Below are 72,089 nucleotides of genomic sequence, written 5' to 3' on the forward strand. Positions count from 1 at the left end.
ATATAATTTTCATTCTTTTATTCTGTTATCCAATCACTCTTCCACTAAGCCATCTCACTTAGTTGCTTATGCAATTGTCTTTGTCTTCTCCTGTGAATTCCTATAGGAGTTGGTTTATGGAATACTAAACCATTTCTTTCAGTCACTGTAGTCAACCAAAAGGTTTACAGGATAAGAGTACTGAGACACACTAAAAGGGAAGTGTTCTTTGATTTATTTTAAACTGTATTAGAATATCAGATGTGAAAATTATCTAGGTAGCTGTTAGATAAAGTAGTATATTTTTACACTCTAGCAAGTTCTTGATTTTACATCAAGAGGCCAGAGGATTTTCCATCTAATGAACTGGGAGGTAGCCTGGTCTGTTGAGGTTGGGGAAACACTTGATATTTCTGCATGTAGTTTTATTGGCTAGAGGGCTTATTAATCAGTGTATCTTGTTTTTAGTGCCTTTATATGTTCTGTACAATTGAGTGGCTCTTGGTTCATTTATACAAAGCAAAGTACATTTATTGAATAATCTCACTTTTATAAATTGTTTAAAATACACTGTTGTATCCATATATTTAAGTTTATATGTGGTAGCATTTTATATCTTTTAAGTTTATTTATGGTAACATTTCCCTCCAGAGACTCCTTTATTGTGCTTTTATGTTGGGAGGACTGGAATTATTCATCTAGTGACAGTAGGTGTTTATCTGGTCTATCTGAGCTAGGAAGCACACAAAAGGGTGCTAAGTATTTTTTGCACTTCCCTTATATACTGTCACTGTACTTTAGCAGTTTTAAAAAAATCATACTGTCTGCTGCTGCTTTAAGTAGTTAATTGCACTGTATTAAATTTGATATCTTAGTTTTAGGGCTGTTGCAAATAGTTTGTATGGTCATGTTACAGTTGGGCTACAAATAAGATATTCTACATTAAGACGGTGTTTTCTGCAGCCTTGTGGCAGAAGTGTGATGATGTAACTATTTGAGATGAGGATTGTTGATGGAAGGCTTATTGTGTGCTTTCCTGATTGGTAGTTAGCATAAAAGTTGTTTCTCTTTGCTTGTATTTAAGCCTCACAGTTGTGTGGTACTGTACTGCTCTTTGTGCAGCAGTGGTTAGCACTTTATAGATGCAAAAGCTTAGAAGCTCAGTTTCTCCCTAAACAGCTGTCAGTGAGACCCTTCCAAGCTTCTCTGCTGCTCTAAGAGCAACTCAGTTGTACACTGAGCAGCATTGCCTTATTTATCAGCCTTAGCCTAAAAAAATGTATAGGTCTCTCTTGTAGTCTTGGTGCTACCAGCACAGTCCTGGCAAATTAACTCAGTACTTTTCCTAATAAAACTTACCATAAGAGCCTGTAATCACATATGAGCAGTTTCTCATCAACTCTTTGGCCAGCCTGATATACATTGGCATCCTGAGGCAATGTAGAAATTGTCTTGGGTATAGTTACAACTACTTACTCTTGAAACAAACAAATACTTTATGTGAGAGATGTAGTTACACTATGAAATTGGAAGCAAAAGTCTTACATAAGGACCAATCGAATGCCAAACAGGTTGTCAGCAGACACACACACACACTTCCCACACTAACTATGGACACGAAACATAATCCTGCATGTGTGGAGGTATTCACTAGTAACTTACCAAAAGATCAGAGACCACCCAAATGGAAAACATTTATAGACATAACAATGTAAAAACAACCTCAACACATGATAATGTACACACCAGTGTCTCAGAAAATAAGCCCATAAGGCATAACACTACAAAACCTACTATATCGGTCATAGGTGACTCCATTGTGAGACACACCAATGTTCCCTTCAAAAGGCTGGATAAGAAACAGGTTATGGTTAGCTGCCTGTCAGTTGCCAGGATCCATCAAGTCATTAAGGCACTCAAGTAACCCAACTACAAGTACTGGTATGACTGTCAAAGTCCATGTGGGGATGAATGATTTGAGACATACCTCACTAGAGTATATGAAAAGAGACCTGACTGAGCTCTAAGATTATGTGGCACAGGTAGGTATAAGCTTAGCCTTAAGCTGCATTCTATTTCCTCCAAGGATGATACCACAATACAAACAAAAAATGATTGACTTTAACAATTGCCTTAGCTTCTGGTGTCCTCCCAAGGGGATCCAGTATCTGTCATCCTGGGAAGACATGGTCGATAGGCCATGCTGCTTTGCCAGAGATGGTCTGCACCTGTCTCCCATAGGCTTTTGGATACTGGCAAAGGCATTAACCACCCCTTTTTGTGCCTTTTTAGGCAGTGTCAAAATAACCAACCTCCCAACATAAAATCCTCTCTAGAAAAACTCAAGGTACTACTGCTTAATGCTAGCAGTCTAAACAAGAAACTGCAGTCCCTGGAAACACTTCTCACTTTGACAGATGTTGACATCTGTGCAGTCACCGAGACATGGTCCAAAAGCACTAAGCACCATGGACATGCAGGGCTGCAATGCCTTCCATATGTTCAGACCAGAAGCTGAGCATGAAAGAATCAAAGGAGGAGGTATATCCATCTTTGTTAAGGATAAGAACACCTTGAGACTGGTCAAACCGTATGACGCTCCAGAGCTACTCCATGTCCAATTAACTATAGGCAAAACCCCTTAGCACATCATAGCTAGCTATAGGTTCCCCACCATGAACAAAGAAAAGCATACTGCATACCTGAACTTACTAGAGTCACTTGCCATACAGCCCAGCACCTTACGCATGGGTGATTTTAATTATCTTGCCATCGACTGGGAAACATACACTACCACAAAGATTCTGGCTCAGAGGTTCTTGGACTTTGTCAAGGCAAATGCTCTGGGACAGCTAGTCAGTGCACCCACAAGAAGCTCAAATGTCCTGCACATAGCACTCACTAGCATGGGAGAGCATTGCATCCAAACCCCTGTGTGATGTCCTCCCTGGTAAGATTGGACCATAAATCAGTCTCGTTCAATGTAATTATAAGACCAGATACCCCACCAAGCTCAAGAATTCTTAAGAATTTTTCAAAGACAAATTACCTCCTACTAAATGTTGGTAGAAAAGCCCCTTCTAAGACAGATAACATGGACTGCTATGCAGAGGTATATACCAATGCCCCGTAAAACCACTTAAGCAGTTGTATAGAACGGGTTGCACCTCACCGGATTAAAATCAAGTCTTGCTGAAAAAACAATCCACCCAAGCAGACCTCTAGTATAAACAGGCTATACAAATAGAGAAAGTGATTAATGACTAAGAGCAAGAGGGAGCTAGTTCAGCAGAGGAAGAAATGCCTCTTTAGCTTAAACAAATTATGATCTTGTCAAGTTCTCCAGAACTAATTATGAAGCAAAAATAGACTCACTAGCTAAGGATTATCACAAGGCATTACTTAGCTATGTCCAAAATCTAAAAGGGATTACCCAACTATGCACTGAACTGGCTGTGGATGGCACTACCCATTCACAATCAGATGTAATAGCCAACCTGCTGACTAATTTGGAGCAAACTTCTCCCTCCGTCTCCTCCAGTCATCCCCCAAATTATACCTACCACCATTTATCAGCCAGTTATCTCAAGAGAGCAAGTCATCTCCAATGCTAAAACCACAGCATCAGTGGGACCAAGCAACATCTCAGGTTACATTTTAAACAACTTAAGACATGACCTAGCAGACCCACTTGAATCCCTTTTTAACAACAGCCTGCAAACTGGCTATGTTCCGGTAGAATAGAGGACAGCAACAGTAATTCATCTGCACAAACGGGAACCATCAACCAACCCTGGGAATTATAGGCACATAAGCTTGATTAGCCTCATCTGCAAGGTCATGGAAAGAATCCTTATGGCTTGAATGGAGAGACAGGGCCCTGAATGGAGAGATGATTAATCAGCAAGCAATGGAGAGTAGTATTGTTGGAACTGAATTCATCCTCAAGTCTTGGTGAGTACCTTCACAAGGTGGACCCTGTTTTTCATAAAATCTCACCATGACAACACTGATATATAGACTGTATTTTATATAGCATATATCATGGACAGAAGTAGGTTAAAAAAATAAAAAAGATAGCTGGGTGCACAAGACCCAGAATAAAAAAGTGCCCAATCCTGGTAGGTGCACTGGTGCCAGGACTGGAAGAAATAACAGTGTAGAATCCTCAAGACACTGAAACAGTCCTACAATGGGGATAGGCCAGGCCCAGGGGGAGAATTGATGCCTTGTTGTAGAAAGAAGTACTAGTCTACAAAAATCACAAAAACTGATAGGCCAAAAAAGAGTCATAAAGATGACAGAGTGGACTATTGAGGATAAGAAAGAAATTATGTATTGTTACTATTATGCTAGCAGACCAGAATTTCCGAGCAGAAGATATACACAAAGATTAAGAAATTACAAGAAAGAACATACTTCCACAAGAAAAAAAGTTAGAAGCATCAAATAAAATTCTGTGCTCTTTAATACAACAGATTTATGAAAACCATTTTGCAGATCAAGACACCTTGATCTGTTTGGCAAAAGAAGCATCTTAGGAGGTGCAAAAATATAAAGAACAAAATCTAGAGACTTTTGTTGAAAGGTATAAAAAAGAAATATGGACACGGGAAAGAAAGAGAGATCTGATATGGTGAAATATCCAAATTATTCAACACAAAAAAGGTGGCCCCAAAGTTGTATACAAGAAGAGAAATACAGGCAAAGGCATCCAGAGATGAAAATTTTCAGAACAGAAAAATACGATCACAAAGAGGGAAGGCAGAACAGCAGATTAGTAAAGTAGAAGTTGAAGTTATGGAATACTTCAGAAGTGAAGGATTTAGTGTAGAAAGTCTTACATAGGTTACATCCCAGCATAATGGAATGAGTCACCAAAGTAAGGAGAAACAGGAGGATCAAAAGACATGTGAAGAAGAAATATGGACATGGGAAAGAAAAAAGATTTAATATGGTGTAATAGTTATGCAAAGGAGAAAGAAAAACGAATCGATACAAAAGAGCAGCAACAAAGGTATTTGAAGAGAAATACCGGCAAAGGCATCCAGACATGTACAATTTTACAATACAAAAAAATAAGAAAAGAAAGAGGAAAAGTAGAAAAGAGGATTAGTAATAGAGAAGTTAAAGAAATAGAAACTGAGGTTCTGGTGTACCTGCAAAATAAAGGATTTAGTGTAGAAAATTTAACTCAGATAACATAACAGCAGGGTAGAGCAATGGATCTACAAATTAAGGAGAAGCAAGTGGAGTAAGAAACCTCTGATCAGTTACCATATGAAGATGCTTTGGAGCCTTCCATAGGAAACCAGTGCAAACATTGAGTTGGAATTGCACAGCAAGGGAGGAATAGGAACCTGTGACAAGTCCGATGCAGTCACTGATGTGGAGTGATGCCAGTGTGTTCCCACATGAAAGAGCAACGGATGACACAGAATGAAAGTGAAGACAATGTGGCACACACAGGAAGATGCTTTGGAACTTTCTATAGAATGCCCACAGGAAATGGAGAACAAAGAATGCAAACTCTGCCTAGAAGAAAATGATCTAAGAGGAGTTGCTTGATTTAATAGAGATGGATGGACATATTAAGTTCAGTGAAAGAAATAGGCCACAGAAAGTCAATAAAACCCAGAAAGTTAGAAGTGTGATAAAACACATGAACACAGTAATTAGGACTGTCCTTAGAGATTCATGAGACATACCAGAAGTAAGCAGGATATACTACTAGTATTGCTTGAATTTCAGTCACCATCTCTATCTATCAATTCCTTTTATGTTTCTCCCCACTATTTCAGCTAATTAAGAAATTAATATATATATATATATATATATATATATATATATATATATATATATATATATATATATTGGTCTAGGACACATGCTCGACTAGCATATGTCCGAATCACAAAACATTGAACACACATACACGAAAGCACTTAACATCAAAAAGTGCTTCCATGTATGTGTAGTTAAAAAAGAAAAATCTACGTTTCTGAAGGGGGGCCCTCCACACCCCCCTACTTTATTATTCTCACTCCGAGATCTTGGGGAAAAAAGAAAGGACTGCCTTCAGCCCAGGATCAGCATCTGTCTTTGAGAAGATACTGCACATGAGATATGAGATGTCACAAAGCTGATTTTCTTACCAATATGTAGCATAAATCCTTCAAAAATATTTAGTTTCAGAGAAATATATATATATATATATATATATATATATATATATATATATATATATAGAGAGAGAGAGAGAGCGAGCGCTGGTAAATGCACCCTCCAATGAGTAGTCAGTACAACATGACATCTTTAATTTAATTAATATGTCTTGAGACCAGACTTAAGACACTTCCCGCAACTGCCTGTCTTATTGACATCACCATTCTAATAGATGGACAGTGGCTTCTATGTAAATTCTGTCTGTCTGAATCTGTCAGTTACCCTCTCAAGAATGCATTGTATTAGGATGCTTGCAGTACTTAACTCTCTTGCTGATACTCACTGTTGGCTCTGCAGTTACCACCAAGAAACTTCTCTATCCATCTCAGGGACTTCACACTAAAGCATCCTGTCTGCTTGTCTGTTTGTGAGGATAAATCTTAGGTATGTTTTTGTCCAATATGTTTCTTAATGTGCTCCTTCTGTACAGCCTCAAGGTTCACATCACATTTTATGCTCACAACTTCATTTTTATCTACACTCATTACTTTGTTAAATGCAGATCTATCCAACACAATAGCCTGGCTTGATACTTGCCTTCTCTTATAAATGTTGACAGCATTGAGGCTATGATATTTGATACCTGAAGTGAGATATTGCATACTAATGGGATTCTTGCAGCTCCCTTCCCACTAGTGAGGTCACTGAAGTAGCACTGATGGTCAAACACCTGGAACTATAAGTGGTCCTCCTATAACTTCATTAATATAAAATAGTACTACAGCACTGACATAGTTTATGCCCATTCAGAAGCCTGCTATATCTGTTACTGTCTCATATAAAAATAGTAAGAAAAGAACTTTTAAACAGGCTAGCCTGATTGGCACTTGTGTATTTCTATTCATCTCTGTGCAAAAAAAAAAAAAAAATGACTCTTGTGGATATCAGGTAAAATGCTGTTTTCTGAATAATCCCCCAGGTTGATCAGTAATGCCACCACTGCAGATTATATGAAAATCTGTGCTTGGCCCCTTAGAGATCTAGGAGAGAGAATGAAATACAATGCTTTCCTGCTCTGTACTTCAACCACAAGGGTCATTTCTGCCTCATTAGCAAACAGCACATAATCATTACCCCCTCCATTCTTCTGAATAACCTGATTCCTTTAAAATATGGACATTAGATTTCAAGACACCTACTTTTGTTTACTGCTTTATTTTCATTGATAATTAAATTCTCATTCAAAAGTGAAGCTAATGACATTAGTGCCAGGATACATAGGCATTTTGAACACTCTGCAATGTAAATTAGTATGGGTAGTGACAACATAGAGAGTGAAGGCAATTTTGTGGCAGACCATGGGTCTTGCTAGTGGTAAAGCTTAAAGTAGCGAGGTATGTAACACATTCTAATGAGGGTATAATTGGAGCTTTAACAATCGTGGGTAAAAGCACTGGTTATCACAGATGGAAGCAGTAACTGGCTCTATCTGCAGGTGCTGAGGATGTAGAGTTGCTGTACAAGCATTCATTTATGAAGCCACAGTGATATTGTAGCTTCATAAATGAATTGTGATACATCATTCATGTTTGCAGTGAGGGTCACTGTGCACTAGAAACTGTACTGGTTTGCTTGTTCCAGTTATAGGAAGCACCTTGCTACACTTAAGAAGTACCGATGACTTTTTTTTTATCCTCACTCTCAGGAAACTTTTTTTTTTGTTTCAACTTTGGGTTGAGGGGACAGTAGTCTGGGGAACTGCTCAGGGCACTGAATGAGCTAGATATGGTAATGGCTGTAATGACATGGAAATGTGGAACTCCATGCAAGTGAGCCACATGGTATATGCAAATGATTGCACCCAAAATGGCAAACCAGTTCAGGAACATAAAATGTCCACAATTAGCTGTGGTCATACCCATTTCTTTTCACAGACAATCATGGTGTATATGAAAGTAATGATGCTTGACCTAGCAGCAGCAATAACCCAGCAATACATTATCATCCAGCCCCAGAGCCAGTGCCCACAATGTTCATAAGATCATAGGATCACAGGAGATTACTAGACTATTGACGTGGAGGTCATTTTAAGCCTAGCTGTTTCATCCCAATGTAATACATAGAAATGCTAGTCAATACCCAAGATTGCATTTAGTGATGACTGCCCATGTCCAGGAGGGTTGTGTTCTCTAGCCCCATCCACTCGTCCAGGTTCCTCTTGAACAGTGTCATAAAGGTGCTCTGTTTCATGTGAATTGGTGGCGTGTTCCAAAGATGTGGCAGTTGCTGAGAGATAAATTTGCCCATCTAGCCAATCCTATTGAAATCACAGGCCATATTTAGGTTCCTGGAATGGGTAGCCCTAGTCCTGTTTGATTTATGGATATGCAGCAAGTTCATTTGGTTTGGGACTTGGATTTCTCTGTAAGCCAAACATATGTCTCCCCTAAGAAGTCTATATGATATATAGTGACAGGAACTTTAGTTGATCTGTGTATGGCACATACCAGAGCCCCTTAATCTTCTTTGTTAGAAACTTCAGAGGTCTCTGTATTTGCTACAGGTGCTTAGTATGGTACATGCCAAATGGGGCATAAACTCAATTGTGAGCTCAGTAAGTGTCAATTATAGGGGAGTTATAACTTCTTTTGCTCTTGAGGTGATGCCTTTACTAATCAAGTGTGTCACGTAGAAAGCTTTCCTTACTACAACACACACCTGGTGGTCGATGTTAAGGTTGCAGTCAAATTGTGATCACAGGTCCCTTACTAGTTCATGAGTACTTAGGGTATAATTGTTGATTGTGATGTTGAGTGTGATGTTGAGCATCACAGCCATCCATGACAACACAGGAGGTACTGACAGCACTTTGCGTACTACCAGCTTACTGACCAACAGATTATGGATTGTTTCTAATTGGACAGAAAAGTGTATGTGACCTTATTGATCTGTAATTCTCACATGTGTAATAATAGTTGCGGGGAATGAGTGTCATGCTCATTCATGTGCAAACCAATGTATGTGCAGCTTTAACCACATTAGCTACAGAGACCTGTTAGCAGCCTACAGGGGTCATATTAGGGCTATTGCAGGTCACCCTTATGAGTCCTGAAACAGTTCTTCAATATATGCTACAGTATGTAAAAGAGAATCACTGGTTACTCAGGACTGCTGAGGGGAGAACCAGCATCATGTTGGAATTTTACAGCACTGTTCATTTCTCTGACGCATGTTTTTAACAAGGTGCCACCATGTCCAGTGAGACTGCAATACATCAGCAGAAAGAGATTCCACTTCCTTAACTGCCAGGTGGTCTGTAATGCCCACAGCATTATTTATAATGTGTTAGTGCACCATCTTTGCAGTTCCCATGATTTGCATATCTGATGCATCTTTGACCTGTACTGTAGGTTCCTGTGAAGATAGTTTGGATGGGGTATTAAGTTGGTAGATGTACACAAATGTTAGCTGGACAGGTCAGTATACACAGGTTCCATGCAAGCAAGGAGTAGGCCATATAAAATATGTTGTTTGTTGTGTGATGATGGATATGCACAAGAGACCTGGTTGACGAACACTATCCTCAACTCCAATTCCAAACCATTCCAGAAATAGCCTATAACACAGCATATGCTGAAACACATAATAATATGGAACAGGTTTTCAGCCTACTCAAGAGGCACTGTCACTGCCTTAGCACATCAGGAGGGACACTACAATCCAGTTCAGGCCATGCATCTGCAGCAAGAATTTTGTTGTGTGCATCATACCACACATCATGGAACTCTGCAGATGGTTTGAGAACAGGTTGGCAGGACCGTTCATAGCACTGATATCAGCAGTGGAAGAACAGGGAGGAGAATGAGGTAAGGAGCATGTAGCAGCAGTACAGCAGTCATAGCAGAGGGGCCACAATGCATTGCTATACTGGCAAAGTGATGAGATTTGGTCCACAATTAATGTGCCATGACACAAACAGCAGAGAGCAAATTTACTCACACCCATGATATGTAGGGTAGTAAATGCATCATCCATGTTATGCATCAGACATTGCCATAACCACATATGTTAGGGAGTGTGTAGGACACAGTCATCATCATTTGAGCAGATGAGAAGGAAATAGTAGTATGTGACTACAATACTATGAGATGGCATAGGGTTATGAGAGGCGAACACAGTAGACACTTACATGGAAGGTTGTAGGAGACAGTGATCACATCATCTTGGCCTGCAGCAGCAACACTTTGTTCTCCAAGTTCTGCCTCCCTCAGGTGGCCAAGCAGTAACTGCTAAGACCGGGCTCTTCTCCAGTTTCTGTAGTGTAGTCATGTCGCCCACCAGTTCATGCACTTGTTAGTTAGCTACAGTTAGTAGAAGTTGATACTATGCACAGCATCCCCATCCAGTTACGTAATATAACCATACCTGAATGTGTGGCCTTCAAATGCCAAACCTCTTGTGACATGACTATCACAAGGTTTCCATTGTACACAGTTGCCATGCCCCAATAACCACAAATAGACAGTGCAATGGCATGCCACTTTCCTGAGTATATCAAAACAGCTGCCTAAGTGTGACTGCCACCCACAAAGAAGTATTTTTTACTGCCTTGGACATATGCTGGTCAAAGGCTTACTATCTATATGATTTCCCAGATACTTGACTAGTGAGTTAACTTTTAGGGGTGTTTTATTGATGAAGTAGTTACCCAGGGTGGCCAACTTCCCAAAAGGTACTATACTGCATTTCTTAGCATTGAGTTTTAAGCCATGGCTTTGGCACCAAGCATTTGTCTGTGTTAGACCAGAAGGGTGTCCTTATCAAGATGGAATTCAATGACTGATCTTAGTTTGCAATAATATGCAAACTTAGTTAGCCAGAGATTTTTGACATCTGAGAAGTAGATGCTAAAGAGTAGTTGGCCTAGCACAGTACCCTAGGGGACTCCACTGGTGACCAGCCTCTTTGTGGAGGTGGTCTCACTGATTCTAACCTCCTAGGTCCTATCAGATCCATGAGCCAGCTAGCTATCTAGTGTGTTTTAAAGGGGTTTATACCTAATTCCATAAGTTTGTTGACAATTACCGAGTGGGGTAAATTATCAAATGTTTTAACCAGATCTAGGTAGGCAGTATGCACAGGTTTCCCCTCAGCCATTGACTTAGAGATATTTTCAAAGAAGTCCACCAGATTCAATAAGCATGACCTTCCTTTAACAAAGCCAACTGGGATGGATCCAGTGTCTGGAGATCTCCTATGTTCTTGCTGCTAATTTCCATCTTATGGCTACTTTTTCATGTTCCCCTCTGCTTACACATTTCCTCTTTCCTACTTTTCTTTCTAACTACTTCCTCCCCATTTATATGATGGACACTGTTGACACTCTGCTGTGCACACCCTTGCTATGCTTCCCTTTTACTGCTAGATTGACATGAGATGTAGTTATGTGATATTACATTGCACCTTTTTCTGATGATCTTTTCCCACCACTCAGGCACCTACTATAGTGTTGTGTCAGCCAAGGAGCAGAATAGTACAGCTTCTCCCATTAGTACTATGTGTCTCTTTAATTAAGACTTCCTTTATTTTGGTTTACTGGCACTATCTAGTGGCTAACATATATCTGATCATTCAGAAGGCTGCTTGTGCAATGTCCACCCTCAAAAATTAGCGCTACACAGGTAGACTTTCTTTGTCTTTGAATTCCATCCTAGCTCCTTTATGCTAAGGAATATCAACTTCCTTTGAGGCATAGACATAATTCAACAGTTGACATCCTCAATCCACCCCAGTGATCTAGTTCCAATCCTGCTCTAGACTATATCACTATCTATCTATCTATATATATATATATATATATATATATATATATATATATATATATATATTTAGAATTTTCAGTATTTCTCAGATTTTAACATTGTTTTATGACAAGAATGTTATTTTTTATTATATGCTGCATTTACAATCTCAGCATTTTTCTTCTGTGATGGTTTATGGATAATGTTCACACAGCTGATTTGATAGATATTAACCATTTATCTAGGTGATTTCATTAGGATGACTTGAAACCTGACAGAAAAAAAAAAAAAAAAAAAAAAAAAGCTGTTTCTGGTATTTAAGCCCTAACTTTGATAGGGTTTCTGTCTTTACACACAGTGCAGACTGGTTAAGTTGTTGACTGCAACTGAGCTGAAAATATAAGTATCTTGATTTTTTGATTATTTTTACAGATTACTGTTTTTAAAATTTAATATATATATATATAGCACTTTGTCTATTCTGTATCTTTACAAATCCTTATCTGTTTAAAAACTTTCATTTGTGTCTCTAGTGCTTGCTGGCTGTAGGCTATTGTTTTAACTGAAGCATTTCCTCTGTGTAATTATCTTTTGGCTAGTGGGGGCTGGTTCTTTTGTGTTCTTGTAAAAAAAAAAAAAAAAAAAAAGAAAAGCTGTTTCTGGTATTTAAGCCCTAACTTTGATAGGGTTTCTGTCTTTACACACAGTGCAGACTGGTTAAGTTGTTGACTGCAACTGAGCTGAAAATATAAGTATCTTGATTTTTTGATTATTTTTACAGATTACTGTTTTTAAAATTTAATATATATATATATAGCACTTTGTCTATTCTGTATCTTTACAAATCCTTATCTGTTTAAAAACTTTAATTTGTGTCTCTAGTGCTTGCTGGCTGTAGGCTATTGTTTTAACTGAAGCATTTCCTCTGTGTAATTATCTTTTGGCTAGTGGGGGCTGGTTCTTTTGTGTTCTTGTAAAAAAAAAAAAAAAAAAAAAAAAGAAAAGCTGTTTCTGGTATTTAAGCCCTAACTTTGATAGGGTTTCTGTCTTTACACACAGTGCAGACTGGTTAAGTTGTTGACTGCAACTGAGCTGAAAATATAAGTATCTTGATTTTTTGATTATTTTTACAGATTACTGTTTTTAAAATTTAATATATATATATAGCACTTTGTCTATTCTGTATCTTTACAAATCCTTATCTGTTTAAAAACTTTCATTTGTGTCTCTAGTGCTTGCTGGCTGTAGGCTATTGTTTTAACTGAAGCATTTCCTCTGTATAATTATCTTTTGGCTAGCGGGGGCTGGTTCTTTTGTGTTCTTGTAAAAAAAAAAAAAAAAAAAGAAAAGCTGTTTCTGGTATTTAAGCCCTAACTTTGATAGGGTTTCTGTCTTTACACACAGTGCAGACTGGTTAAGTTGTTGACTGCAACTGAGCTGAAAATATAAGTATCTTGATTTTTTGATTATTTTTACAGATTACTGTTTTTAAAATTTAATATATATATATATATATATATAGCACTTTGTCTATTCTGTATCTTTACAAATCCTTATCTGTTTAAAAACTTTCATTTGTGTCTCTAGTGCTTGCTGGCTATAGGCTATTGTTTTAACTGAAGCATTTCCTCTGTGTAATTATCTTTTGGCTAGTGGGGGCTGGTTCTTTTGTGTTCTTGTAAAAAAAAAAAAAAAAAAAAAAGAAAAGCTGTTTCTGGTATTTAAGCCCTAACTTTGATAGGGTTTCTGTCTTTACACACAGTGCAGACTGGTTAAGTTGTTGACTGCAACTGAGCTGAAAATATAAGTATCTTGATTTTTTTGATTATTTTTACAGATTACTGTTTTTAAAATTTAATATATATATAGCACTTTGTCTATTCTGTATCTTTACAAATCCTTATCTGTTTAAAAACTTTCATTTGTGTCTCTAGTGCTTGCTGGCTATAGGCTATTGTTTTAACTGAAGCATTTCCTCTGTGTAATTATCTTTTGGCTAGTGGGGTCTGGTTCTTTTGTGTTCTTGTAAAAAAAAAAAAAAAAAAAGAAAAGCTGTTTCTGGTATTTAAGCCCTAACTTTGATAGGGTTTCTGTCTTTACACACAGTGCAGACTGGTTAAGTTGTTGACTGCAACTGAGCTGAAAATATAAGTATCTTGATTTTTTGATTATTTTTACAGATTACTGTTTTTAAAATTTAATATATATATATAGCACTTTGTCTATTCTGTATCTTTACAAATCCTTATCTGTTTAAAAACTTTCATTTGTGTCTCTAGTGCTTGCTGGCTGTAGGCTATTGTTTTAACTGAAGCATTTCCTCTGTGTAATTATCTTTTGGCTAGTGGGGGCTGGTTCTTTTGTGTTCTTGTAAAAAAAAAAAAAAAAAAAGAAAAGCTGTTTCTGGTATTTAAGCCCTAACTTTGATAGGGTTTCTGTCTTTACACACAGTGCAGACTGGTTAAGTTGTTGACTGCAACTGAGCTGAAAATATAAGTATCTTGATTTTTTGATTATTTTTACAGATTACTGTTTTTAAAATTTAATATATATATATATATATATAGCACTTTGTCTATTCTGTATCTTTACAAATCCTTATCTGTTTAAAAACTTTCATTTGTGTCTCTAGTGCTTGCTGGCTGTAGGCTATTGTTTTAACTGAAGCATTTCCTCTGTGTAATTATCTTTTGGCTAGTGGGGGCTGGTTCTTTTGTGTTCTTGTAAAAAAAAAAAAAAAAAAAAAAGAAAAGCTGTTTCTGGTATTTAAGCCCTAACTTTGATAGGGTTTCTGTCTTTACACACAGTGCAGACTGGTTAAGTTGTTGACTGCAACTGAGCTGAAAATATAAGTATCTTGATTTTTTGATTATTTTTACAGATTACTGTTTTTAAAATTTAATATATATATATATATATATAGCACTTTGTCTATTCTGTATCTTTACAAATCCTTATCTGTTTAAAAACTTTCATTTGTGTCTCTAGTGCTTGCTGGCTGTAGGCTATTGTTTTAACTGAAGCATTTCCTCTGTGTAATTATCTTTTGGCTAGTGGGGGCTGGTTCTTTTGTGTTCTTGTAAAAAAAAAAAAAAAAAAAAAAGAAAAGCTGTTTCTGGTATTTAAGCCCTAACTTTGATAGGGTTTCTGTCTTTACACACAGTGCAGACTGGTTAAGTTGTTGACTGCAACTGAGCTGAAAATATAAGTATCTTGATTTTTTGATTATTTTTACAGATTACTGTTTTTAAAATTTAATATATATATATATATAGCACTTTGTCTATTCTGTATCTTTACAAATCCTTATCTGTTTAAAAACTTTCATTTGTGTCTCTAGTGCTTGCTGGCTGTAGGCTATTTTGTCCCACCCTCCCGCCCTTTTGGTGTCTTGCTCTTATACTTGGTGGCTTTGCAGTTGCCCGCCCCTACTGTGACACTCCTCCCAGTCTAGTGTCATTAGCTCATTCTGCCTAATACAGAGAGAACATTTGATAAGGCCTTCTGTTCCTCCTTTTTCCCTTTCAAAAAGTAAAACAAAACTTTTTTTTTCTTTCGCCTGAACCTCCTTGTGTTCTGACTGTGCTTCTCAAACATTTTGGAATTATACAGTATATTTCAGAGCATTTATTATAACTGTAATAGCCTTAATATTGCTACAACTCAAGTGCTCTAGGTTGCACTGCATCTGAAGTGTTTGTGTGTTTTAGCTGCTTTTCTGTATATATAGACTTTTCTGTTTCCTTTACTAAATAAGCTCTGTAAAGTTGTTTTATTGCATTTCTGCCTGTATTTCTGAGTTTTTTTTGCACTTTTAAAGTTTGTTTTTGCTTAGTTTAATTGGTAGGCTACACACTCAAGTGCACTAGCCGAATTAAAGCATTTACTGTGTTTCTATACCTAATTTCTGCTACTTTGTAAAAAAAAAATATATATATATATATATATATATATATATATATATATATATCCTTGTTTCCTGCCTTTACTGAACTAGAATAGTCCAGTCTTCAGGTATTGCTGATCTCTGGGCTGTGTCATAGTTCCTGTGTTGCCCATATCCTTATTTGGATAGGGGGAAGCTTCTTTGTTCACCAGTGAGAGTGGGGAGCTCTGAGCAGCCTATCTGTCCCTTGAGAAGTGGTTCCAGCCCAGTGACCTGTAGCTTATGGGCCGTTTTGGGCCATTTCCTATCTCTTTCTAACCCCCTGCTTTAAAGCCAGCTTTAGTGCACTTTTGCGCTTGTAATTTAAAGTTTGTCCTGTTTTTTGCATTTACCTGTTGAGGCTACACACTCAAGTACGCTAGCCTGTGTCACATATTTACTGCATTTTCCTGCTATTTGTTGAAAAAAAGAAAAAAGAAAAAAAAAATTATTATCCTTGTTTCCCGTCTTCCCAAACCTAGAGTAGTCCAAATACAGGCTTTGCTGTATTCTGGACTTTTGGAAAGTTCCTGTGTTGCCATTTCCTTTCTTGGATTAAGGGAGGATTCTTTGTTCACCAGTGGCAGTGGGGAGCTTAGAGCAGCCTATCTATCCCTGGAGGAGTGTTCCCAGCACAAGAATCTGGTAGTCTACTGGCCATTTTGGGCCAATTTCTAGCTCTTTCAAATCCCCCTGTATAAAACCTGCTTTGGCAAGGTTTTTGCGCTTGTTACTACTCAGCCAAGCTCCTCGTGGTCCTGCAGAGTGATGCTAGCAGCAGAGAGGCTAAAAGAGCGACTGCTAACCTGATAAGTGTTTTTTCCTGCTACTACTTGGGTGACTGTCCGATCTAGCTAAACTGCAAATATTTCTGCTTCTAGAACTGTTTTAAACTGTCTAAAGTTGTTTTTGCACCTGCACTTTTAAAGTTTGTCCTGTTTGTTGCATTTACTTGCTGAGGCTACACACTCAAGTGCGCTAGCCTGTGTTACATATTTATTGCAATTTCCTGCTGTTTGTTGCAAAAAAGAAAAAAAAAAAGTTATCCTTGTTTCCCATCTTTCCTGACCTAGAGTAGTCCAAATACAAGCTTTGCTGTATTCTGGACTTTTGGAAAGTTCCTGTGTTGCCATTTCCTTTCTTGGATAGAGGGAGGCTTCTTTGTTCACCAGTGGCAGTGGGGAGCTTGGAGCAGGATATCTGTCCCTGGATGAGTGTTCCCAGCACAGGAATCTGGTAGTCTGCTGGCTGTTTTGGGCCAATTTCTAGCTCTTTCAAATCCGCCTGTATAAAACCCACTGTAGCGCGGCTTTGCGTGATTTTGTGCATAGCGCTTCATCGAGCAGCACCGCTTATTTGGGTTTGAGCCTTGGAACTGATCTAGTTCTCATAATATACACCCTATTCCTATGCTAAAGCCTAGCACTTGCTCACTAAAGCAATTATATAAGTCAGCACTAAAAAATTAAAAGCACTACACCCTCACAAACTCCCCTTGAGTAACTTGTTCCCCATTGGCCCTTTTTTTCAATTATAAAGGAATTCCCAATACTATTCTAGCATGTCCAAAGGTCAGTTGTCAATCTCCTCTCCGGTCCAGCTGGTGAACCTGGGAATCTTGAGGCAATGTTACAACTGCCTAATGTACACAGACAACCCTCTCCTCCTCCCAACAAATTCCAACACATGTGAGAGATGCAACCATATAGCCAAACTGGAGGCTAAGCTCTCTCAACTCAGTACTGGCGTAACCAGTCAGGAGGAGAAGGAAACCACACTCACTACAATTCCAGTCTCACATAGACCTACCACGACAGCAAACCAAACACATAAACACACAAAAACATACTTGGAGGCTCTAAATAAAAATCTGCCTAAGCAGCAGGGACCTCCAAAGCAGACACCCAAGCAACCGCTACCCCAAAACAAAACACACGCAACACATAGCTCACAAAGCCAGTGTGCCGAACAGTCACAGCCCTTAAGGCTAAACAACACACCTGATACACTTGTAATAGGTGACTCTATCATCAGGCACACTGACGTCCCGCTCACCAGGCTGAACATGGAGAAGGTCATGGTGAGCTGCCTATCGGGTGCTAGGATCCGCCACATAACACAAGCACTCAGGTCACTCCAAGGCAAGTACAAATATGACTCAGTCATTGTCCATGCTGGTATGAATGACCTGAGACGTACCTCCCTGCACTACATGAAAAGAGACATAGAGGAGCTCTCTGGGCATGTAGCCCAGGCCGGTATGACCCTGACCTTGAGTAGCATCTTACCCTCACCAAGAATTATGCCACAGTATGAAGACAAGATTATCAATTTCAACAATTGGCTTAAGTATTGGTGTCATTCAAAGGGGATCCAATGCCTGTCAGCCTGGGATGACATGCTCGACAAGCCACGATGCTTCGGTAGGGATGGCTTGCACCTGTCACCCCTGGGCTTTCAGATATTGGCAAAGGCTCTTGCTACCCCCATAGTGCCTTTTTTAGGCAAGGCTCAAAAGACAAACCCACCTCTATAGGTATCACAAGGGATAAGAAACTAAGAGTAATGCTACTCAACGCCAGAAGTCAAAACCTCAAGATGCACGCACTCGAAACTCTCCTTAGCATGGAGAACATCGATATCTGTGCAGTAACAGAAACCTGGTTCGGGACTCCCGAGAGCACCCCAGCACTACCAGGTTATACCTCATACCATGCCTTTCGGCCCCAAAACTTGGACCGAACCACAAAAGGAGGGGGAGTATCGATATTCATCAAAGATACCCACACCTCCAGGTTGGTGGCAAATCACGAAGCATCAGAGACTATCCATGTGCAACTAACAGTGGGTAAAACTGCCTTCCAGTTTATAGCCTGCTACAGACCACCCTCCCAAACCCAGGAACCCCACTCGGCCTTCCTGAGAACACTGGAAAATATGAAGGTCTCTCCGAATACCATTATATTGGGCGACTTCAACTACCCAAACATAGATTGGGAGCATTACTCTAGCTCCAACACCCTTGCCCAAAGGTTCCTAGAATTCATAAACTCAAATGCTATGGAACAACTTGTTACCACTCCCACAAGAGGGGAAAACATACTGGACCTGATCATCACCAACATGGGGACTCTATGCTCCAGACCAGAAGTGTATCCTCACTGGTAAGATCAGACCATAAACTGATCTCACTGGATATTCACATCCCGACCCCACCCCTGCCCAGAAAACCACAGTGAAAAACTTCTCTAAAGCAAATTTCACACTCCTCAAAACCGAGGTGGAATCCTTCAAAGCCCCGGGCCTGTGGAAAATACGCCCAGACCGCAGACTCCTTTATAAATGCCTTCTATGAACACCTTCAGGAATGCATGGATCATGCAATCCCAAATAATACCAAGACCCAATCCTCCAAAGGCAGACGACCTGTCTGGTGGACCCCAGCCATAAACAAACTATACAATAGAAGGAGGAAGCTACTACATGATAGAGCAAAATCCCTAAAAGGGAAGGCATCTCTGATCAGTATTAGCAAAAAACTAAGGGCACTCATAAAATCGTCAAAGGCCAGCTTCGAGAGAAAAATTGCACAGGACACTAAAGATAATCACAAGGCTTTCTTTAGCTATGTTAGGAACCTGGGTGGGAATTCCCAGATATGCTCAGAATTAGTCCAAAATGACAAAAAATACACTGATCCCACAGACATTGCCAACATCCTAGCTGACAGATTCAGCGCAAACTTCTCCCTCCCACCAAAAGGGCAAATATCTATCCCAGCAGAGTGCTGCCCCCGACATCTCAGATGCTCAGGTGGGAGCCGCCCTCTCCAAAGCAAAAACACAGCATCAATGCGACCAGACGGTGTCCCAGGCTGCGCCCTACATGAACTCCAAGAAGAGCTAAACCCAAACATAAAACTACTGTTCAATCTCAGCCTTACTACAGGATATGTACTCAAAGAGTGGCGACAGCAACAGTGGTCCCTCTCCACAAAGGTGGTGCCTCAACGGACCCTGGAAACTATTGCCCCATAAGCCTGACTAGCTTGGTCTGCAAAGCTATGGAAAGGATCATCATGGACCTCATAAATAAAGATATTGGGGACCTACAGACACTGGATCCTACCCAGTTTGGCTTTGTTAAGGGCAGATCCTGCCTCTTAAACCTGGTTGACTTCTTTGAAACAGTCACCAAGGCCATTGACGAAGGGAAGGTGGTCCACACAGCCTACCTGGACCTCGCAAAAGCCTTCGATACAATACCCCACTCGGGCATTATAGATAAGCTCACCAGCTTAAATATAAACCCCTATGTCACTAGATGGGTTGCAAACTGGCTCAAGGACAGAACCCACATGGTTAGAATTGCTGGAGCCATGTCAGACTCCAAACCAGTTACAAGTGGCGTCCCACAAGGCTCAGTCCTGGGACCTCTCTTGTTTGGTATATATTTCTCGGAGGTACAGGCCAACACGGAAGGACTGTGGCTGACCAAGTTCGCAGATGACTGCAAACTGGGCGCCATAATCGACTCTCCAGCCGACACAAGCATCCTCCAAAAGGGCCTCATAGAAACAGACAATTGGTGCCAGAGCCATGGCCTCAAGCTAAACGCCAAAAAGTGTATAGTCATCCCCTTTGGAAAAAACAAAGTGCCCACAAATTACCACATAGGTGGTAATCCATTAAGTACAGAAGAAGTCATTAGGGATCTGGGGACCCAAGTTGATAGCAATCTCTCATTTGACAACCACGTGGCCAAAGTGGTTAGAAAAACATTTTATATAGCCCACCTAATCATGAAGGGATTCACATCTAGATTAGGGGAGGTCATCGTGCCTCTTTACTCATCCCTCATCAGGCCCATAATTGAGTACAATGCCCCTTTTGGGATGTACCTCACCAAACACCTGCAGCAACTGGAAAGACCCCAAAAGTACTTCACCAAGAGGATCAAAGGGCTCAAACAGATGCCATATGCTGCCCGGTTAAAAAAACTCCAGCTCTACTCAGTGGCATACCGCCTGCACAGAGGTGACCTGTGCCTGACGTATAAGGCCATGTCCAACCCGGAATTAAGGGACATGCCGCACCTCAAAAAATCCAAATCCCATTGAGCTACACGCTCGAGAGACTTGAACCTCAGCACTGAAATAAATAGGACATGCTGGAGGGACAGATTCATAACCCAGAGGCTCCCTTCACTATGGAATAAAATCCCAGTCCAGGTTAGGCAGAGTCCCTCATTGACTCTCTTCAAGAGGAATCTTGATGAGTGGATGGGAGATCATAGGTTTACCCCGGGTATCACTTCTGTGTCACTGTTAGACAGAGGCACAGTATACTAACCTCGAAAAAGGGCATAGCAAAATTAATTTAAAATGGGTGGCGAAAGCCAAACATACTCTGGCTAGGCTTATAAATGCCCTAGGGCAGATAGCCTAGTATGAACCTATGAACCTATGAACAAATACAAAAAGAAAAATAAAATGAAACAGCATTTTTCAAGACATCAAGCTCCCCTGCACAACCACGTGAGAAGGTTTTACCCTTATACTTATATTATATAGTAATATGGAGTTTTCATGCTATTAGGGAAAATGCTGTGTTTGAATATGCAGTGACCTTTTGAGTGCTGACATATGAAGATGACTTGAGGAATAGTCCATGATTATAAGCTTAACTATGTATAGTATGGCAGTTGGCAAAAAGGGTTAAGACTGCAAGGTGTAGTTTCTATGGTATGGAGCGGGTCTATATCACTTCAACAAAACGACAGAATTTCGAACACCATATGTTCTAACTTCTAACCTCAAAGTGCAAAACCATTGAAGGCTTAGAACAGCGATTTTTTTCCCAGGGAAAAAAATCGCTGTTCCAAGAAACACACATAACACACACACACCAAAAAAACAGCAATCCACACACATCTAACCCTACACTAAACTGTACATACACTACTATCTATCCACTTACCTTAACCCAAACCCTAACCCTAAGTTCCGTCACTATCGTACACTCACCTGACCCGTGCCCTAACCCTAACTCACCTATCCTGCCCTAACCCTAAAGTCTGTCACTATCACACACCCACCTCACCCGCACCCTAACTCTAACTCACCTATCCCGCCCTAACCCAAAAGTCTGTCACTATCGCACACCTACCTCACCTGCGCCCTAACCCTAACTCACCTAACCCGTGCCATAACCCTAACGTCCACACAATCGCACACTTACCTGAACCTGACCCGTCACTTTCCACCACAGTGCTGAAAATTGCAAAGCCACAGAAACGGCCCACCAAATTCTTTCCCTGGAAAAGAATTCAGTGTTCCATGGCTTCGCGATAATCAGTTTTCGAACTTCAAAGTTTGAACATATGGTGCTCGAACTGCTGAAGTTTCGACGAACTGATAGGAACCTGTATGGAGCTTGATTGCACAGCCCTCATTTACCTACCATGTGACCTTAGGGTTACCACCTTTGCAAATGCTCAAAGTGGGAAATTTTTTGTAGAAATGTGAGATTTTGCATGACAAAGTATACCCATGACCAGTGCAGAGGACAGAACTTCGCTTTTTGGTCAAAATAAAAGCTTCTTATTGTAGCATTTGAGTTGTTTATGCTATTTCTTATAATATTTAGGTGTTTCAGGTACAAAATGAATGTTTTATGCAACTATTAAAGAAAACTTAGGAAATACATTTTGTCCTAAAATCTCAGGACATTTGCCATTTCTTAGGGGTTTATTTCCCACAGGGCACAACTCCCCAAAGAGGGACTGTCCATCGCAAAGAAAGACAGGTGATAACCCTATGTGACCTTGAGTAAGTCACTTAGACATTGCTACTGGTTCTTCCTTGAAAAGGGATTGTGTGTCCAGTGTGCCTATCTGGTTAACAAATGGATATTTTTACAGTGGAACCCATTGCTTAGCCCACATAAACACAAACATCATGTAGCTCAGCTGCAGTCAAAAATCACATTTCATTACTGTATCAAAATTGCAGCAAACTTAGGAAATGTGCAGTCAGTGCTAGAGAGCAGGTCTCAGGAAACATCTGTACCTCAGGAGATTACTGACTACAGTGACATATTAATAATGAGGTCTTAATGTGGTTTAGATTATTATTGTTCTATTGTGTGTGAAACATCACTGTGTAATGACTGTACCAATATGCAATATTCAGTAAATGAGATATGCAATGGTGATGGACAGGTTGACAGATGAGATCGGACAGGAGGCCCCATGAAATATGATGTTTGCAGATGACATTGTGATCTGTAGTGAGAGTAGGGACTAGGTTGAGGAGACCCTGGAGAGGTGGAGATATGCTCTAGAGAGGAGAGGAAAGAAGGTCAGCAGGACTAAGACAGAATATGTGTGTGTGAATGAGAGGGAGGATAGAGGAATGGTGTGGATGCAGTGAGTAGAGTTGGCAAAGGTTGATGAGTTTAAGTACTTGGGATCAACAGTTCAGAGTAATGGTGAGTGTGGAAGTGAGGTGAAGAAGAGAGTACAGGCAGGCTGGAATGGGTGGAGAAGAGTGCCAGGAGTGATTTGTGACAGACTGGTACCAGTAAGAGTGAAAGGGAAGGTCTACAAGAGGGTACTGAGACCAGCTATGTTGTATGGGTTGGAGACGGTGGCATTGACAAAAAGGCAGGAGTCAGAGATGAAAGTGGCACAGTTAAAGATGTTAAGATTTGCACTGGGTGTGACAAGGATGGACAGGCTTAGCAATCAGTATATTAGAGGGTCAGCACAGGTTGGACGGTTTGGAGACAAAGTCAGAGAAGCAAAATTGCATTGGTTTGGACATGTGCTGAGGAGAGAAGCTGGGTGTATTGGGAAAAGGATGCTAAGGATGGAGCTGCCAGGTAAGAGGAAAAGAGGAAGGTCTAAGATAAGGTTTGTAGATGTGGTAAGAGAGGACATGCAGGTGGTTGGTGTGACAGAGCAATATGCTGAGGACAGGAAGAAATGGAAACAGATGATCTGCTGCGGCGACCCCTAAGAGGAACAGCCAAAAGAGAAGAGAGAGAGTGAGAGAGAGAGAGAGAGAGAGAGAGATATGGAAATTTAGTAGGACATGATCTCACCCATTGAAAGCATTGGACAAATCTAAACATTTGGCCAAGTTCCTTACTGCAGCTGGCAATAAGGAATGAATCAATCAGCTGTGTAAAGCACTTACTGCAGACATTTCTGGGAGGAGAGCACATGTCTAATTGCAATTTCCTGCTCCCCCAGAATGCCTCATTAGCATTTGCAGTAGGCTAGGGGAGGCAGCCCATCGGAGTGCTGCACATCTTTAAGATAAACACTGTGGTAGGGCTATCTAAGCATCAGAAATATACTGAAGCATGACACTTTGGGAACTCTTTGAACACACCCCAAAAGCCAATCATATGACCATGACACTCCAGCAGTCAGTACAGGCAGTACTACACTGGTCGGAGGGGAAATTGCAGCCCTCTGACCACTGATGTTTGACAAACTAAGCAAGAAAATGCACACGCATATACATATTACTAACAGGAATCCTGAAAATGTCCCTGAGGATCACTTTTTTAAATCCTCAAGTGTAATAACTGGGTCTTGTGAGTACAACAGCTTATGTAAACATTTCTATTTCATCTTGTGCTAAGTCTTATGTTCCGTTTTCTTAATTGACACAGCAAAAAAAAAAAAAAAATGTCCTAGCAAATTTTACTCTTTCCAGGGAAAAGAATACATTACATTTTCCAGAGAAAATAATACATATAATTTAATGCAGGAAAGTTACTGTGTTGTTCAGTTAATTTATTTTTGCTTCTAGAAATATACATTTTTTGAATGAGCAATATCTAAGGACAAATTTGTAAGCTCACCCCATAGCATTGGGATTTCATCTCCTGAAGTATGCAATTAAAAACCTGGTATGTGAGTGAAATGTTATGATTCATACTGGCGTGGTTTGCTTTAAATAGCAAGTACTTAGCAATGTAATGGATTGAAATGTTATAGCCATTTTTTTCTACTCCAAATTGCAAAGCCAGATTTAATTTCTCAAGAGGCCTTTTCCCAGTACACAGCAAGCCTTATTTTGAGTATTTTAACATCTGGAGGAAGGGTGGGGTACATGACAAAACTTTGGCACAGACAAGTGAGCTCTATCTTTTTTAGTTTACTTTCTACTTTTCCCAGTAACCACACTGTTTCAGAGACAGAGCAATTACATCTCCCCTGGAAGGAACAGCTCAACATGAATTGCAAATGCATCATTTTTTTCTAATGACCCAGATGTTCTGGGTGGGATACCACAGTGCTGTACATGTTACTGCCATAGTCTTCTATGTAAAATTCTCTATGCACTCAAACCCTGTTTTTAATGCATCTGTATCATATATTCAAACCAACTTTTGAATTTTTTTCAAAGAAATGGTTTCAATTTTTTCTTTTATCTTTTTATCTGGTTATCTTCCACAAAATGAACAAAAACAAGCAACTAAGTAACAGATGTGGATTCTTAAAAAGATCAAAAGTGGCAGGGAAAATACAATGACATGGAACACGAAAACTGTAGAACAAATTATGTGGATTTTTAGTTATAGCAGAATTGAGTAATTTCATTTTATTAAGCAGTTCAGCTGTCACTATGCGGTGCAGTTTAGATTGCTGTGTTATCATGCAACAACATAATAAGCTACAGATATATTTGTTTTAGATATTATTTTCAGTTCCAAGGTGGCTGCAGTGGTGCAGTGGTTAGCATTGCCACCTCACAGCAAGAAGCTCTCCAGTTTGATCCTCGGCTGGGGTGCCTTCTGTGTGGAGTCTGCATGTCCTCCCTGTGGTCGTGTGGGATTCCTCCTGTTGCCCTGGTTTCCTCCCAAAGACATGTTGTAAGTGGATTGGATACTCTAAATTGGCCCTGGGTGTGCGCGTGTGTGCCTTCTGTGGAAGATGGGATGCGGGGCTAGCAACTTGACACTGTAAAACTCCACTGCCAATCATGAGAGGACAGGTGATCCATTGTGGCGACCCCTAACTGGGAGAAGAAGAAGATATGATTTTCAGTTTCAACTTCTCCCTTGCATTTTTTTCTAATAAACTCAGGCTATAAGTAATTGGGTTAGTATAAAAAAGTTGCACGCACGCACACACACACACACATATATATATATATATATATATATATATATATATATATATATATATATATATATATATATATATATATATATATATATATCTATAATACAGTATAGTACATTAGACCACTAGGTCAACTCAGCTATTAAATACAAAATATGCACCCCTGCCAAGTGTTGAACCCAGGACCCTCTGAACTGCAGTATAGTTATGATTATATAATCAGATATAGATATATATATATATATATATATATATATATATATATATATATATATTTAGGTCCCCTTTGAATTACTGAAATCCCACATGAAAGAAGACTAAAAGATCGAGACCCGAAAGCCGAAAGGTTAAAATCCTAAAAGTGTAGAAGATCGAAGGTCAGAAGACTGAATGTTTAAAATACAGAGTGTTAGTGGTCTGAAATTTAAATCACCAATGTCATAATTACAGTATTGTCATAGGACATTCGTAGTTAGCGTCTGTAAATGTGGTAAGTCCCTTTAAATTTGTGTAGGACATATGTGAGCAAATATGGTGGATGTTTTGTATGGTCCCAGCAGTAGTGGATGTGTGTGCCATACTACAAGGTAAGACAAAGGTATATGCCCTTTTCCCCACTGTAGTGCAATCCTGGAGTTGGTATATGTGATGCCCCACCTCTGGCCCAGTAATCAAGGAGCCTCAATCCTCACCACTAGCACCAGTGGGGGATGTACACTGGGAGGATGACAGGTACACAAACAGTCTTTCCAGATGCAGCTCTCTGCATCAAGTGCAATTTCCCTTAAGAGCACACAGAGACCACAGTCAGTCCAGGGCTGGTTTTTCCTCTTTCTCCAGATCTCTAATAACACTCCCCACTGGCACAGCTATAGAGTTGAGATCTCAGCTGAGTGGCCAAGCCAAGACCTCCAGCAGCCTCTCTGTCCAACCAGTGCTTCATGTCCCTGCCCAAGTAGCTGACACACACACTCTTGGAGATGTGTTTTACACACACACCCACCCACACATACACACACACACACACACACACACACACACACACACACACACACACACACACACACACACACACACACTCACTCACACTCACACACACACTCACATCTGGGGTTCCAGTTTCCATTGTAAAAATATATACATCTAAACAGTTAAAATAGCACAGGTACATTTTTGTTCTAATCCAGTAGGGTACACTGTGGTTACATTTTTAAGCTCAGTAATTTACAAAATATCTCTTCAGCACACATATCTGTACAAACCAGCTTATGTGACATACACTTCTAATACATTTGATACGCAAGCATAAGAATTACGTTGATATTCACAAATGACATATAATTATTTACAACATTCCAGATAGCTGGGCTGGCAGTATCGCCTTGACAGTAAATGTAGTTGGGGGGATGTGGGGGGGGCAGAGCCCCCCACTCAGGTTGGTTTTAGATAGTATGGTTTGTTGAGGGATGTTTAGTTATTAATTTAATATTATAAATATTGTTTGTGTTTGGAGGTATATAATGTTGTGTTTTATGTATATTGTTGGTTGTTGAAGTGGGTTTTATGTGCGGTTTGTCCGTTCGGTTTTGGTATTTTGAGTTTCAGTGTTGTGTAGTTTCAGGATTGTGAGATTTCAGTTTTCCGGTCTCAATCTTTTGGTCTTTGCTTATGTGGGATTTTGATAATTAAAAGTAGATCCATATCTATGTACACATATACACATATACCCACATACATGCACATATGTATATCAAATACATTCAAAACATCAAAAGTTTAAGGGATCAAAGCAGAAAATATTGCACCTTTAAACCTTTAAAAAGGAAAAAAAAAAAAAGTTTCTGCTTGGAGACAAGACCCCATGCATCCTCACACCCCCTTTAAAGTATATATCTGACAACTGTGAGAGCAAACAACCTTGGTGAAAAGGCAAACTCCCGACCCCACCAAACTTCAATATCTATAAAAAATGTTTTGCTGTCCCTAACTTTGATGTTTAGATACTTGAATGTATATTTGGAGTCCTCAAGGTTTTCAATGACTCCCACATATACATTTAGATAACACACACACACACACACACACACACACACACACACACACACACACACACACACACACACACACAACCACACACACACATACACATATATATTTGCATAGATATATATTTATATATATATATATATATATATATATATATATATATATATATATATATATATATATATATATATATATATATATATATATATATATATATATATATATATATATATTATAGGCAGGCATGCTGAAATGGCTGATAAATGAACCTTTATAGTGGAATAAGAAAGACCATATGATACTAACTCACACAATTATTGCAAAACTAGAGAACTAGCCCTGAATGGGTGTCGGTTATGTGGTTGGGACCAAATCAAAAACCTTTTCCATTTGCTAATATATGATTTTTTAGTAGCAGGTTTTATTGCCTGCATTAGTACCTGTTTCATGTCTTCAGAAAGCACGTACCTAAAAAGAATAAAGACCTTATCATCCAGGCATTCAATTGAAGATGATTGATATCAGGGTGTATCAAACACCCCTGTTCTTGTGTGAGTAGAATCATTCTGTGAGGAAGCATGTGCTGAATGCTCCTAGCCATTTCCAAAAAAAGGGAGACCCGTGGTTGTCTGGGCCAGAATGGAGTCACCACAATGATTTTGAGGGATTCCGTCTGAATCTTCAGAATTACCATGGATATTAATGGAAAGGGTGGAAAGGTATACAATAACATTCCTGTCAAAAGAAAAGAAAAGGCATCTGTCTTCCAGGTCTTCTTACATGGAGTCCTGGAAATGAATTTTGCCAGTTGATTGTTCACACAGGAGACAAATAGGTTTACTTGAGGAACTTCCCACAGATGGATCAAATCTTGGAAGATCCCTGCTCTAATTTCCATTTGTGGGGGTCTGACCTGTTCCTCCTCAGCATGTCTGCCAGTCAGTTTTGCCCTTATGGAATGTAGAATGCATATACAATGAGATTGTGCTGAGAAGCTATATCCCAAGTTAAAATGGCTAGTCTGCAAATGGGGTATGACCTTGTTCCACTTGCTTGTTGATTTGCCACATGACTATTGTATTATCTGTAACTTCTTGAAGAGGTCCCAGGGATCTAAATGGTTTTGAAAATTAAGAGCCCTGATCAGGACAAGTATTTCCTTGATATTTGTGTGCTTGCATCTATCCTTCATGTCCCACACTCCCTACAATTTTATCCCTCCCAAACTGCTCCCCAAGCAAAGTCCAAAGCATCTATGGTGACTGCTTTGGAGCAGGGATGGAGAAGAGGGTATCTGTTATCTCCACCAAAACATTTCTCTTCTAACAAACCCCAGTACTGTGATCTAAAAAGATAAAGGATGTTGATGCTAGGATCAAAGAGATTTCATAAGCCACTGTATCTTTCCTCATGTGGAGTCTTGCCAGGAGTATCATAAAATCATAATTGCCATAAGACTCGAAATTCTGAGGTATTCCCTTGCAGTGGCTGAAGTCTAAGTGGAAAACCTTAGGAATACCTCTAAATAAAGATCTATTTTTTATTTGGAATAAAAGGTCTTTGAACTGAAGTGTCTAGTTGACATCACAGGAATACAGTTCCGGATGTGGGAGTCAAGAGAGATTTTTTGAATGTTCTCTTGGAATCCCAGCTTGTGCAAGAGATATCTTTCTTCAGAGATAGACTCCTGACATTTTGAAAAGACTCTGCAAAGATAAGCAAGTCATCTAAATGTGGATATCCTACAGCCTGCAATGAGCTATAATTTGAGTCAGACAATTTGTGAACACTCTTGATGCAGTAGATAGTCCAAAATGTAAAGCAAAGAACTGATAATATGATCCAGGCAAACAAAAACCATAAGAAATGCCTGAAGTCTGGATGAATAGGGATGTGATGATAAGTATCTTTTATGTATATTGTTACCAGGAAACATGAAAGAGGAAGAAGAGGAACAGGTTGTGAAGTGATATCTTTTTAAATCTGGGCACTATCTCAAACAGGCTTAAAAAAGAAAGGTCCAGAACTTTTTTATTTTGTCACTAAGAACATCCTTTAATAAAACAGTAAAACCCCTTCCCCATGTTGTAAGGTGGAACTTGTTGTATCACTCCTTGGGGCAGCACGTGATGAAGAATAGGAGGAAACAAAAGAGTTTGGTTTGCAGGATAAGGAATGATCCCCTGGAAAGGAGGAATTGCCTCCCATTGCCACCACAGCCATCTGTAACCCTGCTGAATAATTTTCAGAACTCATTTGTCTGAAACAATATGTTGCCAAAGAGAAGAAAATGAGATTCAGACTTTCTGTAAGAGAATAGGAGCCAGGGTGGGAGGGGTCACTGGGTCTTTTGATCTTCAGACTTGTTGGACTGTCCTTTGTTTTGGGAGGTTTGAGACTTCTTTTAGGGAGTCCCTTGCCTCTTCTTCTTAAATGTCTATTTACTTGAATTTTATTCAGACTGTTTATTCTGTTTTTTTTTTTTTAATTTGAATGAATAGAAATAAAAGCCTTGGACAATTTTGAATCAGCTGGATCAACTTCCCTCTTTTATCACACTTTTTATCACATTTGCAGCAATGTGGACAAACCCTAAATCTCTATCTAAAGATAATTTAAAATCTATTTTTTTTAATCATGTGAGAGGTTCTGAGAATGTCTAGGAAACATTCATAAAACAGTACCAGTGGCCATAGCCCTGGAAGAAGTATCTACAGAGTCATACACACACTCTGCAAACAATGAGTAGTGACCTGTGCAACAGAAGAAACTAAGTTATTCAATGCAGTTTTATTTCTTCACAAGAAGAAACTGTGATAAAACATTCTTCATAGTTTCACAATATTTCAGAATAAACGTTAGTATATGACCGCAACAATTTAAAATTCTGAAAATCAAAGTTGCAGAAGTATCCATGTTTTCACATAATTATCAATAAATGTTCTCACCTTATTAGAAAGAGTAGTATTGGAATTACCTAAGTGCTTAGTAGCAGTGAAGTCAACTAAGGCTATAGCTGCTGTGTCAGGTTTTGGAATAGTGTAGAAACATTTAAAAGACTGAGAAATTTTATACATCCTATCTGCCTTTTTACAGACAGCTGTCTGACTATCAGGAACCTTGCAGTCAGTAAGACACACATCTTCATAGGCAGACAGGTCAGGAGGAATGAGTGTAGGTCCTAGAAAATCTTTCTGTGACAACTCATAGTATTTTCTGAGGTACTAAGTAACCTCAGTCCTCTCCCATTGAATACTCTGGCAGATTCCAGCAATAGTCTCAGAGAAAAATAAACCTCCACAGAAAGAATCAGAAACTGAGTTCTCCTTTGAGTCTGAATCATAAATCTGAGGACATGCCCCTGAAGCTTCCTTCACATCTTCCTGCTGAGATTCAGAATCTTGAATCTCTTCAAGAAAAGTGGCATCCATCTTTCTTTTAACAGAAACTATTCTACATAAAGAATCAATAGCCTGAATTAAAACCTAAGCCAGTCCTAGTAAACTACTCCTAGCCAAAAGAAACTGAGGAGGCATACATACATGTTTGGTTTTCTTTCTTTTTGACAGGAAAAATGTGGCCAACTATGTTATTGATGGCAGCTGCTACTTTCCCAGTGATGGGCACAACATTCTGACACAACAGGGAAAGCTTCCCTGTTACCTCTCAGAACAAACAAGAGAAACTCTCCCTTGCCCACCGAGGAAACTCCAACACCCACAGAGGCCATGGCTAACCCCCAGTCCATCGTGGCTATAGGTGCTACATCAGAGGGATTTGGGGTACAAGATGAGTGGTCTGAGATACAACATATGGCCACACCAGAGTCATCCACTTGGGGCTGAGGCAAATTGCTAGCCTGCTGTCGTGGCAAAGGCTGTTTGCTTTAATTTTTCTTTTTGTGGCTGGAAGAAGGACAGAGTTTGGGCCTGATAACCTGATCCATGATCAAGTTGAAATTGGGTGCCTGTTTCCCAGGAAAGACAAGCATCAAATGCCAACAAAACTACTAGTGCACAGAAGTTAATTTTGACAGAAAAATACAGAGTAAAAAACACTTTGAAATACTATGACTGGCCCACAAACATAAAATATGGTAGCAGACAGTTAACACTACTTTAAAACTGACAGAAAAAAATAGTGCTTCACTTAAAAATAGGTTCCAATGTTGAGACAGTCCATTAAAACACAGCATTCCTATCTTTAAAATAACTTTCCTGAAGAGGAAACTAATCAAGCATCAGCAAATATAAGAAAATGGAAGTTTTTTTCCCCTAAAAGAGAAATTATCTGCTCAGCAAAGGAAATTACAAGCTGACCATTGATCCTCAAAAGCCTCTGAGAAGCATATTATTTGGTGGCAGTAAACCTTTGAAGGTCTTCACTCCCAAACCTGCCTTTTAGTCAACGCATCTCAAGTTGCTTGACAGTTGGAGATGTCTACCTTTTTTTTTTGCATATTGTCACTATTTGGTTTGCTTCCCTGCTCTTCAGGATTCTTGCCTCCATCTTGGGCAAAAAATGTTATGAAGCTTTTTGCACTGCAGCTCTCCTTTTATGGAACTCTGCTTGAGCTCCTGACAGATGTAGTGCACAGAAGGTGCTAAAAGGTTTGTGAAGCTGATTGTATGGGGTTGGACCAATACAGCTTAGGTATTGCAACAGTGATATATTAACACATCTACTGTTACAGTAAGTTTGAATCAGCCATCAAAGTGGTGGTCGGTTAAGTTGCAGTATTTGAGTGTGTTTTAAAACAGAATGCTTCAGTTCTTCTAAGGCAGTTGTTGCAGCTATATGTATGTTGACTATAAAGCCATGCCAAGATCTCTGCATTAAAGTAGTTCTTTTATTCCCTTCCAAATAATATGATATGATCTGAATGAGCTCATAATAACAAAAGACCATTGTCTCAGTAGACTGTGGATTTGGAAGGAACCGTTCAAGTCATGAATTTGAACATTAAAGTTAAATGCAAGAAGAACTGAATAATTGCATAGTCAAAAGAAAATAGTAGCTTTGAAAAAGTAAACTACTACTAGCTTGCAGTTTACAAAGAAAATGGAGGCTCCACGACCAGCCCCTAAACATTAAAGGACCAGTAACATATATGAAAATTGGATAAGGGTCTGTCAGAAAAATATGTATTAATGTGTGTATTAGTAATATGCTTAGTCCATTTAGAGCTTGAAAAGGGTTAACACATTTATTCTATTTCATACTGCATAAATCTGTACAAACTGCAGATGCTTTCTGACCTTGTATTGTTAGCTAAAATCTTTGCTTGTGCCTTGGAAATTTACTGAGAAGCAGATGATTTCTGCTTGCATTAGGAAAATAATGAATAGAATAATACTACTTGTATAAATGTTATGAAGCTTAGACAAGGAGTTCCGCTTGTGCTGTGAGAAAATACACAGCTGTAGAAGCTATAGATAATTAGGACAAAGCCTGCTTGAAAATAGGAACTGCAATCAGCATTTGCTTGTATCTGAGTTAGAAAAGTACCTTGAAATGTAACACTGTACAATAGAAGCCTGTAAACGGATTAGTGCCCACCAAGGCCAGGGTGTTTTTCTCAAAAAGTTTCTCATAAATCTAGTCATATCAGCAGAAAATCTGAGTAACATCTGCTGTAGAACAATACTGAAAGTTGTGTTTGATTACGTCAGCCTTAGAAGGCCATGTCTTGTAAAACAGTATAAGAATAAGCATACTTCCTGTTAGTAGTTAGACAAATCCTTGTATTTGCATGTTTTTGTCTCCTTGCAGCAAGTTATTAATTGTCTCCTTGCAGCAAGTTATTAAATGTGCCTTAACTGAACCTTACGTGTATTGGTCTTTGAAGTTTTTTCCTTTGACAGATTGGTCCTTCGGACCGGAAATCCTCACTTCGCCTTGGATCAGACAGGCCAGGTGGCTTGAAACCATACAGGGAAGAAACCACATCTGTTCTTCTTAGTTGAAAAGCCCTCCGACTGAATTGTCGTACAAAAGAGGCCAGACACTTTCTGATCTGCGACTGAAGGACGGGTTTACTCGAACCAGGTGATCAATCACAAAGGCTCAGGTAAGGTGAATCTACCTTTTTTTCTGTTTTAGATCAGGGACTAGATTTGTATTTATTTTGTTAAGACTTTGTTTATACAAGTCAGGGACAAAAAAGATTACTGTCTTGTCATAGATCAGGGAAACAGAGTAGGTAGGCAGTCATTCTGAAGAGACTATAACAAAATCCATGGTACCACGTTAAAAAATAAGGAGTTACGTAACGATTAAAAGGGTAGGACAGAATGGGTAATAATTGCACAAAAAGACCCCAAAATCCGCCGTTAACCGAAGACGCGAAATACATGCAGTCACAGCGTGCTGATAATATTAAACACTACTCAAAATGGGTTAATAAGTATGAATTTGATGGTAAATTAGAAAAATCCTCACTTGTCAAACTTGTCAAACAGCTTAAAACTGATTCTAAAGGTCGGGTAAAAAAGCAACGTCAATTAGGAATTCCTCAGGCACACAGGTGGATTGAGGAAGTAAACCGAAGGGAACAAAAGAGTAATAATTCAAAAGCAATGTTTTTCGATAAGGAGAATAATAACTTAGTAATAGCATCGGCCCCTCCGCCTCCCTTACCAGAATATGAGGCAAGTGAACAAGTTAGTCCACCCCCGCGATATCCTGCTGTCACTGTAAATAGAGACACTGCAAAATAGAAGTGCCTAATCCTCAGGCAGGACAAGAAGGTCAGGACCCATCTATTCTAGTGTATAGACCCTGGACTCAGGAAGACATCCAGAAAGCCACTGAGGGAATTCCCCATCCAAAAGTTAATTTTAGAAAGTTTTTAGAAAATTTGCAAGGAATGAGGCTAAGTTATAATTTAAATGGAGAAGAGGTAGAAAAAGTAGTCAGACAAATTGTGGGACCAGATTGTCACATGATTAGTGGCAACTGGAATCCCCGTGATGCTGTGTTCAGGCCCCTCCCACATAGCAGCACAGAATTAGACAACAGAGTGAGAGGTCTTACAGACCGAATCACTGAGAAATGGAAGCGTAGGGCAGACTGGACTTGCATTAATCAATGCATCCAACAAGAAGGCGAGACTGTTGACAGATATTATGCCAGACTGTTAGAATGTTTTAATAACCACTGTGGAATGCAGGTTCCCGAAGATCAGACACATGATTCCCCATATGAGCAGCAGTTAAAGAATGCATTTTTGAAAGGCAGTATTGCACCCATAAGCAGCTTTATCACAAAGCATATGGTAGATCATCGTACAAGTAGGTTACAGTCATTACTTGAATATGCTAGGCATGCCGAAAGGCATTTTAATAGCAAAAAGCAAAAGAAAGCCCGATTATTTTCTGTAGAAGATGGAGCAGACGTTTATGTAGTACAGTCCCGGAAAAAGGGCAAGAGAAATGCCCAGGGAAACAAACAATGTGATCAGCGATCAGAGGACTTTGAAGGGCGAAAGAAAAGGGTTTAAATGCGGTAAAAATGGACACTTGGCAAGGGATTGCAAGAAAAACAAGAAGGCAAGCACGGAAGACAATGAGGGTGAGGACTGACTATATAATAGTCAGGAATCACTAGAAGGGGATAGCAGAGAAGGGACAAATGAGAATGTGATAGAGGGAGTACAGAATGTGATATAAATAGAGGAAGTACAGGAAGTCACGGATAGTGAAGAAAATGAAATATTGGATTTGGCTTTATTGAGCTTAGAGCTCTATTTAGCAGACAGGAAACCAGAAGTTACACTCCTGGTAGAAGGGAGGGAAGTCAGATTCTTGTGTGAGTTAGGGGTATCATGGACCCTGATACATCCCTCCAAATTGCCAGAGAACTCAGTGTCACCTGATTACATATTAGTGAAAGCAGCTAATGGACAGCTGTATCGGGAGCCCCTCTCCCATAATATTGTGATAACTGATCCTGTTTCAGGATTGACCCAGAAAAGCAAAATTGTTGTTTCTGCAAAATGCCCAGTAAACCTCTTGGGCAGAGACCTTATGCAGCTATTTAGTATAGCAGTAGTTCTGACTATGCAGGATATGGAAGCAGAACAACAAAGTGATACCTTTGCAGTGCAAACAGAGGGTAAAATGTTTTATTGGTACAGCCAGGACTTGGTTACGACTGGTCCAGGGGCAGTGACTGAATAGTTGATGAACGTAGCCATCAGCAAGTTCCCCTCCCTTGACATTGATAAAGAACATTTGTTGCACTGTACTCTCTATTATTGTAACACACCAGGACCTAATAAGGAATATGAGCAAGAATTGTTTAGAAATCATGCAAACAGATTGATATTATGTAATCTGTACTGGGACACAGAAGGGAACAGTGTAGTCAGCTGTTCATTGCCCCAGGAGTTCTTTGCACTTTATAAATCTAATCGATTACCACATGTTAGCTTAACTAAGGACAAGCATGTGAAATGGGTAGACTTAGGAGAAAAAGTCACAAGATGGGAGAAACAGACAGAGTTAGAACTGTCAGAACAGGGAATACAAATGCAGAAGTTGAATTGGATAACTCAGACCCACCCAGCTGTACACTTGCAGTCTAGCAAGGACAGCTGATTAGCACTCCTACTGAAGGAGGAAGAGAATGCCTTACAGAATATACCAGAAATTATTTGGTCAACAAGAAAGTCAGATGTAGGACTTAATTCGTACAGCGGGACCAGTTACTATTACACCAAAGTCAGCATTTAGACCACAAAAAAGACAGTATCCCTTAAGAAAAGGTGCAGAGGTGGGACTCAAACCTATTATAGCAGCTTTACTTAAGGAAGGGGTGCTGGTGGAATCTCCTGATTCACCATGTAACACACCCTTATTTCCTGTTAAGAAAGCGAATGGAGAGTGGCGTATGGTCCAAGATTTACAAACTGTAAATGATGCAGTAATACCAAGGGCACCTACAGTGCCAGACCCACACACCCAGTTAAATGATTTAAAACCTCAACAGAAATATTTTTCTGTGGTAGATATCAGCAATGCGTTCTTCTCGATACCAATACACCCTGACAGCCAGTATTGGTTTGCATTCACATTTAAGGGGAAAAGGTATACATATACACGACTACCACAGGGGTATTGTGAAAGTCCAACAATATTCTCACAAGAAATGGCAAGCAACTTGGCGGGATTTACCCAACCAAGAGGTAGCCAGATTTTACTTTATGTTGATGATATCCTGCTGGCGGCCCCCACCCAGCAAGATTGTAAAGAAGATACCATAGCGTTATTACAATTTTTGGCCACTGAAGGACATAAAGTAAACAAAAATAAACTGCAGCTTTGGAAAAAACAAGTTAAATATCTAGGATATGTAATATCCAAGGAAGGTAGGACATTAGATGAGGACAGAAAAGTAGCGATTTTGCAAGCACCAAAACCCACTACCAAGAAGGAAATGATGTCTTTCCTGGGTACGACTAATTTTTGTCGGAGTTGGATTCCAAACTATGCCTTGGAATCTGCATCGTTGACTAACCTGATTTATAAAAAGCCTATGGCAGCACAGGATTTGTTACAATGGACACCAGAAGCAGAAGCTGCCTTCTGCAAACTGAAACAGTTAATAGCGTCCTCATTAGTTTTAGATTTACCGAACTATCATAAACGTTTTTTCCAAACTGTAGATTGTAAGCAAGGTTATATGACATCAGTGTTAACACAGCAGCATGGGGACAAGCAACGCCCTATTGCTTATTATTCATCACAACTGGACCCAGTGGCATGGTCTTTACCTCACTGTGTACAAGCAGTAGTTGCAGCTGCAATGGCAGTACAGGCTTCGGCCTCAGTAGTTTTGTTCCACCCTCTCACATTGAGAGTGCCTCAGCAGTCGCGATTACTTTACTGCAAGAGAAGGTAGCATATCTTTCCCCTGCTAATCATCTTTCCTGTATGACTATATTGATGAGCCAACCTCATATGACAATTGAGCGATGTACGACTTTGAACCCTTCTACCTTGCTCCCAACCCCTGCAGATGGCACACCACACAGCTGCCTGCAGGTAATTGAGCAAAATACACTTCCTAGAAAAGATCTCATGCTGAATTTTCCAGACTTTGCTGATTGTCTTCATCCACACTCTGCTCTCTTGTCTCTACCCACTCCGTTCGCCCTTCGGGCTCACTCCGCTCCCCTACCCTGCCCCCAAATCCCACCCGCCCCCAGTAGTCCTACACTTATACCGCCAGTAAACACACCCCCAACCAATCAGATACAATCTCTTATCCACATACTAAACCCCTCCCACCTCATACCACACCCACCTTCTCAAACCTATCCTCCCCACTACTACTTGTAGTCATAGTACTATTTCTCTTCTCTACTTATATCTTCTTCTCTTCTCTCTCTCACCCCACTAACCTTCAAAATGTGTACATTATTCCTCCCTCTATACCTTCGAACACTTATTTGCTTATCACTCTTACCTACTCTTGTAACTACTTATCTCCTAACCTCCTATGAATACCCACTCCTCTCTACTCTTGTGTTTCCCTCTAAACACACCACTTCAACTACCTTACCTTTTACTCCAATCACCTTAAATCTGACTACCAAACCTAACTACCTAATTGCCAGATACCATAAACTTGCTCACCTCAAGCTAAGCAAACAAAAAACTAAAAAATTAATCTATAATTTACATAAACAATTCCAGCTCCATTATTTCAAACTCCTACAATCTCTGTTGCATGGGGATATTCACCCTAACCCTGGCCCACATTACACAAACACAAATAGCTTCAAAAAACATGACAAAACTCCTTCTACATCATCTATCACCTATACCAATTCTTTCACAGTAGCTCATCTTAATGTACGAAGCATCTGTAACAAAATTTCTCAACTCCATGCCCTTTTAGATGTTCACCAATTTGATATCCTATGTTTATCAGAAACATGGCTAAAACCTACTACTAAAGACAATGAAATTACTCCTCCCGGGTATAATATCTTTAGACTTGACCGCAAAACCAAAAAGGGAGGAGGCGTAGCTATTCTCTACAAAGCACAACTTCAAATTAGTATAATAAATCTGAAACTTCCTCCAAACAATAATGCAGAAGTGATCAGCTCTAAATTTCAAATCAACCCTAGTAAAGCTATTAATATCATTTGCATATATCTCCCCCCAGGAAATAACACTAACACTCTAGAATGTATCCTTAGCTTGCTGTCGAATAACCTCCCCCAAGAAACACTTGTCCTAGGAGACTTCAATATTGATTGGAATTCCTGCAATAGTATAAACCCCACCTCCCACATAAACCTATATGGCTTCACACAACTCATCAATTGTCCTACCAGAACAAATAAATCCAACAACCACGAATCCATCTTAGACTGGATTCTGATTAATACCCCCCAACAAACCTACCAGTCTGGTACCCTCCCTGATGATCTAAGTGATCATTCATTAACTTATGTCATTAGACACAAAACAAACTTAACTTTACCTGCCACTTATAGAACACTACGAACAAAAAAGCATTTTAACTCTGAACACTTTCAAGCCGAACTTAAACAATGTAATTGGACCCCACTAAAATATCTCCCCCTTGATGAAGCAGTAGATTACTTTAACTCTACGTTCTTATCTATTCTGGATCAGCATGCCCCAAGTCGAACCATCAGAACCAAAACAAAAGTAGCACCCTGGTTAACTAATAACACTAGGCATAGAATCATTCTTAGAAACAAATCTTGGGCAAAATGGCGTAACACTAAAAACCTAACTGATCGCCAAAACTTTAGAGAGCTAAGAAACAGCACAAAAAGAGCCATCCTGACCGACAAAAAGAACTATTACCTTCAGTTGCAACAAACCACTAATAAAGAACCTAAAAAATTCTGGGCCAGTATTAATAATCTACTATCTCCTGGTCATTCTATTACACCTGACCCCCAGGACTCTAACCCTGAGAACCCTATACAAATAGCAAATGACTTCAACTCATTCTTCACAAACACCATCCAAACTCTTGCTAGTCATCTTTCTCCTGATACCTCTAACCTACTTCCACCTACATCAAACCCACCTCCCACCCTCCACTTACAACCTGTTTCTACTTCCTTTATTTCATCTCTGCTCCAAAAGTTAAAACCTACCACTCCCTCTGCAGACAAACTGCCTGCAGAATTCCTGCAGGTAGGAGCTAAAGTCCTAGCCTACCCTATTTCCATCCTTATTAATAGATCTATAAAGGAAGGAATTTTCCCCTCTATCTGGAAGATATCTCATATTATACCATTACATAAAGGGGGAATGTCCAATGATCTTTCTAATTTTCGTCCTATAGCACTCCTTTCACCAATAGCTAAAATCATGGAAAAATGTATTCACAAACAAATACTTAATCACCTTCTCAATAACAACCTACTCTCCAACTGTCAGCATGGTTTTAGACCCTCACACAGTACCACTACTGCTTTACTCTCCTTCACTAACTCCATCAACACTAACCGTAACAACAACTATCTATCATCATCAGTCTTCATCGACCTATCCAAAGCTTTTGATATGGTGAATCATAAACTTCTACTACATATACTAAAATCTCTTGCTCTCGACCATCATGCCTTATCATGGTTTGCATCTTACCTTGAAAATCGTCAGCAGGCAGTACTCTGGAAAAATTCACTCTCAAATCTCCTCCCTATCTCTTTAGGTGTACCTCAAGGCTCTATCCTAGGCCCTCTTCTATTTTCAATCTTTATTAACGACCTACAACCGGCTATCCCATACACTACCTGCATACAATACGCAGACGACTCTACTATAATCTGTACTGCTACCTCTCAAACAGAACTCCAATCTCTTACTCAAAAAGCTTTTAATACTGTAGAACATTGGTTTTCTCATCGCTGTCTACTCCTTAACCCCAAAAAAACCAAACTGTTACTTTTTTCACCTACTCGTAAATCTACTCCACTACATTTTACTCTTACCTCCTCTGATGGTACTCTAATTTCTCCTGACTTGACAACAAAACTATTAGGTATAACTATTGATAATAACCTCAACTTTGATTCTCACATCAACAACACAATAAAATTAGTTAATAAAAAAATAGGAACCCTCTATAGAATCAAACCTTTCCTAACGCCTACAGCAAGGTCCACCATAGCCAGATCTCACCTAATCTCCACTCTTCTCTATGCTTCCCCCATTTACACTAATCTTTCTAAACACAACATTAAAAAATTAGCTACATCCTATAATAATATAGCTAGATTCGCAGTAGGATCTCCTTTTCAAACTCATCACTGCTTGAACTTAAAAGAGCTAGGCTGGATCGAACTTCCTAACCAACTTGTACTTCAACAGCTCTTTATAGCTTATAAGATTCTATATCAGCCAGCTAACACACCTATACTTTCTTGCATTATTTCACCATACAATAACCTGAAACAACTACGTTCTTCAAATAAACTTCAGATTAATATTACCAAATCTAACAATTATGCAGGTGACTGTCTATTCTCCAACTCTGTTGGAAAAACATGGAATAAACTACCCTCTGATATCACATCTTTGACCTCTTTCCCACTTTTTAAAAGACAACTGAAAATGTATCTCAATAAACACTGGCTTTGCTCCTGCAGTAATCCAGATTAACCTTATTTTTTCTTTCCTTCACCCTTTCCCTTGTTAACTTTCACTGCACAAAAAAAAAAAAAAAAAATAAAAACCACATTATTTTCTTGATCTCTTAATATTATCTGTTTAACTTGTTATAAATTTTTTTTTTTTTTTTTTTTATGTTTATAATGTAACATTAAATGCCTTTTTTATGATGATACCTGTTTCAACTAGTGGAGCTTTTCTCCCCGGGCCTCTACTGAAAATGGACATATATCCAGCTAGACTAGCCCGGTCAACAAATGTAAAATAAATAAAAAAAAAAAATGATGCCGAGGTGACATACTACGTGGATGGCTCGTGCAAAAGGGGTCCTGCAGGACAGAACCTAGTAGGATATGCAGTAGTTTCTGATACTGACATTATAGAAGTGAAATCTTTACCACACAATTTATCTGCACAGGCAGCAGAATTGATTGCCTTGACACGGGCATGTACCTTAGCAAAGGGTAAATGTGTGAACATTTTTACTGACAGCCAGTATGCTTTTTCTATGGTACATGTTTTTGCACAACAGTGGAAAAATCGAGGAATGATAACATCTACTGGCAAACCAATCAATCATGCACAGTTTATTTTAGATCTTTTAGAATCTATTCAGTTACCTCAGAAAGTAGCTATTTGTAAATGCACAGCTCATACCAAGCAAAAGGACAGGATTTCAAAAGGTAATGTGAGAGCTGATACAGCTGCAAAGCAGGCAGCTTCAGAAGTATTTCTTTTGAATGAGGAATTACAACCCTCTGAGATTTTAGACTTAGAAATGTTAAAGACAATGCAGATACTTACTATGCAAGTTGAAAAACAAAGATGGGTAAAACGAGGAGCAATTCTTGAAAAGGGGCTGTATATCTCTAAAGAAGGGAAACCGATATCGCCATCTAATTTGTTTAGATATGCAGCTTTGTTGAGCCATGGGCAGTGCCATGTCTTAACGGGGGGGATGGTACAGCTGGTGCACCAAGTGTTCACGACATATGGATTCTTAAATTACTCTAAAAAATTCTGCTCGATGTGCCATGTTTGTAATAAACATCATGCACAAGGGGCATTAAAGCCCAAGCAAGGGAGTTTCCCTACACCACCGTATCCGTTTCATACTAGCTGTATGGATTTTATAGAGTTGAATAAATGTGAAAATAAGAAGTATTGTCTTGTCATTGTAGATATGTTTTCCAGATGGGTGGAAGCCTTTCCGACTAAAAATCAAGACGCGGCAACTGTGGCCAAAGTTCTTGTTAAAGAAATCATCCCTAGATTCGGCATTCCGGAAAGGATCTACAGTGACAACGGCACACACTTCGTAAACCAGACCATACAACAGTTAAGTAAACATTTTGGTATTTCTTTAAAAAATCATTGTGTGTATCACCCACAGTTTGCAGGGTTAGTAGAGAGGCATAATGGGATTTTAAAGAATAAGCTAAGGAAGTTAATAGTAGAAACACAGAGAAATTGGGTGTACTGTCTGCCCCCGGCACTGTTGAGCATGAGAACTGTTCCGAATGCAAAAGGATTGACTCCTTTTGAAAAATTATTTGGAAGGGCTTATTATATACCTCAGTGGAAATCTCTCATGCCCGCAGACCAGGAAGCTGGCAGTACACTAGCTGAGTATATGAGAAACCTGTTAAATTCTAAACATTTGTTGCAGTCAAATTCTGTTTCAGATAAAGAATGAACCAGACCGCCAGAAGTGGCAGTGTCCCCTGGTACCTGGATTTGGGTGAAGACAGTAAAGAAAAAGAACTGGGCATCACCAAAGTGGGAAGGTCCATATCAAGTGCTTCTGTCAACACCAACTGCAGTCAAGATAGTGGAGCGCGCCTCCTGGATCCACCTGACGCACTGCAAATTAGTCAAAAACTTTGAACTGGACAAAAATCTTGCTACATGCCAAGAGTAAAAATGATAGGGTCCAGAAGAAACAGGAATGTAAATGCAAAACAACTCTTTCCTCAGAAGTATTGCATAATCATCCTGTCAACTGTACTAGTGACAATAATCTTTTTGTCGTGGCCTTTCCTTTTCCCAGCCACACAGACTGAACTGAATAAATGTGAAGTGTTACTCATAGACTGGCATCCAAACTTTAACACTTACCAGGCAATTAAATATGTGTATGCTGAGGCTTTCAATGTTTCGAATTGCTGGATTTGCACAGCTTTGCTGACAGCATACGGGGGGTTATTAATGACTACAGTTCCCCTAGGGGTCAATGAGACCTGGGAAAACTTGATTTATGATACCTCAACCATTACATCACAAGATAAAATAGCATTGCACTTGTCTGTTCCACAAAAGGGAACTGTGTGTTTTTATAAAAATGATACTGTTCAGGTGGGTTGGAGCAATTGCAATGTGACTGTTCCTTATAAATGTTACACTAAAGGTAACAATGTAGATTTTTATTGTAATACACATTATGATTCATTTCTTGGATTGATGCACAAAACAATTCATGATGATGTAAAACATAATTCTGTTCTTTATAAGCAACTATCTATAATTGATAGAAAAATGTTTCATGCAGGGCGAGTGTATATTCATAGCAAGGTTACTACTAAAGTAGAGGACTGTTATTTTGTGTGTGGCAGAAAGGCATACAAATGGTTACCTGAGAATTGGTCCGGTAGTTGTTTTTTGGGTTACCTGGTTCCGCCCATACGACACACTGCAGTTTTGCCTCGAGGAAAAATTCAAAATGTCCTACAGGTCGTCAAGAAACCAGTAAATCCAGTGGGACAAATCGATGTGCGCTGGAAAGACCATCATTCCATAGGCAAAGGACTGACACATACGGACTTGAGTGATAGCGTTATATCATGGGCAGGCATATTACCAGCATATGGAGCAGTGAAATTGATCTGGGAGCTGAGAAAACTGTCAAAACTTCTCGAATTAATGAGCAATGCAACTTTTTCTGCTCTCAAATTGGTGACTGATGAACTGAATGCCATGAGAACTGTAGTGCTTCAAAACCGCATGGCTCTCGACTTCACCCTAGCAGTGAGAGGTGGTACTTGCACTTTAATCCAAGAAGAATGCTGTTCGTATATTCTTGACCATAAACACAAGATAAACAATCATCTTGAGGTAATTCAGCAAGTGTTGGCCATGACCAAACCAGGCCCAAACCCACTGATGGACTTTTTCCAGAAAAGGTTTAGGGGTGGGGTACCATCCTAATGAACATCCTGATTGCCATTTGTGTATGAATGCTCCTATTCGGAGTATGTGTTTGTTGTGGTATCCCCTGCATGAAAAGACTGATTAAAGACTTTATAGACATGTCAGTTTCTGAAACCTTATATCAAAGTACTGAGTTTGAAGAACTGTTAAAAGATTGAAAATGCTTTCATAAGTTTAAACTGAATGACTGTCTTAACTGCAAATCCTGAGTGGAAGAGGTTAGGAGAAGAAAACAAACTGTTTATGCTTATTTTGAAAGTAGAATAAAAGTATTAATAGGGGGGAAATGTCAGAAAAATGTGTATTAATGTGTGTATTAGTAATATGCTTAGTGCATTTAGAGCTTGAAAAGGGTTAACACATTTATTCTATTTCATACTGCATAAATCTGTACAAACTGCAGATGCTTTCTGACCTTGTATTGTTAGCTAAAATCTTTGCTTGTGCCTTGGAAATTTACTGAGAAGCAGATGATTTCTGCTTGCGTTAGGAAAATAATGAATAGAACAATACTACTTGTATAAATGTTATGAAACTTAGACAAGGAGTTCCACTTGTGCTGTGAGAAAATACACAGCTGTAGAAGCTATAGATAATTAGGACAAAGCCTGCTTGAAAATAGGAACTGCAATCAGCATTTGCTTGTATCTGAGTTAGAAAAGTACCTTGAAATGTAACACTGTACAATAGAAGCTTGTAAACGGATTAGTGCTCACCAAGGCCAGGTTGTTTTTCTCAAAAAAATTCTCATAAATCTAGTCATGTCAGCAGAAAATCTGAGTAACATCTGCTGTAGAACAATACTGAAAGTTGTGTTTGATTACGTCAGCCTTAGAAGGCCATGTCTTGTAAAACAGTATAAGAATAAGCATACTTCCTGTTAGTAGTTAGACAAATCCTTGTATTTGCATGTTTTTGTCTCCTTGCAGCAAGTTATTAAATGTGCCTTAACTGAACCTTACGTGTATTGGTCTTTGAAGTTTTTTCCTTTGACAGGGTCAAACAACAGTTTGAATTATATTGGTCTGCAACTGTTGTCATCAATAAAAAAAGAAAACAAAGGCCTGACTGCTACACTGGTTGTCAGGAATAAAATGTTAGAAGTTATGGTAAATGTTGTGTTTGAGGAAGGTGATAACTGTTAAAATCTGCGATACGACACTTTGAGTCATATTTCATACCTTAAAGAAATGGAGTGTTTGAAAGACACAGGTTCTTTATGAACATGCAGAAAGTGAAGAGCTGATTAATGAGAAGAAGAGTGAACTGAAAAATTTTAGCAAAAGATGCATATTTGGAGAACTGGCAGACTCTCTGATGAATGGCAGTTGTGCATAGAATACATGCTAATAGAAGGACACAAAGACTACTAAAGTATTGTGCTGGGCAGTTGAAACAGTCAAGTCATGAGTAATTCAGCTGGTGAAGAAAATCTCCATAATGCGCACGCTAAAAACTTGGAAACAGTCAGTGGGTTTGGAGCAAAGGAAACAGCCAATGGGGCCATGAAATGATAAAAGTTTTAAGAAGCATGATCACTGCAGAATGCAACATTCCTCCCTCCAAAAAGTGTATGACCTATGAGAAGACTTGCAAAAAGTTTTGCAAGTTAACAATTTTCCATATTCTTCTGGGTAAAATATTAGCTCAGTGAATGAGAATGCAAAGGAAGAGTATTACATGCTTACAGTCTTCGAAAACATGTAAGATTGCAAGACAAGAAGGATACCCACAACTTGACTGGAATGGGCACCTATACTGAAATAAGTATACATGGCTTGGCAGAAAAAGTAACCCAGTCAATAAGTCTAAATTACAAAAATAAATAAAAGTTTTAAAAATTATTGGGAGTGAAATCTTGAGAAAGAATAAGTTTTATGATCCAGTAAGACCAATCAACATTTTCACTGATGAATCTCAAACATGCTTTAAATCTGCTTGCTTCAGAAATTTTATTACAGCTGGCAACCATTATGTATGCATTGTGCCCCTGTCACATGAAGAAGCTAAATATACCCAAACCGAAAAGGAGACAGAACATCACAGCATCACATTTGTATGTGAGATTCATCAATTTGTATCAGGAAAACAGCTAACATAGAAACTGATTACAGACTACTGTTAATATTGTGAAGGTTCACAATGCTTGCCCACAGTAAATTCAAAGAATGAAGATTGGCACAATGATATGTTCTAAATGCAGCTTACACTACTGAAAAGCTAGTGTGCACTGCACATAACATCAAAAGCAGTAGTTAAATGACTCTGTATCTAACCATATAATAGATGAATGTGTTCAGCCATACATGGTGCTAATTACAGCAGCAGTACTTGCTGCAGATGCAAAAGTGGCTGTAAGTCATCAAGAAAATGAAAAAGCTGCCATGATGTTAAGCTGAAGTACATCTTAACTGTTTAAAAGTATGAAGTACTGGCACTGCAGGACAGTTGTAACTGTCACCAAAGACAACATAGAAATGGTGGCAAGATTAAAATATCACAGAGTCATGAGAGAAATACATAGAATGCATAGAAATGTCCATAAAGGACACACAGGAACTGAAAAGTGTAAGCGGGCTTATCAGCTAATGTGTTATGAATAAACAAATACAACTCAGATGAAGTGTCAGCTTATCTATCATACCTTCTATACCAGTCCAGCAATCCTAATAAACCATTAAATCTACATCTGGTACCACAAAGTCCTTATCAGAAGGTAGATGCTGACCTTTTTTCCATGTAAATAACCTGGATTATATGCAGGGATTGCTTATTATTGCTTGCATCCAGAAGCATATACTATGAAATAAGCAACAGCAGACTATTTGATCAAATTATCTTCCAAAAGCATATGCTGTGAAATTGGCAACCGCAGAATATGTAATCAATGCTTGAAAAACATTTTCTCTAGGCATGGTATACCAATAAAAATGCAGGCAAAATGATGACAGAATCAGAATCATGAATTACAAGTCAGATCAGCCCAGAGACAACTACCAGCATTCACCCTTATATGCTTCTTCCTTTTTTGACAAGGGGTAAACAAGACAACCAAAAGCAGAACAACGAACAGTACATCAGTGCAAAAAACAAACACCAAAAACCATAAATAGTTGCACTGCAAAAAGCCAGTAACCAAGCACAGACTCAAAACGCAAACGTACACTACTGATTTCTGTCTTACAGTAACATAAAAAAATTCTGCAAAATCACACATCTAAAGAAATAAGTCAGGTATAGGTTATTAATATTAACAAAAATTACATTTGAACATTAAAGCTAGCATCTCATGAGCTGTAGGTTTTGCATTAGGGAGCAAAGTGACACCTACAAATTGATATGATGTAATACACATGCGCAGTGAGACCACCACTGTGGTGCCCACACTCCTGAAGGCAGTTTATCACAAAGAGTTAAGGCTGGAAACTATAAATGAGGACCTAATGACCTTATCCTGTAGTCCTGCATTTGATACCCTCAATTAACATTTACAATTGAGTCTAGGCAAACTAATCAACCAGATACTGCTCAAAAGTAAACCATGCAATGGACACATATCCATTTGGACTTCCAATTAATAACAAAAAGCATGAAAAATAAGAATCATTTTCTGTATTTACATTAAAAATGCAAATATTGGGTGTGAGACCTATGCAAACAGTGGGAGTTAATGAAAATGCAGATAAAATATGAATGATAACATGAAGACATCAAGAGATGTAATTGCTTGACTGACACAACAATTAAGAATATTAACAATAATTTCTCATCTTGTCTGACCTACAAATGAACAAATGTTGCTATCATATCCATAACATTAAGACAGAAAGCTTTGCCGCTGATACTTGTCATCTTTCATGCATAATTTTGTGGATTAATTCTGCTGTTTTGACATGTTATGAAAACAGTATATGCACAACCTGTATATCTTGTCCAATAACGTAAAACAGAAGAGGAGCTAGACAGGTTTGTCATATTCATACTGAAAGCACTCTAAGCAATGAATGATGCTTCAAATTATATAATTTGTCTATCATTCACAAGTGCAAATATGCAACAGTTTGTTCCGGTATAAGATTAATTTTTGCCACAACACCATTTTATATTTTTGCAAAATAAGAGCAACATAGTCTGACTCACTTTTTAAAACAACTGTAGAGGCCAACATCTAAGGAAGAACTTGAATATTTTATATTGTTTTAACTTGCATCATTTTAAAAATATTACAAATCATATGAGGCATTTTTTGAAATGTGAAATGTGATTTTTTTTTCAAAAAAAATCTCAGGAAGCAAGTTTTTTTATGCATCAAAGATTTAAGGAAGCAAAGGGATTTATTATATTGCTGCTGCTCAGGACTGGATGAGTTGAGAGGGAAGTAGGGCATGTTCCATCTATTGAAGGGGGGGTCAAACACCTTAACCTCCTTGGAAAAGCCTGTGCAGTGTGCTAGAGAGTCAGATGATAATCATACCTTCAGAGGTAGCAAGACAGTGACCATTCTGAATGTAAAAAGAGTGGATTAGCTATTTAGACTTGCACATTTTTATTGGGGCTCATTGAAGTTTGCTAATACAGGTTAGTTCTGGTATTATTTCCAGCTTACCTGCTTCTCCATGTTCATCATTTATAACTTATACCACTTCTTGCAGGCGCCCAACTGTCTGAAAAAACTTCCACAATAATGATAGCCTTCTGGGCTGCCTGAGTTGTCCACCACTCTCCTTAGAATGACTCCAAGTTAAGATGGTGAACAGTTAACAACACAGTATTTTTCACTGCTTTGGTTTAGTATAACTGACAGGATTTATACAGAAAATTTCAAAGAAAACATTTCAAAATTTGATGGATGTATAATTAAACTACTTCTAAAAAACATCTACAAGAAAAAAAAGTTTGGAACCTTTTTCAGTGTTTTTTCCTGCCAAGAAACAAATTCCCTCAGAATGAGTTACTCTAAACCCAGTGTACAGGTGGCCTAATGGTTAAGGGGTTTGCCTTACAAACGCAAGGTTTGAGTCTCACAACAGATAATTGGCTAGGCTTAAAATGGCTCGCAAGGGCAGTTAGCCTAGTACTAATCTATGAATGCAATGAAGAGAGACATTCAGTCTATACTCAACAACAGTAATGAACTTTCTATAAAGATGGATAAATTGGAAAGCAAAATAGACAATATTAAGGGCAAATATAAAAAAAACTGGCAGAAGTGCTGAGTGAAGCTCTTAAACAACAAACTTCAAATATAGAACACAAATGACTGATTTAAATGGGAGAATGAGAATAATACTAAATGTCTCCTGAAACAAAATAACTTATTTTGGGGAAAAATAGAAGCACTATAAAACAGATCCAGAAGGAACTATATTAGGATTTATGGCATCCCTGAGAAAGAGAAAGGAGACAGTATGATTCAGTTTCTAAATACTTGGCTGCATAAGCTGTTGAACCTGCCTGAAGCTTTTTCCTTCAGTACTGAGAGGGCACACAGATCACTTTCCCACACATCAATAAAGAAAAATCCACCTACACTAAGGTCAGTGATCATTAGAGTCTTTTACAGCCAAGATAAAGATCTTGGGGGTAATTCTATAAAGCCTACATGGAGTGACTTTCCATGCTGGCATAGTGGCATGGAGCTTACATGGAAGTAAGCAGCCATGAGATCCAGAAAACAGAACAGAAGGGTGTGCACAAGCATGCAGACACAGAAGTGTCCATGACTTGCAAATCACCTCATAAACAGTTGAATTGCATGCAAATGAGGGTGCTGGAGTAATCCAGCAAGCAGATAGGCAGTCCTGCAGACCCTGTGTTGGTGTCCAAAGTGTACACAGAAAATATCCATGTACAAAATAATAAAAATTGAACAGGGGCTGTAAAAGCCTATTTAGAAGGTCAGAAATTGCATAGTAGGCAGCGATTTGTGCAAAACAGTGCCCTGTATGTCCAAAAAGTAATTCAAAATAATACAATATACATTTTTAATACCCATATGAAGTTTGCATGGCACACAGCAGTGCCCAAATGTGCCATTATGCAAAATAAATATATATTAAAAAGTGTAAAAATGGAAAATAATAAATATGTGACAATAATGCATTATAGGGCCTTGCATGGAGTATGTACAATGGTAGATATCTGTGGTTGCTAAGGAGGCAGGCCTTGGAATAGTAAAGTATCTATGATGTTTGCATGGATCTGTATGCAAATGAGCTGAGGTTACTGAATAGCAAAAATGGGTTACCATGCCTACAGATAAAATCTGTGCACCCCCAGAACCATGTTGGTGTCTGCAGGAGAGGCAACTGACACCAAAAGGGAGTGTGTCACTATATGTTTAAGTACACTGCAGCTCAGTGGCACCCGTTTGCATGGTGTGCTGCTGAGTTAAGCAGGGGGGGGTGTGTGTGTGTCCAGTGCTGCTTAGCATAGCTTAGCTTCAGGGTGTGAGTTTTAGCTTGTTTGGGTGTGCACATGCATGGGGTGTGTATACTGACTGGTGAACAGTGTTTATACCAATGGTGCGGGTTTGTGCACCATGCTGCTGTGCTAAGCAGGAAAAAAAGGTAATTGCCTGTGAAAGAAATCATGTATACATAAGTGATAACCCCTCTTCCACTTACACTCGGCCATTCAAACCCCTCAATGATGTACCTGCCAGGTGCAATGCATCATAGGTAGTCAATCGCATAGCAGAGCACTATAAAGTATGCATACACCCTACAATCTGATTTTTCCCCCATACTCTGCACCATTGGAGTGCAGACTTGGGCATTTTATCTGACAGAATGCTAGGAGATGCTGCAGGTCTGCTACATCTGTATGTGCTAGATGCTAAGGTCACTGCTGATGCTGCTGCTGACAATAGGCCTAGACTGAAAAGAAGAAGAGTGTTCAGGCCCAGGATAACATTCCAGGAGCTACATGAGCTGGAGATTGTAGATCACTACAGGGTGGACAGGGACATCCTAAAAGAACTCACCAAGCTCTGCCCCCATCAACTCAGACCCAGATCCAACTGAGGGGAACCCATCCCAGTGGAAACAAAGGTATGTGTAGCCCTTAGAATACTAGCTACAGATACTTGTCAAAGACCAAGTGGGTCTCACAGACATCAGCATCCATGGTACTCCACCAGTTCCTGGCTGTCATGCAAACACATGTCATTGAGCACATTTATTTACCCTGAACCCCTGAGGAAAGGGCCAGCAGTATGCATCTCTTCTACTGTGTAGCACACTACCCTGAGGTACTGGGTGCCATAGACTGCACCCATGTATATCTCAAAGCACCACCTGGTGAGGAGGGTAGAGTCTGCATCAACCACAATGGTATCACTCTATCAACTGCCAGGTCATGTGGAATGCCCAGGGCATCACCAAGAATGTGTGTGCCAGCAGTTTTGACAGACATCATGACTCCCACATCTGGCACGCATCACAGCTGTACCAGATGTTTGCTGGGGGGGCATCTAGTGGGGGATGATGGCTATGCACTGGAAACGTGGATGATGACACGATAAGAAATGCACACACACCTACCAAGGAATGCCATAATGAGGTGCACGCACAAACTAGGAACATCATAGAATGTGTGCTTGGGCTGCTCAAGTCATGGTTCCCATGTCTCGCTATATCTGGTGGAACCCTGCAGTACTCTCCAGCCACATGAGCACAGATGTTCACAGTATGTGCTATGCTACACAATATGATCTTGCAGAAACAGCTGCAGCAGGATAATCACAGGCAAGGGATGAAGTCAGGGAAATCAGCAGGCCTATATGAGGTCACAGCAGATATGATAAATATGCTGGGTGAGATAGGGGAGGAATGGCTCCTGAGGGTACTAATAGCAGTGTGGAGAGAAAGGCGTATCCCAGATGACTGGAGAATAAGCATACTCATGCCAGTGTACAAGAACAAAGGGGACATCCACAACTGTGAGCAGTACAGAGCCATCAAACTCCTACCACATTGCATGAGAGTTCTGGAGAGGGTGATTGATAAATGGATATGCAGAGTAGTAGAATGCAAGATGGGAGACGTGCAGTTTGGATTCAGATCTGGATGCAGCACAATTGACCCAATGTTTGCATTGAGACAGATAATTAAGTTATAGATGAGTAGAGAGTCCAACTGGGCATTCCTAGAGTTGGAGAAAGCATATGACAAGGTCACAAGAAAGCTGATATGGGCAGTACTGTGGTGGTTTAAAGTCCCAGAAACATTGGTAGAATTAGTGCAGGCTATGTACAAGGACCCAATGACTCAACTATGAACAGTGTTCGGCCTCACAGAGGGGTTCCCAGTGGGAGTGGGTGTACATCAGGGTTCAGTGCTGAGCCCACTGCTATTCATACTGGTAATGGATGACATTAGCAAACAAGTTGGAGGGGACAGATCAACAAAGCTGCTGTATGCAGACAATGTGACAGTACAGGCAGATTCTGAGCTAGAACTTCAGCAAAGGATAGGAGAATGGAATGCAAATCTGAAGGCACATGGGAAGAAACTAAGCACAGATAAGATGGTGGTAATGGCAGCAAATTGGGGACATCAGAAGAAGCTGAGAGTAGAGATAGAAGGGAAGACAGTGGAGCAGTTAAACAGCTTCAAGTATCTGTGAGGGGTAGTTGAGGAGAAGGGTAGTCTGAATACAGAGGTCAAAGCTAGAATCAGAGGGGCTGCAGCCAACTGACATAGAGTATCAGGTGTAGTCTATGACAGAAGAATGCCAAAGAAGCTGAAAAGTAATGTGTTCAAGACAGTGGTGTGACCAGTACTACTGTATGGTATAGAAACCTGAGCAGTAAAGGTAGAACAGTTGAAGAAGCTAGAGGTGATGGAAATGAAATGCCTGAGAAAGGTGGTAGGATGCACACTGTAGGACAGATGAAGAAATGAGGACATAAGAGCAGAAGCCAAAGTAGCTCCATTTGCAGGAAAGAACAGAAAGAACAGATTACTGTGGTTTGGGCCCATGTGCAGAAAAGCAGAAGACAATCTGGTGAGGAAGATTTGGGAAAGACAGGAAGAAAGTAAGAGGAAGCAACGACATCCAGCAAAGAGGTGGATGGATTGTGTGAAAGAAGTTCTGCGACAGTCGGGTATGAGTGTTGAAGAAGGCAGGAGTGTGGCACTGAATCGAGAGTGTTGGTGACAGTTAACATGATACCTCTACCCCATGTAGAAAAAAAAATTGGGAAAAAGAGGGCTGATGATGATGATGATGATGATAATTTCATACACTTTCACTAACAGTTTCAGCATGGCAATACCCATGTTGTTGAATAGTGTTTCAAGCTGTTTAAATAACCTATTACCCGGAGAAACACCATTCAGAAATTTGGCAATCCTGAGGGTAAATGGGACCTATTCACATTTAATGCACTTGTTCAGATAGTGCACTTCATATTGAAGAGACTTAAGTCTAAATATCATTCTTTCAAAAAGAAAAATGTCACTTTTACATGATCTAGCAGTGGAGTTGTTGATATTAGAAACATCTTGGCCATTATCAGATGTCAAATTTGCACAAGAATCACAGTTAGCAAATGTCTTTTCAGCATTAGAAATAAAATCCCCAGAGTCTGTGCTAATACCTGCTGAAGCCTTCGCTATATGGTGTTCATTAAAGTGTTGTGCAGACTCTGTGTTAAAATCCACCAAACCGACAGATACAGGGGAGATGCAACAGAGTGTGCTGTATGTCTTCACACCCATCAATGCTGCCTACTGTGGTGTATCTCCTGTAGACAAAGTCCCACTACTATGTCATATGGCCACTGTCAGACACATAGGTGTGTGTTATTACATGCATGTGGGGACAGTCCACAACATCACTGTGCCACAATAACAGACAGCAATGCAAACCTGCTGTAGTCTATCCTCCCTGTAGGCATCATACCTCTCCAGTACACAGATGTTTGCTGAATGTGTATGTGTGCCTGATGTATATGGTCCTTTTAGCAGACAGCTGTGGACATCTGGCAAGCAGTTGGCCAATAACTGATGGTTGTTCCCAGAATATGGTGAATCTGGCTGTCACATGCCACAACCCTCAGAAAACAGTTATGCTACAGTAATATCTGTCACTCTATTCATACTCTTACTTTGCATGACCAATATGTACACTCTGTTGCTGAGGTTTGGCCTGTGTCCCCCTCAGTAATATTGGCTATGACCTGACTTCCTGCTGTAGGGTGTTGACAGGTATGTTAGCCATAGCTCTCAAGCAATGACATATGAATGTCGACTAAACTGTGACCTAGCCAGAGTACATCAGGACAGTCATGGACACCTTTACCATGTCTGAACTATTCCTGTGTGACATTGACAGACTGAGAAGAGCTGAATGACAGTACATCATGTGATATGACAGCTGTGTCTACCCTTACTTACTGACAGTATGTCTAACACATAATCCAGTAGAATTCATACAGGAGCCAACCATTGTAGGAGAGGGTGAGAGGACTACAGCTGTGATGTAATTCACAGCAGGCACAGTTGAGAGGTATGCCTGTGGCTGTTGGACAGCAGAGTATCAACAACATGTCATTCCCAGAGATGTACTACAGGCCTACTGTTGTAATCCCTATTCCCCATAATTGCATCCTCCCATCCCCATTATATGGGGTCTTGTATTACATACCTGGTAGAGTAACATAATCCTTTTGTGAAGAAATCCTGAAGAACAGTGCTTGGTAAATCACAGTCTGTCTTGGTATAGCAAGTTACAGACCTGTTTCCCATACACAGTTACTTGCCTTTTGTAGGTAATGATCATTAACAGGTAATTGCCTGTGCACCAGTCTATGGCTCAGACTTGCTAATTGCATCCAGAACAGCTGGGTTGCACTTTCATTAGCCAGTGACATAGCATAACAGTGTAATATTTAAGGCCTACATGTAGGCCTTAGCCCCTTTCTTAGTCTGTGAGATGGACACTAGTGAGGTGTGGAGTCTACAGCATCACACAGTGTAGGTATTAATACTGCCCACTGTTATGAGGTATGTCCACAGTTTTGCATGCTATGTTTGGCCATTGGCAATTGGCTTTATGATTATCTGGCAGTTCAGTGTTCAACATTGTGGATTGAGGTTAGTAAGGGGGAATAGACATGTGGGTGTCAGATGCCATACCCATCAAAATATACATGCTGCTGCAGCAGCTGGTGGTCTATCAGCTCTGTATATTTGTAGGGCCAGGCTGTGACACATGCCCCTGTCACTTGACCTTTGTTCCCCACCCCTTTATGTATGGGTGTCATGTGGATCCCTTGTTCTAGGGGGTTGTGAGGTATGGTAGGTCTGTAGCAGGTAGCATAACATATAGCTGCATATGTTGCAGCCTGCAGCTTGAGCTTTTTGCCTAGGACTCATAGTGAGAAGTGTGAACATGCTGGAGGACAGCAATTTGTATGTGTGACTGAGGGAGCAGTGTCAGCTCTGTCATCACAGCAGAGCCAGGGTGAAGGTACACATAACAGTCCAGTTGAGGCATGTGCTTAAGGTGCATCTGTTATGTAACAGTGCCAATCAAAGAGTTGTAAGTGACATATAGGTAGGCTATACAAATATGTGCAGTGTACCCATACCTACAGTCCTTTGACTTGCTAACATGTGTAGCAGTTAATTCAGTAGCAGCAACCTGTTTTACTTAAAATTGCATGACGGCCATTGTTTGCTGTATTCACAAGAATGTAATTGAAGTCCAACACACTGGAGTTGAACCCAGGACTGTTGATGGCAAAATTTACTACATGCATGGAATTTAACAGACTGAGCTACTCAGTCACAGCTACAACAGGTGTATTTGCAAGATAAATGTCTATGCATACAGTCTGTGACACAGGAATTGCATTAGCATGCATTTTCTGATGGGCATGAGGTGTAACACTCAAATGTCTGTCATGCTTTTCTAATCTCAATCTATAATGACTTGCCAGTACTCTAGCAGACACATACCACTCAAGCTGGAAACATTAAAAATCTGGACAAGGCCCATGAAAAATAGGTACAAATCTGTGCACTGATTAACATAGAATTTGCATACATAATTATGCAACCCCGCCCACTCCAATGGAATTGTAGGATACCAACTTTCAAATGCAAACTGAAGAACAGAACCAAAATATAGCACCAGAGTTCCCCTGCAGCCATTCTAATGCCCCATTACCTGGCTAGTTTTCCCTATTTACCATAAACACTAATGACTTAAGTTAGAGCGCATTTTAAATTTATTGTTCAAATATTTTTCCAGTAGGCAATGAAATGAAATGCATGAACCAATAATGACAAAACTGCCCTATTCAGAACATTTTCATCATAAAAGTTGACTTCTACACACAACTGCATTTTAAATTTATTGTTTGAACATTATTCTAGTAGGTAATGAAACAAAATGCATGAACCAATAATGACAAAACAGCCCTATTCAGAACATTTCCATGATAAAAGTTTACTTGCAATATTTTATTTTTTATTTATTTATTTAACATTTGTTGACCGGGAAAGTCCGACTATAAATGCTCCAGATGCATGTCTTTGGAATATATATATCTATATATATATATATATATATCTATATATATATATATATATATATATATATATATATATATATCAGCTCTGAGCCCTTTCTTATTTGAGTGATGATGGACAGGTTGAAAGACGAGATCAGACAGGAATCCCCTTGGAGTATGATGTTTGCAGATGACATTGTGATCTGTAGTGATAGTAGGGAACAGGTGGAGGAGACTCTGGAGAGATGGAGATATGCTCTAGAGAGAAGAGTAATGAAGGTCAGCAGGGCTAAGACAAAATATATGTGTGTGAATGAGAGGGAGGATAGAGGAATGGTGAGAATGCAGGGAGTAGAGATGGCGAAGGTGGATGAGTTTAAATACTTGGAATCAATAGTTCAGAGTAATGGAGAGTGTGGAAGAGAGGTGAAGAGGAGAGTACAGACAGTATGGAGTGGGTGGAGAAGAGTGTCTGGAGTGATTTGTGACAGACTAGTACCAGTAAGAGTGAAAGGGAAGGTCTACAAGAGGGTAGTGAGACCAATTATGTTATATGGGTTGGAGACAGTGGCTTTGACAAAAAGGCAGGAGTTAGAGCTGGATGTTAAAATTTGCACTGCTTGTGACAAGGGTTGACAGGATTAGGAATAATTATATTAGAGGGTCAGCCCAGGTTGGAAGGTTTGGAGACAAAGCCAGAGAGGCAAGATTACGTTGGTTTGGACATGTGCTGAGGAGGGATGCTGAGTATATTGGGAAAAAGATGCTAGGGATGAAGCTACCAGGTAACAGGAAAAGAGGAAGGCCTAAGATAAGGTTTATGGATGTGGTGAGAGAGGACATGCAGGTGGTTGGTGTGACAGAGCAAGATGCAGAGGACAGGAAGAAACATCTTGCACAGCTTCTTGCACTTATTTTAAATTTCACTTTTTTTGGGGGGGGGGGGGCAAAAGGCCAAAAGCCAGGGACACATTTTAAACATTGCTTGTATAATTTTGGAAAGTTGCTTGAATAAAATGGTGTGTGACCACCATGCATTTCACTGCCAAGTTTTGAACCCAGGTCCCTGTGCACTATAGTCAGAGCAGCATACCACAAAGCCAAATCAGCAGTTTCCTGAAAGACAAGAATACTGAATCTTAAATGGCTGTCATTTAGTGAATTCAGTTTTCATTTCTCAACATAGCTCTCAACCTCTCAGCACAAAAAACCTGGACAAAGCCAATAATGGGGGAATACAGAATTCAGTTCCCACTTCTCACCATAGTTCTCAAGTCAATGTCTTAGCACAAAAAAACTGGACACATCCAATAATGAGTGAATACAGCCCCAAAATAGGGGCACATTTCAAATACTGATCATATAAACTTAGAAAATTGCTAGAATAAAAGGTTTTGTGTTACCATTTATTTTCTGAAGAATATGAAGTCTGAAATTCAAATGCCAAAATCCTGAAAACCACAGATTTAATGAGGAACAGAACAAAAATATGAGGCATAAATTCACAAGTGGTGGTGGCTAGGGACTTTAGGCTCTTTCAACCTGTGCCCAAGGTACAGAGTTTGAGCCTGAGTACCTCTAGCTACCAGATGTATTCAGTGATCATTTTCACACACACACACACACACACACACACACTACTCTCTATCTCTGTTCAAGTACCTTACAGAGCTCCCATTTGTTAGCACCCACCATGCAGAAATAAAGCTTGTTTGTTAAGGTTTCCCAAGCAAAAAAATAAATAAACTCCATTCTCAATAGGAAAATAAATAAACTATAAATGTTGTCCTTGTGCATGTTCAAACAGCCACAGCTGAAAATGAAGCTCAATTCCTACAGGCTGACAGAGCTTGATGTCATCATGCACGTGATGAAGTCAACTCAAAAGCACGAAAGAAAAACAGTTAAAAACAAAGTTGGAAAAAAAATCAGAAATGAAGGGGTGCCACTCGGGAATCTTGGCACTCCATTATTTAGACCCCAAAAGTCATTTTTTACTGAGTAATTTGGTACGGTTGGGAGGTATGAGCAGACAAATATGTTTTTGTGAAACCATGCCAAAACTAGGGTGCACAACTGTGGACATTCTGCAACAGTCTGTACAGCTGACAGCTATACCTGCCATCCCAGGCCTCATGTACATACATTAATATTTATTTTTCTGTGTAGTGGTGTAGAGTGTCTGCATCACAGTCCAATGTACACTGCCAATTTCCCCATTATATGTACTTGCAGTGTGTCAGTGTCAATCAAGATATGTTAGTAGAAATACCTGTTGCAATTCAGAGCTGAGTGGCTTAGTGGGCTAAAACACTGTGTTGTAGCTGACAGGGGCCTGGATTTGAGATGTGGCAGTAGTGATTATTCTGCAGATGTTCTTAACACTGCCAGAAACACATAAGATGATTAAGGCACTTTTAAGCAGGTTTGCGTGAGTTCGCAAGATAAGCAGTGATGCGGTGCATTGCTTAGCTCCATTTAAACCCACACTAAAAATAAAAACAGAAAAAAAGGGGTGATAGGAAAGTGGTGAAATAGGGGCAAACAGTGGGAAAAACATACCGAAAGGCAGGTAGGGATGTGCAGGATAGGTGTAGGAAAGGACCATTGCTCTCCATTTCTTCTACTGCAACAGCTGTGCAGGTTGTACAGAATTTGGAATTTGGAGCCTCACACCCCAGAGAGAGGGCTGAGGGCAACATACCTGTGTTGATTAATTTATGTAATCATTAATTGTGTCCAGTGGACATGGGTGCAAAATACAGAGTTATGTATGGGGCAATGTTTTTTTTCTGGGACAGGTGCCCTTTTTCTAAGGAGAAAGTGGAATGTTGGGGAAGGGATGTAGGTACATGTGGGGAGGTACATTGGGTAGGAGAGGTTGCATCTGCAGACAGACAAGACAGCATACAAGGGCAGTGTGTGTGACACATGAGGGGGTAAACATCTTGGATGGGGAGGGTGCTGTCGAATCAGAGATCCATGTGCCTCCAGATAGCAGCAGTGTGACTGAGCTCACCACACATTGGCAATCAACACTGCTTCTTCGCTGTCCCAAAGGTGGCTGTGCTGGAGTCTGGGCACCTGGGCCAGCTTACCCCTCCAGGTTGGCCAGTCTGCCCTCAATCCAGCACAGGAAATTGTCATAACCACAATGCACTATCCTGCGTACTATCACCAATAGCTGACCTTGTGTGACAACACCCCCTCTGCCCCCACTCCACAGCACTTCCACAAAGGCCAGCAGATTAAATCATTTCTTGTAACATTTTTCTTTTAAATGTGCACCATTACTACATGGGTGGTACAACAACTAAATGTAATTTTCAAAGTGTGATTATTTACCATTTGCACATTATGTAATCTCGACTCTTCATACTACTCAGTTGAAATTAAGGTGGGAGGAACTGCAACAGCTGTTTGCTCAGTCCATCTGCTGCTACAGCTCTTCAGCTCTCTTCTTATTCCCCAGCTATTTATGCTAGCCTTTTACAGTCCTGGTGTGTCCCATGCTCAGCTGCATGAATTTGTCCTGTTCATTCAACTTAATTTTCTAGTGTAATTACCCGCCTGCCTTCACAGAGCAATTCCCTGGCCAAGGAGTGGCACAAATAACATCTTCACTGTTCATTTGACTTCTTTTAAATGTGCTATAAAAAAAAAATTTCAAATATTTGTTCTTCAAATATGTCTCTTCTTTATTCTCCTTTTCCATAATGATCAGTTGTCATATATCTTAGAATAACTGTTTTATGTTGTATTTTTTAGTTCTCCTCTAACTTAGGTAAATTTAACTATATTGTAGAGTGTTATTCTGTCTGGCTGACTCCTGTTCAACTACCTCTGCTTTAGTAAAACATCTTTACTAGTAAGTTTGTGTGTTTACATTTAAATAAACAGTTTAAAATGACTTTATTGTTTCAAGTGTTAAAACATCTCAAAACACCATCAGTCAGCATGACTATTATGAAAAAATAAATAATATTTCCTATTTCATATTCTTGTCAAGTCCTCCTCTAAACTATTCAAACTATTATAGAAGTTGTATACCAGTCACCTATCAATACATTTATATGAAAAGCAAATTTTCTGCAGGCATGGCTATGTTTTTCAAGCTACACCATGCTACACCTGTTACAGATATCTGGAAACAACGTTAAAGTTATAACTGCAAAGAGACAGTGGATGGAGTAAAAGACCAGTAACCAAATGCAACATGCCATCAATCTTTGGGGGACACCAAAATGACTGCAGGTAAATCTACCAAGTATGAAAAAAAAGAGCAGTGAAAGGCAGATTATCTGCTTTATTCAGGATTTAGCACTTTCATTCCTACCAGGCACTTTATCAGAATCTTAAAGGGCTGTATACATCACTTTCTTATATACAGGCCTACTTAAAGTTACAATGTAATTAATACATAAAAAAATGAACAAAAATAAGAGCAAGTAAAGTCTGTCCACAAACATGTCAACACTAAATGATGGTCCACTGTTGTTGCCTTATGTAGAAGTTAATGTCATTCAAGCCATCAATTCACTCAGTATTAAAAATTAAAATATCATATTATTAGAAAGATTCAGTATTGTATTTATTAGACATTGATTAACAAAATGCTTAAGAAAAAATGTTTTGCATTATGTAATGTTTTGATTTTGTGTTATCACTTATTATTCGTTATTTTTTATGGTGTATACATGTTTATTTTACTGACATGGTGCAGCATGCTTTTCTAACACTCTGTGGAAAGAGGTATATGTTTTTAAAGTTTATTTTCTTTATTTACATTAACTCCTACATAATGCTTTCTTGTTTTGACAGTTTTGCCTTATTAGTAATAGACTTGTCACTGCATTGATACTGTTGCTTGACTTTTACAATTTAGGATTTCAGATATGGATGAGCATGAGTTAAAACTGTGTTTTTTCCTCTCTCTTACTGTGTGGAAAGTATACAAATTTAAAAGATATGTGATGAAAGAAATGTATGGACTGGGAGTTGGAGAGAGTGAGTCACAAGTGATGTTATGGATGGGAAAAGTCAACATAGGTTCGTAGGTTGGTACTAGGCTATTGGGCCTAGGGCCTATACAAGCCTAGCCATAACAATTCCCTGGCTATTTCTTCCCACACTATTTACTTCCTGGACCCCTGTCTAGCAGGGCAACTGACGTGATCCCTGGGGTGTATTTCCTTTCTCCCATCCAGTCATCAAGGTTCCTTTTGAAGAGAGCCAAAGAGGTACTCTGTTTGACATGTATGGGCAGTCTATTCCAGAGTCTGGAGAGTCTATGGGTCAGGAACCTATCCCTCCAGCATGTTTTGTTTATTGTGATGACAAGGTTTAGATCCCTGGAGCATGTGGCTCTGACGGATTGGGATTTCTTTAAGTGTAGCATGTCCAACAGCTCTGGGTTTGACATGGCCTTGTATGTTAAGCAGAGATCACCTCGGAGTAGATGATATGCGACAGAGTATAGCTGGAGTTTTTTAAGGTGGTCAGCTTAGGGCACCTGCTTTAGGCCTGTGATTCTTTTAGTGAGGTATTTCTGCGGCCTTTCCAGTTGTTGCAGATGTCTTGAGAGGTACATACCAAATGGGGCATTGTATTCTATAATGGGTCTAATAAGGGATGAGTACAGTGGGACAATGACCTCCTTTTTTCTGGATGAAAAGCCCTTAGTGATGAGGTGTGCCGCATAGAAGGATTTCCTGACTGTTGTGGCGATGTGGTTATTGAAGGTGAGTCCACTGTCCACCTGTGTCCCTAAGTCTCTTATCACACATTCGGTGTTTAGTGTACTGCCACCTATGTGGCAAGTCACAGGTACATGTTTTTTCCCAAAGGGGATAACTATACATTTCTTGGCATTGAGCTTGAGCCCATGGCTCTGGCACCAAGCATCTGTTTCTGTAAGGACCTTTTGTAGAATATCCACGTCATTTGGGGATTCAATTATGGCTCCCAGTTTGCAGTCATCATCAAACTTTGTTAGCCAGAGTCCCTTAGTGTTGACCTGTACTTCAGAGAAGTAGATGCCAAACAAGAGAGGTCCCTGGACTGAACCCTGAGGTACTCCACTTGTCACTTGTCTGGAGCTGTATTTGGGGTCAGCTACTTTTACAGTGTGGGTTCTGTCAGTAAGCCAGTTGGCAACCCATCGATTGATGTAGGGATTAATGCCCAGCTTAGTAAGTTTATCTATGATTCCTGAGTGGGGGATGGTGTCAAAGGCCGTGGCGAGGTCCAGATAGGCTGTGTGGACTGCCTTACCCATGTCCACGGCTCTGGAGACTGATTCAAAGAAGTCAATCAGGTTCATGAGACAAGATCAGCCCTTCATGAACACTAACTGGGTGGGGTCCAGTGTTTTAAGGTTGCCAATGTCTTTGTTTATAAGTTCCGTGATAGTACGTTCCATGGCCTTGCAGATCAGGCTCATCAGACTGATGAGGCAGTAGTTCCTGGGATCCAAGGTGGATCCCCCCTTGTGGAGTGGGATAACTGTAGCTGTGCACCACTCAATGGGCATGAAGCCTGATGTGAGGGTATGATTAAACATGACACTTAGGTGAGGTGACAGTTCATTTTGTAGTTCATGTAGTATACAGCCTGGGATGTCATCTGGTCCCTTGGATGCTGTATTCTTAGCTTTGGAGAGTGCATTTTTTACCTGTGTGGCCATTATTACTGGAAATTGGCAATCTTCCGGTATTGAGATGGGCCATTTAGGGGGTGAGAGGGGGGTGAAGTTGGCACTGAATTGATCTGCCAGGATATTGGCAATATCCTTGGGATCAATATATTTAATGCCATTCTGATGTAGCTCAGAGCAGATCTGAGCATTGCCATTTAGATTCTTGACATAGTTATGGAATGCCTTGTGGTTGTCTTTGGAATCTTTGGCAATTTTATTTTCGTAACTAGCTTTGGAGGATTTTATGAGGGTTCTCAGCTTCTTACTGAGGCTGGTAAGGGAGTTTTTTTCATCCTGGGATTTTCCTCTTTTCTGCAACAGTTTCTTTCTTTTGTTGTAAAGTTTGTTTATGGCAGGGGCCCACCAGATTGGCTTCGTTTTTTTGGAGGAGAGCATCTTGGTTCTATTTGGGATGGCACGATTCATGCATGAGTGAATGTGTTCGTACAGTGCCTTAGTGTAGGACTCAGCAGTCAAACTTTCAGTTCCCGTCTGCATGGGTGTCATGAAGTTTGTAACTTCTGACTTGAGTAGCATGAAGTTAGCTTTGGAGAAGTTTTTTATGGAGGTTTCCTTACTGGGTGTGGGATGTGGATGTTAAGGGTGATTATCTTATGGTCTGACCTGACCAACGAGGGGGTGAACATAGGAATACAGCATTGATTTCCCATATTGGTAATGACCAGGTCTAGAATATTGGAGCCCATGGTGGGACTATGGATTAGTTGATCCAGGGCATTGGAATTTATGAATTCCAAAAGCCATTGGGCAAAGGTGTTGGTACATGAGTAGTTTACCCAGTTAAGGGCAGGGTAGTTGAAATCACCCAGTATTAGGGTGTTTGGTTGTATATTAATATTTTCCAGTATGTTTAGAAAGGTGTAGTGAGAATCTTGGGGCATGGTGGGGGATCTGTAGCAAGCTACAATTTGGATTGCAGTCTTACCTAGTGTTAGTTGCACCTGAAGAATTTCAGATGCATTGTGTTGGGCAACTAACTTGGTGGTGTGAATATCCTTGGTGAATATGGACACTCCTCCACCTTTAGTGTTTCGATCCTGGTTTGGTGGCCGAAAAGTGTGGTAGGAGTTGTAGCCTGGTATTGCAGGGGTGCTCTCTGGAGCCTTGAACCAGGTCTCAGTTACTGCACAGATATCGATGTTCTTCATTTTTAGGAGTGCCTCAAGAGAGTGCATTTTGAGGTTTAGACTTCTAGCATTGAGTAGCATTACCTTCAGATGTTGCATGCTTGTACCTGTTATGGTTGTGGTTTTGTCCTTTGAACTTTGCCAAAAAAGGCACTATAGAGGTGGCAAGAGCCTTTGCCAGTAACCTGAATCCCAGGAATGACAGGTGCAGACCATCTCTGGCAAAGCATCGTGCTCTGTCTATCATGTCGTCCCAGGCAGACAGATACTGGATCCCCTTTGAATGACACCAGAAGCTTAGCCAACTGTTGAAGTCAATCATTTTGTCCTTATATTGTGGTATCATTCTGGGCAAAGGCAGGATGTTACTTAGGGCTAGGGTCATACCTGCCTGGGCCACATGATCCGAGAGCTCTTCCATGTCTCTTTTCATGTAGTCCAGGGAGGTACATCATATTTGTACTTGTTGTGGAGTGACTTGAGTGCATGAGTTATGTGGTGGACCCTGGCACCCGATAGGCAGCTCACTGAAATGTTCTTCTTGTTTAGCCTGGTGAGTGGGACATCAGTGTGTCTGACTATAGAGTCACCTATGACTAAAGTGTTAGGTACGTTGTCTTGCCTTAGGGGCTGTTGCTGGGTGGCACACTGGTGTTGTGAGCTATGTGACACTTTGGTTGTGATTGGTGTTTGTTTGCGTCTCAGCTTCGGAGGTCCTTGTTGCTTGGGTAGGTTACAGTAAAGGGCCTCCACATATGTGTATTTAGTGTTGCTATGTGTGGGTGTTGGTGGTGTGAGTTTAAAAGTGCTATGTGTTGTCTGAGGTGTAGTGCGGGTGTTCACCTTTTCCTCTTGACTGTCTAGCACAATCTTAGGTGGAGAGAGCTTTGCTTCCAGTTTGGCTATGTAAGTGTATCTCTCACAGGTTGTATTGTTGGGTGGTAGGAGGAGAGGGTTGTCTGTGTACATGAGGCAGTTGCTGCATTGCCCCAGTATGCCCAGATTCACTAGGTGGATAGGAGAAATCAACGGAAGCTGACCCTTGGACATGCCTGGTTTGGTGCTTATTTTTTGAAAAGTACAGGAGCTGTTTTCCCTTACCTTAGCAAGGTACTTTGCAATTATAGGCTGTTTAGTGCCTAAGATTAATTTCTCCTTATTAATAAGGAGAGTTGAGTGCTTATATCAGTTTAAGGCTTCCTAGTGCTTTCCAGCAGGTATTAGAGCAAGTGCTAGTCACAGGGATGCTTAAAGGTAAGATGAAAAAAAATAGTTTATCCTAAACACTGCAGTGTGCACTAGAGAAATTAGATGTGAAAGTAGGTAACTTAAGTTTTACCTGTCTAAAAGGTTAAGTTTTAGTGGAGAGTCACTATTTTTTAAAACAGCAAGATAGAGTGAAAGGGGTTGATTACTTTTGCATTCCGGTACTATGGAATAAAGTAGAATGGCCAATAAATTTGAATAGTTGAAGGGGAGTGATTTCACAAAATGATAATTTTGTGCTTACTCACACAAGCCAGTGAAAGCAAAGAGGAAATGAGATATATGGCCAAATTAATATAAGAAGCAGGCAACTAGAAAGACAGTGGTATTTAAGAACACGACAGTGACAGGGTGGGGGTGTGGGGAAAATTTTCTGCCTGACTCACAAGAGACAGAGCTGTTGGGTCTTTTGAAGTTTTAATCTGCAGTTAAAAGCAGAACACAAGCAAAACACAAGGTAAAGAAAACAAATCACAGCACTCAAAATATAAAAAGGCAATAAAACAAATACAAAATACAACAAATAAAAATCAAACCAACCTTTCCCTCACAGCAAAGTGTAGCAGAGCCTGGTTGAGCCTTTACAAAAATGCTCTGAAATGTTTTATTTTACTCCTTAAATAGAAGGTTTAGTTCCTAGCTCCACCTCCTCAGTTCATAAATGATTAACCTTAAGTGACCTCTTCTGTCTTATGTATGAGTCCTTAATTGATCAGTTCTAATTTCTGCCTGACTCACAAGAGACAGAGCTGTGGGGTCTTTTCAAGTTTTAATATGCAGTTAAAAGCAGAACACAAGCAAAACACAAGGTAAAGAAAACAAATCACAGCACTTAAATAATAAAAGGTAATAAAACTAATACAAGCTACAACAAATAAAAAGCAAACCAACCTTTCCCTCCAGCGAAGTGTAGCAGAGTCTGGGTAAGCCTTTCCAAAAAAGCTCTGAAATGTTTTATTTTACCCCTTAAATAGAAGGTTTAGTTCCTAGCTCCACCTCCTCAGTTCACACATGATTAACCTTAAGTGACCTCTTCTGACTTATGTATGAGTCCTTAATTGATCGGTTTTAATTTCTGCCTGACTCACAAGAGACAGAGCTGTGGGGTCTTTTGAAGTTTTAATATGCAATTAAAAGCAGAACACAAGCAAAACACAAGGTAAAGAAAACAAATCACAGCACTCAAAATATTAAAAGGCAATAAAACTAATACAAAATATAACAAATAAAAAGCAAACCAACTGTTCCCTCACAGCAAAGTGTAACAGAGTCTGGGTGAGCCTTTCCAATAAAGCTCTTAAATGTTTTATTTTGTCCCTTAAATAAAAGGTTTAGTTCCTAGCTTCACCTCCACCTCCTCAGTTTACAAATGATTAACCTTAAGTGACCTCTTTTGTCTTATGTATGAGTCCGTAATTGATCAGTTCTAATTTCTGCCTGACTCACAAGAGACAGAGCTGTGGGGTCTTTTGAAGTTTCAGTATGCAGTTGAAAGCAGAAGCCAAGCAAAACACAAGGTAAAGAAAACAAATCACAGCACTCAAAATATAAAAAGGTAATACAACTAATACAAAATACAACAAATAAAAAGCAAGCCAACCTTTCCCTCACAGCAAAGTTTAGTAGAGTCTCAGTGAGCCCTTCTAATAAAGCATATTTCAAATACAATAATTGTGAATGGTGACAGAGGGTGTATTAGGTACTGGGGCCAACCCAAAGCATATTATTTCTGTGGGGATGAAAGTCCTTAGTGCAAGACTATAAAGATTTGAGGACTGGTTAATGCATGGAGAGGGGACATACAGCAAAAACACTGTAAATCTCTTTGTAGAAAATGTAAAGAATGTGGACACTTCAAGTTTAACTATCCCATATTAGAAAAGAAAAGAGCAGATGAAGACAAAAGCTCAGAGGAAAGACAAAACAGTAGAAAGTAGAGAAGGTAGTATGGGGAAGGGGATACTGAAGAAAGGTTAAGCAATGAAGTGGTAGTTAGAAAAGAAATAGTACAAACTGAGGTTATATATATACAGGAATAGAACAGATTTCCAATTTTAGAAAATGAAAAGGATGAAGAAGGGGGATCTAGATTGGATAAGAGCAAGAACAAGATAGTGAACAGTCTGGGAGACTTAAGAGAGGGAAAAGAAAAATAAAATCTGAAAGTAAAACACTTACAAAAAGTAAAAGAATGACACAGGAGAATTGGCATTAAATGTGAATAGCATTAGAAACTATATAAGAGGACTGGTGGTGGTAGAATGGTGTAAAATTAAAAAAAATGGATGTTTTTTGCTTCCTAGATACAAGATATAACAAAGAAAAAAATAATACTGAGAGTATGTGGGGTAAAGGGTTTGATCAGTAAAAAATGAAGAAGTTCTGGAATAGGAATTCTTAAAAATGAAGAAATACAATTTTAAATGTGAAAATGTATAAGATGTATAGTGATTAATATATATACTAACATGACAGAGAGAAAACAGTTGTTTGAAGAAGTTTAAAAAGAAATATGCTAGTAAATATGTCAGTGGTTATGATAGGATATTTTAATTGTAACCTGAAGAAAGTTAATGGAAAAATAGTATAGAATATTAAGATATTAAGGGAATTAATAACATGTGAAGATTTAAAAGTTGGAAAGACTAGAGAATGGACATATAAGAGGGTTTTTTGACTGAAATTGATTATATAGTTTATTTTAAAGAGCGAAAAAAATATAAACTGGGGGGTGCTGATGTCAAAATTTTCAGATCATATAACAGTATAGAATAGGGAAAGGTACAAACATAATGATGGCAAGAAAATGGATAAAGCAATTAACTGCAGCGTTTTAAAAGGAGGAAGAAATTATAGGAAAGAAAAATATTATGGAAAAGCCATCTGATAATGAGATTGTTTTATAAAAGCTGGACACAGTGATGGATAACATGTAAGCAGAAGTACAAAAATATTTAGAAGTGGAAAGAAGAATAAAGAAAAGAAGCAAGATGAGCTATAAAGAAATATTGTGGAATTACGAGACAGAAATAGAACACAGAAGTGACAAAATAAGGGGAGTAAACAGATGCTTGAAAAGAACAGGGAAAAAGTAAAAATGATGTAATTGAGGCAAATATTTTTCTGCAAGGAAAGAAATAGGTTTCTTCTTATTTAGAAAATAAGTAAAAATGAGAGAAGAAAGGTTGAATGCTATATTCGATGGCAAACAAGACATAAAATGCAAACAAGAAGATATGGGGTGGTAGAGAAATTTGTGGAGGAAAACAATTGGCAAGAAGAATGGACAGTGAAAAAAATATATCTGAAAAAGTAAAGAATGTTTAGAAAATTATATAAATATAGAATAAATACAGAAGGAGATAAAAGAAAGTAAAAATAATCAGAGGTAGGACTAAATGGCATAAGTTATGATTATTATAAGGAAATTAATAAAGACAATTTTTTTTAAATATTAAATTAATGGATAATGGAAGGTTAAATGAATGGGTAATGGAAGAAGACATATGTAATGGTATGATAAACTTATCATGGAAAAAGGATGAAAGAAAAATTATAAACAATTGGATGCCTCTATCACTAGGAATTACTGACTATAAAATATTTATGAAAATACTACATAAAAGAGAAAATATCAGATGAAGTAGTAGGAGAAGGGATTCATGATGTAAGGGAAAGAGGTGGTAAAAGAAATGTTAATTATAGCGAAAGATGTAGAAAATATGAAAATGAAAGAAAATAAAGAAGTATAATTAATAGCATGTGACATAGATAAAATGCTGGTTAAAGTGAACGATTAAGCAAGGTGACCGATTTTAGATGTATATTCTCTCTCTTTCTTTCCCATTTACACACCATGTTGTACATCGAGCAATGAGCACTTTTCCGAGATCATTGCTTCTGTAGCAGTTACAGGTTTTACTGGCTCAGGTTGCTAGCCCAAAGCCCAAACATTCTTGGAAGTTGGATAATACACACTTGCACATACACACACTCACACCTAAGGCCAATTAGATTGTCCAATCCACCTAATGCCTGTATTTAGAATGTGGGAGGTAACCGGAGCACCCAGAGGAAACCCACATAAGTGCTGGGAGGACATGCAGACACCACACAGAAGACATCCCAGCTGAGAATTGAACTGGAGAACCTCTTGCTGTGAGGCAATAACACTATCTGCTACACCACTGCACCATCCTATAGATATATTGCATAGGAGAAAGATATTAGTATAATAAAGTAGTGTATGGAAATAAAAAAAGTATTAAGAAAGGAGTAAAGCCATTGTCTCTATTAATAACGAATGCAGTAATACAGACATGTAAGTATTTAATGATGTAAGCAAGCTGTGAGATAAAAGGAAATGTTACATTACTAATGTGCATGACATATGCAGAAGATTTAGTTCTAATAATCAAAAAATTGAATAGATAATTGATGTTGTAATAAGGATTGAAAAGCTGTTAAAAAGTTGGTCTGCTGTAAAACAAAATAAATTATAAGGGATTTGGTGAGATAAAAATGGACGGAATATATTTCACAAGAAAGGAAATAAAGATTTTCAGAGTGACATTTGTTGAGTATAAAAGTATTATAAGTCAGAGAGAGAGAGATACTGGAACAGATTAAAAGCATGTTAGCTTAATGAAGACATTTTAATTTATCATTTCAGAAAAAGACATATATGTTCAATATTTATGAATTAGGCGCAATAACATATTTAAGAGGAACATGTATTTTCCCATTCAAAAGGAAAAAGAGTGGTAGGGGATATTTTTAGCTTCACCTGGAACACATGGTGAACCCAGCGAGAAAATGGATAACTTATAACAAAAAGAAGAAAGTAGTTGAATTAAAAAATTCTGTATTTAGCATCTATGCATTTATTTAAGGTAATGGGAAAGGAAAAAGAAACACAGATAAATGCTAGGTAAGATGCTATATAAAATGTGTAGGAAGTAAAAACAGGAAAAGAAATAAAAAAGGGACAGGATGGTAGAAAAATAATATAACAATAACATGATATTATAGAAATTAAATGTAATTGATGTTGATTGGAAAAGATAATGATATAATATGATATTTTTGGAAAAAAAATCATGGCCATGGAAGAAATTAAAGAACAATGAACAACAGTAGAAAAGGGGGTGAAATGTTTTACAAAGCAGAGGATTTATTGTGAAGAATTTTATTAGACAAGTTACCAGTGAAAGAGAATATGAAATATAAATTGATTGAGGAAAGAAAATTTGCTGAGTGCAGTGAAGAAGAAACAACAAAATATTACTGAAAGAATTAAGAATTTTGGGAAAAGCTTAAAAGTGAATACAGATGGGAGAGATTTAAATGTATAAATATGAATATAATGGCTCCCTATAGAAGTGTCAGCACTCAAAATGCTGAGTGCCAACAAGCTGAAAACAGAGTGAAAACACAAAAAAGAGCAAGACTATCTATATCTACATATCAACATTGACATACATTGGAGAAAATGGAATATTACGACAAATGGCTAT

This window comes from Protopterus annectens, chromosome 5.part1 (genome assembly GCF_019279795.1).
Source record: "Protopterus annectens isolate FY-2018-M chromosome 5.part1, PAN1.0, whole genome shotgun sequence".
NCBI classification, from domain to species: Eukaryota; Metazoa; Chordata; order Ceratodontiformes; family Protopteridae; genus Protopterus; species Protopterus annectens.